Genomic DNA, 71,039 nt, shown 5'->3' on the forward strand with positions numbered 1-71,039 from the left:
GGCCCCACGTCCCTGGTCGAGCAAGGCCCAGAGCAGCCTTGCCATCAAGACCTCCTCATCTCCTGCCCATCGACTGATTAAGTGCAAAAGAGCTGCAAAGTGTAACAAGCCATCTTCCACCACATCACAGCCCAAAACAGCAGCTCCTGGCTTGGCAGTTGCCCCACTGGTACTTGGCACCGTGCCTCATGCTGGGCACAACAGCCAGCACCCCGGTCCCCCAACTGGTATCACAATGCCGGCCCCTATCAGCATGGGGTTTCGGCACCACCCCCAGTTTTGGGGAGAGGAGATGATGTTGCCGATCTGTGCTCCAGATTTGGGGAACTCTGTATCACAGCAACAAAAAGCAGGGCACCAAGTGGCCCGCAGGGCTCTAGGGCAAGCCTGGGCCCAAAACAGGGGGATGTCCATGCCAGAGCTCCCTGTCGGGGACCACGGGAGCCAGCACAACGAACCAGTCTGTGTCGGGAACCCCGAGTGCTCCTGCCTCTAATCTCATCCCCAGGCACCAGACCAAGCCGAGGTCCAGATTAGACGGCGACACTTCCTACAAGGCGACCCGCGGGGCTGGGGGCGTCCTGGCCTCCCTCCTAGCAGCACTGACTTTGTGGTCCGTACGGCCGACACCAGCCTTGCCACCAAACCTCTTAATCTCCTGCCCAGAGACTGATAGGTACAAAAGAGCTTCACGTGCCACAAGCCATCTCCCTGCACATCCCAGCCGACAGCCGATATACTGCATTGAGAGCGGTCCCCCAGCTGCCCGGCCCTGTGTCCCATGCTGGGCCCAACAGCCAGCACCACGGCCCCCTACGGGCACCACAAGGCCGGTCCCCATCAGCATGGGGCTTTCCGAAGCACCACCAGTTTTGGGGAGAGGAGATGGTGTTGCTGATTGTGTTCCAGGTTGGGGCCACTCTGCATCACAGCAGCAAAGAGCGGGGCCCCAAGTGGCCGGCAGGGCTCCAGGGCAAGCCTGGGCCTGAAAACATGGGGCTGCCTACGCCGGAGCATCCCGTCGCGGACCACGTGAACCAGCACAAAGAACCAGCTTGTTCGGGAGCCTCGTTGCACCTCCTTCAGTCACATCCCCAGGCCCCAGACCAAGCAGAGGTCCAGATCAGAGGGAATAACTTCCAGCAAGGCTGGCCGCAGAAACGGGGGCGTCCTGGCCTCTCCTCCAAGCAGCACTGACATTGTGGTTAGCACGGCACACACCAGCCTTGCCACCAAGACACCCTCAACCCCTACCCACAGACTGATAGGTACAAAAGAGCTTCACAGGGCAACAGTCATCTTCCTGCATATCCCAGCAAACTGCCACTGCCACTGACTTGACAGCAGCCCCCCAGCTGCCCGGCGCTGTGTCCAATGCTGGGCCCAACAGCCAGCACCCCGGCCCCCCAACTGGCACCACAATGCCAGCCCCAATCAGCATGGGGCTTTCGACATCACCCACAGTTTTGGGGAAAGGAGATAATTTTGCAGGTCTGTGCTCCAGATTAGGGTCTCTCGGCATCACAGCTGCAAAAAACAGGGCCCCAAATGGCCCGCAGGAATCCAGATCAAACCTGGGCCCGAAAACAGGTGGCCATCCATGCCAGAGCAACTTGTCGGGGACTACCGGAGTCAGCACGACGAACCAGCCTGTGTCGGGAGCCCCGAGGTTCCTCCTTTCAGTCATATCCCCAGGAACCTGAGCAGGAAGAGGTCCATATCAGACGGCTACAGCACTTCCAGCAAGGCCGCCTGCAGGGAAGGGAGCATACTGGCCTATCCTCCTAGTGGCCCCAAGTCCCTGATCAAGCAAGGCCCAGAGCAGCCTTGCCACCAAGTCCCCCTCATCTCCTGCCCAGCGACTGATTAGTGTAAAAGAGCTGTAAAGTGTACCAACCAATCTTCTGCCACATCACACCCCACAACAGCAGCCCCTGGCTTGGCAGTTTCCCCACCGGTTCTTGGCATTGTGTCCCATGCTGGGCCCAACATCCAGCACCCTGGACCCCCAACTGGCACCACAATGCCGGCCCCTATCAGCATGGGGCTTTCGACACCACCCCCAGTTTTGGGGAGAGGAGATGATGTGCCGATCTGTGCTCCAGATGTGGGGAAGTCTGTATCACAGCAGCAAGGAGCAGGGCACCAAGTGGCCTGCAGGGCTCCAGGGCAAGCCTGGGCGCAAAACACGGGGCTGCCCACGCCAGAGCACCCTGTTGGAGACCACGGGAGCCAGCACAACGAACCAGTCTGTGTCGGGAGCCCCGAGTGCTCCTGCCTCTAGTGTCATCCCCCAGTCCCAGACAAAGCAGAGGTTCAGATAAGACGGCGGCACTTCCAGCAAGGCGACCCACGGGGACGGGGGCATCCTGGCCTCCCTCCTAGCCGCACTGCCATTGTGGTCAGTACGGCCCACACCAGCCTTGCCACCAAACCCCTTCATCCCCGGCCTAGAGACTGATAGGTGCAAAAGAGCTTCACCGTGCCACAAGCCATCTCCCTGCACATCCCAGCCCACAGCCGATACGGTGCATTGAGAGGGGCCCCCCAGCTGCCCGGCGCTGTGTCCCATGCTGGGCCCAACAGCCAGCACCACGGCCCCCTACGGGCACCACAATGCCGGCCCCCATCAGCATGGGGCTTTCAGAAGAACCACCAGTTTTGGGGAGAGGAGATGGTGTTGCTGATCTGTGTTCCAGGTTTGGGACACTCTGTATCACAGCAGCAAAGAGAGGGGCCCCAAGTGGCCCGCAGGGCTCCAGGGCAAGCCTGGGCCCGAACACATGGGGCTGCCCACGCCAGAGCACCCCGTCGCGGACCACGTGAACCAGCACAAAGAACCAGCTTGTGTCGGGAGCCTCGTTGCACCTCCCTTCAGTCACATCTCCAGGCCCCAGACCAAGCAGAGGTCCAGATCAGAGGGAAAAACTTCCAGCAAGGCTGCACGCAGAAACGGGGGCGTCCAGGCCTCTCCTCCTAGCAGCACTGCCATTGTGGTCAGCACGGCCCACACCAGCCTTGCCACCAAACCCCTTCATCCCCGGCCTAGAGACTGATAGGTGCAAAAGAGCTTCACCGTGCAACAAGTCATCTTCCTGCACATCCCAACATACTGCCCCTGTCACTGACTTGATAGCGACCCCCCTATGCCCGGCGCTGTGTCCAAAGTTGGGCCTAACAGTCAGCACCCGGGCACCCCAACTGGCACCACAATGCCAGCCCCAATCAGCATGGGACTTTCGACAGCACCCACAGTTTTGGGGAGAGGAGATTATTTTGCAGGTCTGTGCTCCAGATTAGGGTCTCTCGGCATCACAGCAGCTAAAAGCAGGGCCCCAAATGGCCCGCAGGAATCCAGGGCAAACCTGGGCCCGAAAACAGGTGGCCACCCATGCCAGAGCACCTTGTCGGGGACCACCGGAGTCAGCACGAAGAATCAGCCTTTGTCGGGGCCCCGAGGTTCCCTCCGTTCAGTCATCCCCAGGAACCTGAGCAGGAAGAGGTCCATATCAGACGGCTAAAGCACTTCCAGCAAGGCCGCCTGCAAGGACAGGAGCATCCTGGCCTTTCCTCCTAGTGGCCCCATGTCCCTGGTCGAGCAAGGCCCAGAGCAGCCTTGCCACCAAGACCCCCTATTCTCCTTCCCAGTGACTGATGAGTGCAAAAGAGCTGCAAAGAGTAACAAGCCATCTTCTGCCACATCCCTGCCCACTACAGCAGCCCCTGGCTTGACAGTTGCCCCACCGGTACTTGACACAGTGTCCCATACTGGGCCCAACAGCCTGAGCACCCCGGACCCCCAACTGGCACCACAATGCCGGCCCCTATCAGCATGGGGCTTTCGACACCACCCCCAGTTTTGGGGAGAGGAGATGATGTGCCGATCTGTGCTCCAGATGTGGGGAAGTCTGTATCACAGCAGCAAGGAGCAGGGCACCAAGTGGCCTGCAGGGCTCCAGGGCAAGCCTGGGCGCAAAACACGGGGCTGCCCACGCCAGAGCACCCTGTTGGAGACTACGGGAGCCAGCACAACGAACCAGTCTGTGTCGGGAGCCCCGAGTGCTCCTGCCTCTAGTGTCATCCCCCAGTCCCAGACAAAGCAGAGGTTCAGATAAGACGGCGGCACTTCCAGCAAGGCGACCCACGGGGATGGGGGCATCCTGGCCTCCCTCCTAGCCGCACTGCCATTGTGGTCAGTACGGCCCACACCAGCCTTGCCACCAAACCCCTTCATCCCCGGCCTAGAGACTGATAGGTGCAAAAGAGCTTCACCGTGCCACAAGCCATCTCCCTGCACATCCCAGCCCACAGCCGATACGGTGCATTGAGAGGGGCCCCCCAGCTGCCCGGCGCTGTGTCCCATGCTGGGCCCAACAGCCAGCACCACGGCCCCCTACGGGCACCACAATGCCGGCCCCCATCAGCATGGGGCTTTCAGAAGAACCACCAGTTTTGGGGAGAGGAGATGGTGTTGCTGATCTGTGTTCCAGGTTTGGAACACTCTGTATTACAGCAGCAAAGAGAGGGGCCCCAAGTGGCCCGCAGGGCTCCAGGGCAAGCCTGGGCCAAAACAGGGGGCTACCCACGCCAGAGCATCCTGGCGGGGAAGACGGGAACCAGCACAATGAACCAGTCCGTGTCGGGAGCCCCGAATGCTCCTGCCTCTCATCTAATCCCCAGACACCAGACCAAGCAGAGGTCCACATGAGACAGCGGCACTTCTAGCAAGGCGACCCATGGGGACGGGTGCGTCCTGGCCTCCCTCCTAGCAGCACTGCCATTGTGGTCAGTACGGTCCACACCAGCCTTGCCACCAAACCCCTTCATCCCCTGCCCAGAGACTGATAGGTGCAAAAGAGCTTCACCGTGCCACAAGCCATCTCCCTGCACATCCCAGCCCACAGCCGATACGCTGCATTGAGAGCGGCCCACCAGCTACACAGCGCTGTGTCCTATGCTGGACCCAACAGCCAGCACCACGGCCCCCTAGGGGCACCACAATGACGGCCCCCATCAGCATGGGGCTTTCGGATGCACCACCAGTTTTGGGGAGAGGACATGGTGTTGCTGATCTGTGTTCCAGGTTTGGGCCACTCTGCATCACAGCAGCAAAGAGCAGGACCCCATGTGGCCCTCAGTGCTCTAGGGAAAGCCTGGGCCCCAACGTAGGGTGATGCCCACGCCAGAGTACCCTGTTGGGGACCACGGAAGCCGGCACAACTAACCAGCCTGTGTCGGGAACCCAGATGCTCCTCCCTCCAGTCACATCCCCAGGCACCAGACCAAGCAGAGGTCCAGATCAGAGGGAATAACTTCCAGCAAGGCTGCCCGCAGAAACGGGGGCGTCCTGGCCTCTCCTCCTAACAGCACTGCCATTGTGGTCAGCACGGCCCACACCAGCATTGCCACCAAGACACCCTCATCCCCTACCCAGAGACTGATAGGTGCAAAAGAGCTTCACCGTGCCACAAGCCATCTCCTGCACATCCCAGCCCACAGCTGATACGCTGCATTGAGAGCGGCCCCCCAGCTGCCCGGCGCTGTGTCCCATGCTGGACCCAACAGCCAGCACCGCGGCACCCCAACTGGCACCACAATGCCAGCCCCAAACAGCATGGGGCTTTCGACAGCACCCACAGTTTTGGGGAGAGGAGATAATTTTGCAGGTCTATGCTCCAGATTAGGGGCTCTCTACATCACAGCAGCTAAAAGCAGGGCTCCAAATGGCCCGCAGGAATCCAGGGCAAACCTGGGCCCGATAACAGGTGGCCACCCATGCCAGAGCACCTTGTCGGGGACCACCGGATCCAGCATGACAAACCAGCCTGTGTCGGGAGCCCCGAGGTTCCCTCCTTTCAGTCACATCCCCAGGAACCTGAGCAGGAAGAGGTCCATATCAGACGGCTACAGCACTTACAGCAAGGCCGCCTGCAGGGTCGGGATCATCCTGGCCTTTCCTCCTAGTAGCCCCACATCCCTGGTCGAGCAAGGCCCAGAGCAGCCTTGCCACCAAGACCCCCTCATCTCCTGCCCAGCGACTGATTAAGTGCAAAAGAGCTGCAAAGTGTAACAAGCCATCTCCCGCCACATCACTGCCCACTACAGCAGCCCCTGGCTTGGCAGTTGTCTAACCGGTAATTGGCACCGTGTCCCATGCGGGGCCCAACAGCCTGAGCACCCCGGCCCCCCAACTGGCACCACAATGCCGGCCCCTATCAGCATGGGTCTTTCAGCACCACCACCAGTTTTGGGGTGAGGAGATGATGTTGCCGATCTGTGCTCCAGATTTGGGGAACTCTGTATCACAGCAGCAAGGAGTAGGCCACCAATTGGCCCGCAGGGCTCCAGGGCAAACCTGGGTCCAAAACAGGGAGCTGCCCACGCCAGGGAACCCTGTCAGGGACCACGGGAGCCAGCACAATGAACCAGTCTATGTCGGGAGCCCTGAGTACTCTTGATTCTAGTCTCATCCCAGGCACTAGACCAAGCAGAGGTCCAGATCAGACGGCGGCACTTCCAGCAAGGCGACCCGCGGGTACGGGGGAGACCTGGCCTCCCTCCTAGCAGCACTGCCATTGTGGTCAGTACTGCCCACACCAGCCTTGCCAGCAAACTTCTTCATCCCCTGCCCAGAGACTGATAGGTGCAAAAGAGCTTCACCGTGCAACAAGTCATCTTCCTGCACATCCCAGCCAACTGCCCCTGCCACTGACATGACATGGCCGCCGAGCTGCCCGGCGATGTGTCCCATGCTAGACCCAACAGCCAGCACCACAGCCCGCTACGGGCACCAAAATGCCGGCCCCCATCAGCATGGGGCATTCGGAAGCACCACCAGTTTTGGGGAGAGGAGATAATTTTGCAGATCTATGCTCCAGATTAGGGGCTCTCTGCATCACAGCAGCTAAAAGCAGGGCCCCAAATGGCCCACAGGGATACAGGGCAAACCTGGGCGCGAACACAGGTGGCCACCCATGCCAGGGCACCTTGTCGTGGACCACCGGAGCCAGCACGACGAACCAGCCTGTGTCGGGAGCCCCGAGGTTCCCTCCTTTCAGTCACATCCCCAGGAACCTGAGCAGGAAGAGGTCCATATCAGACGGCTACAGCACTTCCAGCAAGGCCGCCTGCAGGGACGGGAGCATCCTGGCCTTTCCTCCTAGTGGCCCCACGTCCCTGGTCGAGCAAGGCCCAGAGCAGCCTTGCCACCAAGACCCCCTCATCTCCTGCCCAGCGACTGATTAAGTGCAAGTGTGCTGCTAAGTGTAACAAGCCATCTTCTGCCACATCACAGCCGACTACAGCAGCACCTGGCTTGGCAATTGCCTAACCGGTACTTGGCACCGTGTCCCATGCTGGGCCCAACAGCCTGAGCTCCCCGGCCCCCAACGGGCACCACAATGGCGGCCCCTATAAGCATGGGACTTTAGGCACCACCCCCAGTTTTGGGGAGAGGGGATGATGTTGCCGATCTGTGCTCCAGGTTTGGGGAACTCTGTATCACAGCAGCAAGGAGCAGGGCACCAAGTGGTCCGCAGGGCTCCAGGGCAAGCCTGGGCCAAAACAGGGGGCTACCCACGCCAGAGCATCCTGGCGGGGACCACGGGAACGAGCACAATGAACCAGTCCGTGTCGGGAGCCCCGAGTGTTCCTGCCTCTCATCTAATCCCCAGGCACCAGACCAAGCAGAGGTCCACATGAGACGGCGGCACTTCCAGCAAGGCGACCCACGGGGACGGGTGCGTCCTGGCCTCCCTCCTAGCAGCACTGCCATTGTGGTCAGTACGGTCCACACCAGCCTTGCCACCAAACCCCTTCATCCCCTGCCCAGAGACTGATAGGTGCAAAAGAGCTTCACCGTGCCACAAGCCATCTCCCTGCACATCCCAGCCCACAGCCGATACGCTGCATTGAGAGCGGCCCACCAGCTACACAGCGCTGTGTCCTATGCTGGGCCCAACAGCCAGCACCACGGCCCCCTACGGGCACCACAATGCCGGCCCCCATCAGCATGGGGCTTTCGGATGCACCACCAGTTTTGGGGAGAGGACATGGTGTTGCTGATCTGTGTTCCAGGTTTGGGCCACTCTGCATCACAGCAGCAAAGAGCAGGACCCCAAGTGGCCCTCAGTGCTCTAGGGAAAGCCTGGGCCCCAACGTAGGGTGATGCCCACGCCAGAGTACCCTGTTGGGGACCACGGAAGCCAGCACAACGAATCAGCCTGTGTCGGGAACCCAGATGCTCCTCCCTCCAGTCACATCCCCAGGCACCAGACCAAGCAGAGGTCCAGATCAGAGGGAATAACTTCCAGCAAGGCTGCCCGCAGAAACGGGGGCGTCCTGGCCTCTCCTCCTAGCAGCACTGCCATTGTGGTCAGCACGGCCCACACCAGCCTTGCCACCAAGACACCCTCATCCCCTACCCAGAGACTGATAGGTGCAAAAGAGCTTCACCGTGCCACAAGCCATCTCCCTGCACATCCCAGCCCACAGCTGATACGCTGCATTGAGAGCGGCCCCCCAGCTGCCCGGCGCTGTGTCCCATGCTGGACCCAACAGCCAGCACCCCGGCCCCCCAACTGGCACCACAATGCCAGCCCCAATCAGCATGGGGCTTTCGACAGCACCCACACTTTTGGGGAGAGGAGATAATTTTGCAGGTCTGTGCTCCAGATTAGTGGTTCTCTGCATCACAGCAGCTAAAAGCAGGGCCCCAAATGGCCCGCAGGAATCCAGGGCAAACCTGGGCCCGAAAACAGGTGGCCACCCACGCCAGAGCACCTTGTCGGGACCACCGGAGCCAGCACGAAGAACCAGCCTGTGTCGGGAGCCCCGAGTTTCCCTCGTTTCGGTCACATCGCCAGGAACCTGAGCAGGAAGAGGTCCATATCAGATGGCTACAGCACTTCCAGCAAGGCCGCCTGCAGGGACTAGAGCATCCTGGCCTTTCCTCCTAGTGGCCCCACGTCCCTGGTCTGGCAAGGCCCAGAGCAGCCTTGCCACCAAGACCCCTCATCTCCTGCCCAGCGACTGATTAAGTGCAAAAGACCTGCAAAGTGTAACACGCCATCTCCCGCCACATCACTGCCCACTACAGCAGCCCCTGGCTTGGCAGTTGCCTAACCGGTACGTGGCACCGTGTCCCATGCTGGGCCCAACAGCCTGAGCAACCCGGCCCCCCAACTGGCACCACAATGCCGGCCCCTATCAGCATAGGCTTTCGGCACTACCCCCAGTTTTGGGGTGAGGAGATGATGTTGCCGATCTGTGCTCCAACTTTGGGGAACTCTGTATCACAGCAGCAAGGAGCAGGCCACTCATTGGCCCGCAGGGCTACAGGGCAAACCTGGGTCCAAAACAGGGGGCTGCCCACGCCAGGGAACCCTGTCGGGGACCACGGGAGCCAGCACAACGAACCAGTCTGTGTCGGGAGCCCCGAGTGCTCCTGCTTTTAGTCTCATCCCCAGGCACCAGACCAAGCAGAGGTCGAGATCAGAGGGCGGCACTTCCAGCAAGGCGACCCGCGGGGACGGGGGCGACCTGGCCTCCCTCCTAGCAGCACTGCCTTTGTGGTCAGTACGGCCCACACCAGCCTTGCCACCAAACCCCTTCATCCCCTGCCCAGACACTGATAGGTGCAAAAGAGCTTCACCGTGCCACAAGCCATCTCCCTGCACATCCCAGCCCACAGCTGATACGCTGCATTGAGAGCGGCCCCCCAGCTGCCCGGCGCTGTGTCCCATGCTGGACCCAACAGCCAGCACCCCAGCACCCCAACTGGCACCACAATATCAGCCCCCATCAGCATGGGGCTTTCGACAGCACCCACACTTTTGGGGAGAGGAGATAATTTTGCAGGTCTGTGCTCCATATTAGGGGCTCTCTGCATCACAGCAGCAAATAGCAGGGACCCAAATGCCCCGCAGGAATCCTGGACAAACCTGTGCCCGAAAACAGGAGGCCACCCACGCCAGAGCACCTTGTCGGGACCACTGGAGACAGCACGACGTACCAGTCTGTGTCGGGAGCCCCGAGTTTCCCTCATTTCAGTCACATCCCCAGGAACCTGAACAGGAAGAGGTCCATATCAGATGGCTACAGCACTTCTAGCAATGCCGCCTGCAGGGACTGGAGCATCCTGGCCTTTCCTCCTAGTGGCCCCACGTCCCTGGTCGAGCAAGGCCCAGAGCAGCCTTGCCACCAAAACCCTCTCATCTCCTGCCCAGCAACTGATTAAGTGCAAAAGAGCTGCAAACTGTAACAAGCCATCTCCCGCCACATCACTGCCCACTACAGCAGCCCCTGGCTTGGCAGTTGCCTAACCGATACTTGGCACCGTGTCCCATGCGGGGCCCAACAGCCTGAGCACCCCGGCCCCCCAACTGGCACCACAATGCCGGCCCCTATCAGCATGGGTCTTTCAGCACCACCACCAGTTTTGGGGTGAGGAGATGATGTTGCCGATCTGTGCTCCAGATTTGGGGAACTCTGTATCACAGCAGCAAGGAGTAGGCCACCAATTGGCCCGCAGGGCTCCAGGGCAAACCTGGGTCCAAATTAGGGAGCTGCCCACGCCAGGGAACCCTGTCAGGGACCACGGGAGCCAGCACAATGAACCAGTCTATGTCGGGAGCCCTGAGTACTCTTGATTCTAGTCTCATCCTAGGCACTAGACCAAGCAGAGGTCCAGATCAGACGGCGGCACTTCCAGCAAGGCGACCCGCGGGTACGGGGGCGACCTGGCCTCCCTCCTAGCAGCACTGCCATTGTGGTCAGTACTGCCCACACCAGCCTTGCCAGCAAACCTCTTCATCCCCTGCCCAGAGACTGATAGGTGCAAAAGAGCTTCACCGTGCAACAAGTCATCTTCCTGCACATTCCAGCCAACTGCCCCTGCCACTGACATGACATGGCCGCCCAGCTGCCCGGCGCTGTGTCCCATGCTGGACCCAACAGCCAGCACCACAGCCCGCTACGGGCACCAAAATGCCGGCCCCCATCAGCATGGGGCATTCGGAAGCACCACCAGTTTTGGGGATAGGAGATAATTTTGCAGGTCTGTGCTCCAGATTAGGGGCTCTCTGCATCACAGCAGCTAAAAGCAGGGCCCCAAATGGCCCGCAGGAATCCAGGGCAAACCTGGGCCCGAACACAGGTGGCCACCCATGCCAGAGCACTTTGTCGAGGACCACCGGAGCCAGCACGACGAACCAGCCTGTGTCGGGAGCCCCGAGGTTCCCTCCTTTCAGTCACATCCCCAGGAACCTGAGCAGGAAGAGGTCCATATCAGACGGCTACAGCACTTCCAGCAAGGCCGCCTGCAGGGACGGGAGCATCCTGGCCTTTCCTCCTAGTGGCCCCACGTCCCTGGTCGAGCAAGGCCCAGAGCAGCCTGGCCACCAAGACCCCCTCATCTCCTGCCCAGCGACTGATTAAGTGCAAGAGTGCTGCTAAGTGTAACAAGCCATCTTCTGCCACATCACAGCCGACTACAGCAGCACCTGGCTTGGCAATTGCCTAACCGGTACTTGGCACCGTGTCCCATGCTGGGCCCAACAGCCTGAGCTCCCCGGCCCCCAACGGGCACCACAATGGCGGCCCCTATAAGCATGGGACTATAGGCACCACCCCCAGTTTTGAGGAGAGGAGATGATGTTGCCGATCTGTGCTCCAGATTTGGGGAACTCTGTATCAAAGCAGCAAGGAGCAGGGCACCAAGTGGTCCGCAGGGCTCCAGGGCAAGCCTGGGCCAAAACAGGGGGCTACCCACGCCAGAGCATCCTGGCAGGGACCACGGAAACGAGCACAATGAACCAGTCCGTGTCGGGAGCCCCGAGTGTTCCTGCCTCTCATCTAATCCCCAGGCACCAGACCAAGCAGAGGTCCACATGAGACGGCGGCACTTCCAGCAAGGCGACCCACGGGGACGGGTGCGTCCTGGCCTCCCTCCTAGCAGCACTGCCATTGTGGTCAGTACGGTCCACACCAGCCTTGCCACCAAACCCCTTCATCCCCTGCCCAGAGACTGATAGGTGCAAAAGAGCTTCACCGTGCCACAAGCCATCTACCTGCACATCACAGCCCACAGCCGATACGCTGCATTGAGAGCGGCCCACCAGCTACACATCGCTGTGTCCTATGCTGGGCCCAACAGCCAGCACCACGGCCCCCTACGGGCACCACAATGCCGGCCCCCATCAGCATGGGGCTTTAGGATGCACCCCCAGTTTTGGGGAGAGGACATGGTGTTGCTGATCTGTGTTCCAGGTTTGGGACACTCTGCATCACAGCAGCAAAGAGCAGGACCCCAAGTGGCCCTCAGTGCTCTAGGGAAAGCCTGGGCCCCAACGTAGGGTGATGCCCACGCCAGAGTACCCTGTTGGGGACCACGGAAGCCAGCACAACGAACCAGCCTGTGTCGGGAACCCAGATGCTCCTCCCTCCAGTCACATCCCCAGGCACCAGACCAAGCACCCAGGCCCCCCAACTGGCACCACAATGCCAGCTCCAATCAGCATGGGGCTTTCAACAGCACCCACAGTTTTGGGGAGAGGAGATAATTTTGCAGGTTGTGCTCCAGATTAGGGGTTCTCTGCATCACAGCAGCTAAAAGCAGGGCCCCAAATGGCCCGCAGGAATCCAGGGCAAACCTGGTCCCGAAAACAGGTGGCCACCCATGCCAGAGCACCTTGTCGGGGACCACCGGTGCCAGCACGAAGAACCAGCCTGTGTCGGGAGCCCCGAGTTTCCCTCGTTTCAGTCACACCCCCAGGAACCTGAGCAGGAAGAGGTCCATATGAGACGGCTACAGCACTTCCAGCAAGGCCGCCTTCAGGGACGGGAGCATCCTGGCCTTTCCTCCTACTGGCCCCACATCCCTGGTCGAGCAAGGCCCAGAGCAGCCTTGCCACCAAGACCCCCTCATCTCCTGCCCTGCCACTGATTAAGTGCAAGGGAGCTGCTAAGTATAACAAGCCATCTTCCGAACATCACAGCCGACTACAGCAGCCCCTGGTTTGGCAGTTGCCTAACCGGTACTTGGCACCGTGTCCCATGCTGGGCCCAACAGCCTGAGCACCCCGGGCCCCCAACTGGCACCACAATGAGAGCCCCTATCAGCATGGGACTTCGTCACCACCCCCAGTTTTGGGGAGAGGAGATGATGTTGCCGATCTGTGCTCCAGATTTGGGGAACTCTGTATCACAGCAGCAAGGAGCAAGGCACCAAGTGGTCCGCAGGGCGCCAGCGCAAGCCTGGGCCCAAAACAGGGGGATGCCCAAGCTAGAGCATCCTGTAAGGGGACCACGGGAGCCAGCACAATGAACCAGTCAGTGTCGGGAGCCCCGAGTGCTCCTGCCTCTAGACGCATCCCCAGGCACCATAGCAAGCAGAGGTCCAGATCAGACGGTGGCACTTCCAGCAAGGCGACCTGTGGGGACGGGGGCGTCCTGGCGCCTCTCCTAGCAGCACTGCCTTTGTGGTCAGTACGGCCCACACCCGCCTTGCCACCAAACCCCTTCATCCTCTGACCAGACACTGATAGGTGCAAAAGAGCTTCACCGTGCCACAAGCCATCTCCCTGCACATCCCAGCCCACAGCTGATACGCTGCATTGAGAGCGGCCCCCCAGCTGCCTGGCGCTGTGTCCCATGCTGGACCCAACAGCCAGCACCCTGGCCCCCCAACTGGCACCACAATGTCAGCCCCAATCAGCATGGGGCTTTCGACAGCACCCACACTTTTGGGGATAGGAGATAATTTTGCAGGTCTATGCTCCAGATTAGGGGTTCTCTGCATCACAGCAGCTAAAAGCAGGGCCCGAAATGACCCGCAGGAATCCTGGGCAAACCTGGGCCCGAAAACAGGAGGCCACCCACGCCAGAACACCTTGTCGGGACCACTGGAGACAGCACGACGTACCACTCTGTGTCGGGAGCCCCGAGTTTCCCTCGTTTCAGTCACATCCCCAGGAACCTGAACAGGAAGAGGTCCATATCAGACGGCTACAGCACTTCTAGCAAGGCCGCCTGCAGGGACTGGAGCATCCTGGCCTTTCCTCCTAGTGGCCCCACTTCCCTGGTCGAGCAAGGCACAGAGCAGCCTTGCACCAAGACCCTCTCATCTCCTGCCCAGCGACTGATTAAGTGCAAAAGAGCTGCAAAGTGTAACAAGCCATCTTCTGCCACATCACAGCCCACTACAGCAGCCCCTGGCTTGGCAGTTGCCTAACCGGTACTTAGCACCGGGTCCCATGCTGGGCCCAACAGCCTGAGCACCCCGGACCTCCAACGGCACCAAAATGCCTGGGCCCAAAACAGGGGGCGGCCCACGATAGACCCATCCTGTCGGGGACCACGGGAGCCAGCACAATGAACCAGTCTATGTCGGGAGCCCCGAGTGCTCTTGATTCTAGTCTCATCATCAAGCACCAGACCGAGCAGAGGTCCAGATCAGACGGCGGCACTTCCAGCAAGGCGACCCGCGGGTACGGGGGAGACCTGGCCTCCCTCCTAGCAGCACTGCCATTGTGGTCAGTACTGCCCACACCAGCCTTGCCGGCAAACCTCTTCATCCCCTGCCCAGAGACTGATAGGTGCAAAAGAGCTTCACCGTGCAACAAGTCATCTTCCTGCACATCCCAGCCAACTGCCCCTGCCACTGACTTGACATGGCCGCCCAGCTGCCCGGCGCTGTGTCCCATGCTGGACCCAAAAGCCAGCACCACAGCCCGCTACGGGCACCAAAATGCAGGCCCCCATCAGCATGGGGCATTCGGAAGCACCACCAGTTTTGGGGAGAGGAGATAATTTTGCAGGTCTGTGCTCCAGATTAGGGGCTCTCTGCATCACAGCAGCTAAAAGCAGGGCCCCAAATGGCCCACAGGTATACAGGGCAAACCTGGGCCCGAACACAGGTGGCCACCCATGCCAGAGCACCTTGTCGGGGACCACCGGAGCCAGCACGACGAACCAGCCTGTGTCGGGAGCCCCGAGGTTCCCTCCTTTCAGTCACATCCCCAGGAACCTGAGCAGGAAGAGGTCCATATCAGACGGCTACAGCACTTCCAGCAAGGCCGCCTGCAGGGACGGGAGCATCCTGGCCTTTCCTCCTAGTGGCCCCACGTCCCTGGTCGAGCAAGGCCCAGAGCAGCCTTGCCACCAAGACCCCCTCATCTCCTGCCCAGCGACTGATTAAGTGCAAGTGTGCTGCTAAGTGTAACAAGCCATCTTCTGCCACATCACAGCCGACTACAGCAGCACCTGGCTTGGCAATTGCCTAACCGGTACTTGGCACCGTGTCCCATGCTGGGCCCAACAGCCTGAGCTCCCCGGCCCCCAACGGGCACCACAATGGCGGCCCCTATAAGCATGGGACTTTAGGCACCACCCCCAGTTTTGGGGAGAGGGGATGATGTTGCCGATCTGTGCTCCAGATTTGGGGAACTCTGTATCACAGCAGCAAGGAGCAGGGCACCAAGTGGTCCGCAGGGCTCCAGGGCAAGCCTGGGCCAAAACAGGGGGCTACCCACGCCAGAGCATCCTGGCGGGGACCACGGGAACGAGCACAATGAACCAGTCCGTGTCGGGAGCCCCGAGTGTTCCTGCCTCTCATCTAATCCCCAGGCACCAGACCAAGCAGAGGTCCACATGAGACGGCGGCACTTCCAGCAAGGCGACCCACGGGGACGGGTGCGTCCTGGCCTCCCTCCTAGCAGCACTGCCATTGTGGTCAGTACGGTCCACACCAGCCTTGCCACCAAACCCCTTCATCCCCTGCCCAGAGACTGATAGGTGCAAAAGAGCTTCACCGTGCCACAAGCCATCTCCCTGCACATCCCAGCCCACAGCCGATACGCTGCATTGAGAGCGGCCCACCAGCTACACAGCGCTGTGTCCTATGCTGGGCCCAACAGCCAGCACCACGGCCCCCTACGGGCACCACAATGCCGGCCCCCATCAGCATGGGGCTTTCGGATGCACCACCAGTTTTGGGGAGAGGACATGGTGTTGCTGATCTGTGTTCCAGGTTTGGGCCACTCTGCATCACAGCAGCAAAGAGCAGGACCCCAAGTGGCCCTCAGTGCTCTAGGGAAAGCCTGGGCCCCAACGTAGGGTGATGCCCACGCCAGAGTACCCTGTTGGGGACCACGGAAGCCAGCACAACGAATCAGCCTGTGTCGGGAACCCAGATGCTCCTCCCTCCAGTCACATCCCCAGGCACCAGACCAAGCAGAGGTCCAGATCAGAGGGAATAACTTCCAGCAAGGCTGCCCGCAGAAACGGGGGCGTCCTGGCCTCTCCTCCTAGCAGCACTGCCATTGTGGTCAGCACGGCCCACACCAGCCTTGCCACCAAGACACCCTCATCCCCTACCCAGAGACTGATAGGTGCAAAAGAGCTTCACCGTGCCACAAGCCATCTCCCTGCACATCCCAGCCCACAGCTGATACGCTGCATTGAGAGCGGCCCCCCAGCTGCCCGGCGCTGTGTCCCATGCTGGACCCAACAGCCAGCACCCCGGCCCCCCAACTGGCACCACAATGCCAGCCCCAATCAGCATGGGGCTTTCGACAGCACCCACACTTTTGGGGAGAGGAGATAATTTTGCAGGTCTGTGCTCCAGATTAGGGGTTCTCTGCATCACAGCAGCTAAAAGCAGGGCTCCAAATGGCCCGCAGGAATCCAGGGCAAACCTGGGCCCGAAAACAGGTGGCCACCCACGCCAGAGCACCTTGTCGGGACCACCGGAGCCAGCACGACGAACCAGCCTGTGTCGGGAGCCCCGAGTTTCCCTCGTTTCAGTCACATCGCCAGGAACCTGAGCAGGAAGAGGTCCATATCAGACGGCTACAGCACTTCCAGCAAGGCCGCCTGCAGGGACTAGAGCATCCTGGCCTTTCCTCCTAGTGGCCCCACGTCCCTGGTCGAGCAAGGCCCAGAGCAGCCTTGCTACCAAGACCCCTCATCTCCTGCCCAGCGACTGATTAAGTGCAAAAGACCTGCAAAGTGTAACACGCCATCTCCCGCCACATCACTGCCCACTACAGCAGCCCCTGGCTTGGCAGTTGCCTAACCGGTACGTGGCACCGTGTCCCATGCTGGCCCCAACAGCCTGAGCAACCCGGCCCCCCAACTGGCACCACAATGCCGGCCCCTATCAGCATAGGCTTTCGGCACTACCCCCAGTTTTGGGGTGAGGAGATGATGTTGCCGATCTGTGCTCCAGATTTGGGGAACTCTTTATCACAGCAGCAAGGAGCAGGCCACTCATTGGCCCGCAGGGCTACAGGGCAAACCTGGGTCCAAAACAGGGGGCTGCCCACGCCAGGGAACCCTGTCGGGGACCACGGGAGCCAGCACAACGAACCAGTCTGTGTCGGGAGCCCCGAGTGCTCCTGCTTTTAGTCTCATCCCCAGGCACCAGACCAAGCAGAGGTCCAGATCAGAGGGTGGCACTTCCAGCAAGGCGACCCGCGGGGACGGGGGCGATCTGGCCTCCCTCCTAGCAGCACTGCCTTTGTGGTCAGTACGGCCCACACCAGCCTTGCCACCAAACCCTTTCATCCCCTGCCCAGACACTGATAGGTGCAAAAGAGCTTCACCGTGCCACAAGCCATCTCCCTGCACATCCCAGCCCACAGCTGATACGCTGCATTGAGAGCGGCCCCCCAGCTGCCCGGCGCTGTGTCCCATGCTGGACCCAACAGCCAGCACCTCGGCACCCCAACTGGCACCACAATGTCAGCCCCCATCAGCATGGGGCTTTCGACAGCACCCACACTTTTGGGGAGAGGAGATAATTTTGCAGGTCTGTGCTCCATATTAGGGGCTCTCTGCATCACAGCAGCAAATAGCAGGGACCCAAATGCCCCGCAGGAATCCTGGACAAACCTGTGCCTGAAAACAGGAGGCCACCCACGCCAGAGCACCTTGTCGGGACCACTGGAGACAGCACGACGTACCAGTCTGTGTCGGGAGCCCCGAGTTTCCCTCATTTCAGTCACATCCCCAGGAACCTGAACAGGAAGAGGTCCATATCAGATGGCTACAGCACTTCTAGCAATGCCGCCTGCAGGGACTGGAGCATCCTGGCCTTTCCTCCTAGTGGCCCCACGTCCCTGGTCGAGCAAGGCCCAGAGCAGCCTTGCCACCAAAACCCTCTCATCTCCTGCCCAGCGACTGATTAAGTGCAAAAGAGCTGCAAAGTGTAACAAGCCATCTTCTGCCACATCACAGCCCACTACAGCAGCCCCTGGCTTGGCAGTTGCCTAACCGGTACTTAGCACCGTGTCCCATGCTGGGCCCAACAGCCTGAGCACCCCGGCCCTCCAACGACACCAAAATGCCTGGGCCCCAAACAGGGGGCGGCCCACGACAGACCCATCCTGTCGGGGACCACGGGAGCCAGCACAATGAACCAGTCTATGTCGGGAGCTCCGAGTGCTCTTGATTCTAGTCTCATCCACAGGCACCAGACCGAGCAGAGGTCCAGATCAGACGGCGGCACTTCCAGCAAGGCGACCCGCGGGTACGGGGGAGACCTGGCCTCCCTCCTAGCAGCACTGCCATTGTGGTCAGTACTGCCCACACCAGCCTTGCCGGCAAACCTCTTCATCCCCTGCCCAGAGACTGATAGGTGCAAAAGAGCTTCACCGTGCAACAAGTCATCTTCCTGCACATCCCAGCCAACTGCCCCTGCCACTGACTTGACATGGCCGCCCAGCTGCCCGGCGCTGTGTCCCATGCTGGACCCAACAGCCAGCACCACAGCCCGCTACGGGCACCAAAATGCCGGCCCCCATCAGCATGGGGCATTCGGAAGCACCACCAGTTTTGGGGAGAGGAGATAATTTTGTAGGTCTGTGCTCCAGATTAGGGGCTCTCTGCATCACAGCAGCTAAAAGCAGGGCCCCAAATGGCCCACAGGGATACAGGGTAAACCTGGGCCCGAACACAGGTGGCCACCCATGCCAGAGCACCTTGTCGTGGACCACCGGAGCCAGCACGACGAACCAGCCTGTGTCGGGAGCCCCGAGGTTCCCTCCTTTCAGTCACATCCCCAGGAACCTGAGCAGGAAGAGGTCCATTTCAGACGGCTACAGCACTTCCAGCAAGGCCGCCTGCAGGGACGGGAGCATCCTGGCCTTTCCTCCTAGTGGCCCCACGTCCCTGGTCGAGCAAGGCCCAGAGCAGCCTTGCCACCAAGACCCCCTCATCTCCTGCCCAGCGACTGATTAAGTGCAAGTGTGCTGCTAAGTGTAACAAGCCATCTTCTGCCACATCACAGCCGACTACAGCAGCACCTGGCTTGGCCATTGCCTAACCGGTACTTGGCACCGTGTCCCATGCTGGGCCCAACAGCTTGAGCTCCCCGGCCCCCAACGGGCACCACAATGGCGGCCCCTATAAGCATGGGACTTTAGGCACCACCCCCACTTTTGGGGAGAGGAGATGATGTTGCCGATCTGTGCTCCAGATTTGGGGAACTCTGTATCACAGCAGCAAGGAGCAGGGCACCAAGTGGTCCGCAGGGCTCCAGGGCAAGCCTGAGCCAAAACTGGGGGCTACCCACGCCAGAGCATCCTGGCGGGGATCACGGGAACCAGCACAATGAACCAGTCATTGTCGGGAGCCCCGAGTGCTCCTGCCTCTCATCTAATCCCCAGGCACCAGACCAAGCAGAGTTCCAGATCAGAGGGCGGCACTTTCAGCAAGGCTGCCCGCGGGGACCGGGGCGTCTTGGTCTCTCCTCCTAGCATCACCGCCTTTTTGGTCAGCACGGCCCCAACTAGTCTTGCCACCATGATCCCCTCATCCCCTGTCCAAAGACTGATTAGGTGCAAAAGAGCTTCACCGTGCGACAAGCCATCTTAATGCATATCCCAGCCCACTACCGCTGCCCCTGGCTTGACAGCGGCCCCCCAGCTACCTGGCGCTGTGTCCCATGCTGCGCCCAACAGACAGAATCCTAGCCCCCCGAAAACACCACAATGAGGGCCCAAATCATCATTGGGCTTTCTGTGGGACCCCCAGTTTTGGGGAGAGGAGATGATGTTGCCGATCTGTGCTCCAGAATTGGGGCAGTCTGCATCACAGCACCCACGAGAACGGCGTCATGTGGCCCGCAGTGCTCCAGGGCAAGCCTGGGCCCGAACAAAGGGGGCCGTCCACGCCAGAGTATCCTGTCAGGGACCACGGGAGCCAGCACAACGAAAAAGCCTGTGTCGGGAGCCACGAGTGCTCCTCCCTCTAGTCACATCCCCAGGCACCTGACCAAGCAGAGGTCCAGATCAGACAACGGCACTTCCAGCAAGGCTGCCGCAGGGACGGGGGCGTCCTGGCCTCTGCTCCTAGCAGCACCGCCTTTGTGGTCAGCACCCCCACACCAGCCTTGCCGCCAAGACCCCCTCATCCCCTGCCCAGAGACTGATTAGGTGCAAAAGAGCTTCACCGTGCAACAAGCCATCTTTTCCCCCATCACAACCCACTTCCTAAAGGCCAAAGAGGCAGAGGCTCGGCTGAGCCAATAGCTCCCTATAGAAGTATCTAGTTGTGTACTTCCATGTGACACCGGTGCAAGACTAGTATGGAACGGGAGACACAAATCAAGCCTGGTACTGGAGCAAGACCTGACTCCTAGCCTGCCATCCTACTTTGGGAAAATGTCCCAATCCCTGACCTACCATTTAAGGATGTTGGTGGCCGGAGGCCAGTGGCCATGGGCTTTGGGACAGTATACTGAGATCGTGTCCCTTTGGCCTCCAGTCCCACAGCTCCTGGGATTCCTGCCGCTGCCCACAGATTTCCCCTCCCCTCTCCCCACGTTCCTCGCAGAACCTTTAGATAGTGTTCATTTCATTAATTAAAGCCTGTTCTAGTTTCTCTGCATAGCTCTCCTGAGTCTCTTCTGTCGGTCATGTGGGCAAAAGTTGGGGGCCGAATGGATGCTGGCATGGGAAGCCAGACGCCACCGTTTCCAGGTTCCCGTGGCCCAGCGGAGCGGGTAGGGCTGGAAGGACAGACCCTTGAAGAGTGAGAGTAGGTTTTCCGTTTCGGGGATGGGCCTGGGAGAACACTGGCCTGGGGAGGGCAAACTGGGGAGACTCACCCTTGCCTATTGGAAGCGCTGCTCCTCTCCCACTGGGGACCCCACGGAATCTTCTTGCTTCACAGCCCTAGGGCGAGGTAAAGACACTCCTGGCCCAGAGTATGGGTCTGGCATCAAAGATTGTGGCTCAGGGCCAAGGAGGACAGCTTTGCCTTGAGGGTATGACCGCTCCCTGAGCGCTGAGTGACATCCCACTTCACACAAGCACCAGGCCTCCCTCCGTGCATCTCTTCCCTCTGCCAGGCATTTGGGGGCCCCTTCCTGATGGCACTCAGGAGAAGAATGAGCAAGAAACAAGTCCCCTGGGAGAGGGAGGGAGCAAGGACGACGCTGAAAGGACTGTCACCCCCAGAACTCCTCAGTCCCATATTGATTAGATACAAGATCACAGCCAACGAACGAGGAGGTTATACATGTTATACATTAGTCTTGGGTCTTGGAGGTCAACCAGAAGGAATGGGAGTCCTACATCGACCATAGTCTTGCAGGTAAACAGAGTAGACTGTGCCTGACCCAGCAGCATTGAATTTTTGGCTGATAAAAACTCACTCATATGTTTTTAGCTAAGTTATATCAAGGCCTGAGACAAAATTGAGGAGAAATTATGCCATAAACTAGAAATTCCCAATCTATCAGGGTAGCACACCCATCAAGGACAACACAATTATTAGTAGATCAGAACATTCTGCGGGTACCACCCATTATCTATGTTGAATAAATGGAAGATAACAAGAGTCAGGTGGAGCTCTCTACTACTTGGTTGAATCCTTAAAAGGGACACTTGAAAACAGGTGCCAGAAGCAGTAGGAGGCCTGATACCTTCGAAATTCACCAGCAGATAAGAAAGGCAAGCATCCTAACTGCACCCGTCCTCTGTTTCAGTGCATTGCTGCAAGAAAAACTTTAGAAATTTCCTTTGCTTTTTTTGGACAGGGTCAAGACTTAAGACTTATAGCCCAGATATCCATTACACACTCCTTGTAAAACCACTAATCCAAGATCCACTCCACTAAGGAGCACACTCCCAAAGCAAGAGTTAGCTACACTCCCAGTCTAAAAATATTTACTCCCCTAATTGAAATATTTACTTAATCTGAAAAACAGTGTAACCACTTTATAGTTGTCATATCCTTTTATGAGGTCAAGAAGAACACAGAATTGCATAACTAGACGAGAGCATAGAACAGTATCATCAAAACCAAGTATTCAAGGAAAACACCCACCAACTGTTCAAAAGTACAAGGTCATGAGTATAAAATAAAGGGCAGCTGTCCTAAGACCATATGCTAATGAAGCCATGTCCTGCATTTATTGTACATGGAGTTTGGGGCTTGTCAAAACAAATGACTGAAAGAAAATCTGCCCTCCTGCCCACCAACCCAGGTTCTTCCTTGTGGCTGATGGCATCTTGTTAGAAACATCTTAAATTTTTAAAATGCCCATCACCTGCTTCCAAACAAGCCTGATAGTTTAAAGTGAACTGAGCTACACCACATAGTTCTGAGCATGGAACAGGAAAAGGACGGTTTTAAGAAATAAAGTGGAATCCTCAAAAACTTCCACAGGGAGTGAGCAGTCAATCTAGATAATTTTCCATCTGCCCAGCTCAAACATAATCTTTAAAAAAAAATTAGTTTTACATGGCTTTCTGGTTGGTTGACACAAATAACTTAATAAAATTGTTTTGCTAAAACCCTGATTTTTTCCCCCTTTGAACTCACACAGTATCTACATATTCCATTAGCTGCTTTTAATACTTCACTTGTCCTTTAAAAAAATCTGACTTTTAAAAGGAAGAGAGGAGTGTAAAGATATGCAGGTAAATACAATAAGTGCTTTTCTCTAAATAAGCTGCCAGCATGTTCATTGCTGTATTGCTTTTATTAGTAAAATATTGGAAGCACCTTAAATAGTTTTCATGAGGGAACTAGCTAAATAGTTATTGATATATAAAGGACTGCAATACAACTATTTTTTTTAAGTAGCTCTATCTGTACTATCATGAAAGATTTCCATTACAGTATTCAGTGAAAAAATTAAGTTACAGAACAACATGTATAATGTGAAACCATGAATGTAAAAAACAAAAATATATTTGTGTGCTTGAAAGTTTGGAGGGATTTTACCAATATCTGAGAAAGAGATGGATAGAAGGGAATTACTTTTTGCTGTATACCTGTCTATGATATTTGTTTTTACTACAAGTGAGAATCAGATTGTAAAATAAAGAAAAATGTAAACCTAGGAAAAGACTCTAAGTACACAAAAGATCAATAAAAAACCGATTTCACTCTCTTTTCCAAAGCAACAAGCTGGGGACGGGAGCTCTTAAGTACATATCAGGTCGCTTCCGATTGCCACTCCCACCCCAATTTTTTTTTTTTTTTTAAAGATTTTATTTATTTATTTGTAAGAGAGAGAGAGAGAGAGAGCACAGGCAGAGTCAGAGGGAGAAGCAGGCTCCCTGCGGAGCAAGGAGCCCGATGTGGGACTCGATCCCAGGACGCTGGGATCATGACCCGAGCCGAAGGCAGCTGCTTAACCAACTGAGCCACCCAGGCGTCCCACTCCCACCCCAATTTGATGAATTCTCGCCTACTTATTGAGGACCTACTCCACTGGAATCATTAGTTAGGTACTGGAGGAAAGCAAAGTTTGAGGCAAATTCCCCATGGCCAGGAAGCACAGTCAGGTGGGGAAGGAGATATGTTACACTGTTATGAATGCCCCAGAAGAGAGGCAGTGTGGGTGACTCCTGCCAGGGAATCAGGGAGGGCTTTATGGAGGAGGTGGCATTTACACGTGATGGAGAGGCAGGAAGAGGGTGGGCAGGAGCTCAGACTAGCACGGGGGCAGTTTTAGCGGAGTGCAGGGGGGTAGAGCGTGCGGAAAGGCAGGTGGATGGTCCCTGATTGTGGAAGAAGCAGCTGTTGAAATTTGTAGGTGAAACCTGAGCCCCCTTCCCCTCCTGAGGTGTGGTAGGAGAGCAACCCGCCCCCTGCCAGGCCCAGGGTGGTCCAGCTCCCTTGGCTGCAGGCCTGCCCCCAGGAGCCCAGAAGGGCAGTGCAAAGGACTCCACCAATGCAGCTAATGAGAGGAGGGGGGGGCTGTCACTGGGGTCACTGCTCACTTGGGGCACAGGCCTCACAGTCAACCCCACAGCAGGAGGCTCCCGGCGCTTCCAAGGCAAAAGATTTTGGACCATTTACTGTTCAGTGCTTCTCTCCACCTGTGCTGCCAACATTCCCCTCCTTGAATGTTCGAATGCGCCAGGAAGAGACACTGAAGAGAAATGTTCAGGGGGACAGGAGAGAAATGCTAATGAGAGCCACAAAGCAGAATCCAGGGGAAGGGGAGGTCTCCTGAAGGAGTGGCAACCTGGGTAGCTCACTAGCTAACAGGGAAGTCGATTTGATGACTGGGCAAGAGACTGTCAGAAAAGTGGGGCCCGGGGAACAGAGGCCGGGTGGCAGCCAAGGGTGGTGCGAAGGAGACCCACGCTGGTGCAGGTCTGCTCGCCCGCCGGACATCCAGACCTCCACGGGGTATTTGCTAACAGACCGACTGACTGTGGGGAAACTAGGGGTCACAGCTTCTCTGCAGGGGAAGGCAGGTGCTGCTGGGACCTTTCCGTCCCGGAGGATCTTGGCAACATGTGGAATGTGTCCCTCAGGAACGCCCCACCTATACCTGTGGCTCTCACCTTTCTGGGGCAGAAACCCGGACTTGGGGGATCTGGGAGACATTTGCCCTTTCCCTCCCCATGCACATTCCACCTGTTGCCCACTCCGTGTATCCCCTCTGCTTCTCCTGCGTTTCTCTGCTGCCCCTACCCCACCCAACTACCCCATGGTTTCCTCTGGGACAGACTGAATCTCCAGTTTGGAGGATTCACTGCCTCATTCTAGATCTTACTTCTCAGCCTTTCCACAGGCCCATGCCCCTCCCAAGACCCCACAGCCCCTCCCCCGGGGCCACAGCCCCTCCCCCATCCCCAGAGCCCTTCCCAGGCACCATAGCCCCACCCCCAGCCCCATGCCCTTCCCAGGCCCTACAGCCCCTGCTCCCACCCCACAGCCCTTGCCCAGGCACCACAGCCCCTCCCCCATCCCCAGAGCCCTTGCCCAGGCACCACAGCCCCTCCACCATCCCCAGAGCCCTTGCCCAGGCACCACAGCCCCACCCCTGGCCCCATACCCTCAGCCCCTCCCCCCACCCCACAGCCCCTCCCCCCTCCCCACAGCCTTTGCCCAGGCACCACAGCCCCTCCCCCCCACCCCACAGCCCTTGCCCAGGCACCACAGCCCCTCCCCTATCCCCAGAGCCCTTGCCCAGGCACCACAGCCCCACCCCTGGCCCCATACCCTCAGCCCCTCCCCCCATCCCACAGCCCCTCCCCCCTCCCCACAGCCTTTGCCCAGGCACCACAGCCCCTCCCCCCCACCCCACAGCCCTTTCCCAGGCACCACAGGCCCTCCCCTATCCCCAGAGCCCCAAGGCCAGGCCCTGCTCCCTCCCTGCCCTTGGGAGGTAGGTGCACCATGGTGGTCCACATGGGTGGACCATGTGACCTGTCTGGGCTAATGAGATATTCTTGATGCAATGCCTCCAGAGGCTTGCCAAGTCCTTGTGCCCTGGAGTTGGGCAAGCTTTCATTCCTGGGATCCCCTGAGAAGGTTATGCACCAGGCAGAGGCGCCACTTCAGATATGGCCTCTGCAGAAACCTGAGGAAAAGACCCAAGTCTATTCAGGAGCCTAAAGCCATGCCCCGCTCGCCCACCCCAGAATGAGGGTAGCCCAGATCAGCTGTAGCGAGGTGAACCCGCAGAGCCCTGGTCATGAGAAGAAATAGCCTTTGTCTCAAGTCACTGAGGGTCGGATGCTTTGTTACGTGGCATGGCTGCTTGGTTTGCAGGCTGATGCAACCCTGGTCATCCAAGCTCCCCCCCTTCCTCCTTAAGCCCAGCTGTCATAGGGATGGTCGCTGTAGCAGGAAAGACTTCCCCATTAGAGATATTCTGACTTTCTTCCAGAGGCTTATTCCTTAGTTCATGTGCCAACATACGGAGATCCATGCTCAGCCTTAGCAGGGGCGACAAGAGGCAAGAGCGAGGTGGTTCTGCAGGAGGCTGAGACATACGCCTTTTCTTCGAGAGTGAGAGAGCAGGCCCAGAAGCCAGCAATCACCTGGCAGGGTACCGGCCACGTTTCTGACCCAAGAGCAGACCACAGGGAGACAAAGTCATCATTCTGCAGATGCCCATGTTTCTTCTTAAGACAAATTATCTCTATTTTTTTAAAAATCCCCAGTAATTACGAGTATCCCTTCTTCTGCACACACCGCATGAGCCAGTGCAACACAGTGTCAGTACCAGTTCCCATATGTCAGTACCAGTTACGCCTTCTTTTAAAGCGTGTTCTGTGCATCCTTCTGGAAGGAGGTGAATGAAATGTTCTTGTAAATGGACAAATGATTCACGGGATCATGACTACTTCTCACCAGCTGTATCAATTCTAGGCAGCGAGGGGACTTGGTGAGATATTATTTACAACTTGTTAAAAACACTCCTTGAGACACTTCAGGCCTTGTTCGGTCCTGGTGAGCTCAGCTGAACGTGGCTGGGATGGCAGTCGGCCGAAACTGGTCCTCCTGGCACACCCACGCTGCCTGGGCCCAGAGGAACTGCATGCCGGCATGGGGAGGCTTCTGGAACTCTTTCCTCTGAGAGGGAGGACGGAGAAGCCTGAGACATGCACGGGACTTTACTGGGCCATCAACGAGGCATTCGATCAGGCATCGATCCAAGTGACATTCTGTCTGGTGATGGGGTCACAGCTACACAGGGCAAAGGACAAACACACAGTCCTGCTCTCAGGTTGCCTATGGTCTCACAGAGATACGGTTCCCTGTCTATGAGGTAGTCTTCAGGAAAGAAATGACCTGGCTTGCCTGTCCCTTAATCTCCTCCTCCGTCAAATTATGAAAATGAAAATGGTAATCACATCCCAGGACGGTGGGGACAGCCACGTCAGTCAACACATGTCCACCATACCCCCTTGTTCCCTGAGAGGACCCTGAGCTTGTTGGGGCGGCCATGCTTCCTGATGACGGCTCACCTTCCCAGGCTCTCTGCGGCCACGTGGGCCATGCACCCCGGTTCCTGTCCGTGAGCACAGATAGAAATTTTGGTGAGCGCATTCCTTTCTGAGTAAAAGGACAAAGTTTCGCGAGAGACGCTGCTCATTTGCCTTCTCTCCAGAAACACCTGAATGGAACCTCTGACCATGTGGGACCAAGGGGACAGTGACGGGCTGGAGGGGCCTTGGGCTCCGGACGTGCTCCTGGGCACCTGTCAGCCGTATTCTACTTAGTTCCAGACAGTTCTTGCTTCAGCAGCTGTCTCACGGGCGAACGTGCTCTGGACAGTGTGAGCCCACAGACTGCCAGGTGTGCGGGAAGTACTCCGTGGGGCCGCACTGTGTGGTTACTGATGCCATGAGCACCCAGCACGGTGGCGTGGTGAGCGGGTGTGGACGCCAGATGCTTCACGGGGCCTGCAGTCCCAGCCAGTGCCACGGGCTCTGAGCCTCAGAGGTCTTTCCAGACGGACCCCTCTGCTCCTCCCAGCTGTCCTGCCCTCCACGGGGCCTCTACATTGGCCGTTCCAGGAGGATCCAAGCCGGAGCCCTGGCTTCAGTCCTGCGCGAACCGTCCGCCTCGCTTATTTCCAATGGGGGTCTGCTCCCAGCTCACTCCCAGAAGAGAACCTCCCGGAGTGACCCCTCACCATCAGTAGCCCCTTGACGCTCCCGTCCTTCGGGCCCGAGTGCCGACACTGCCACGGACATTTCAGCAAGGCCTGGGGAGACACAAAACATACCTCACTTTCAAAAATTCAATCCTAAAAAAAAAAAGAATCGGGCAATGTTTGCTTTTTTACTGTGATATATTCTTGTTAACTTCAATATAAAAATGTTTTAACTTTCCTACTGATGGAAAGAATTAATTGTATTCGAGGAAGATGCTGGGTGTTCAGCCGCAGTTCTGAGCGCCCCCTCAGAGGGCGTCTGGGAGCTCCCTGTCCTGTCCTCCATGGGACGTGGGTGCCCTCCTGGGACCCCTTGTTCCACACACCGTCCCGTCCACATGGAGTGTCTTACCTCCCTGGCCACTGACAAACTCCCGGGTGTGCTCCCGTCTGAGAGTGCCCAGCAGGCCGTCTGTGCTAACCGCTTGGGCATCTGGTCCCACCACGCACCTGTCAAACACAGGGGACATTCTGTTCATCGTGGAAGGCTTCCAGTTACTCGTGTGTGACCAACGATCCCCACACCTAGAGACCCCTCCTCCCGAGGGGGACAGGTGGCCCAGGAGCAAGCAGGCACCAGCTGCCTGGATGCGCCTCGGTACCACAAGCGGGGAGGCGTGAGGACAAAGAGAGCATCTGAGAACAGATGTGCCAGCCTGTGATGTCCCCACGCACCCTCGCAAGCCGTCTCTGCCCCGCACCCGAGTGTGGAGGTTGAGGCTGGGGCAGGAGAGCAGGGAGGGACCTGCTTGCTGCTGAGAGGGACCCAGCATGGAGGGACCTGTCTCTGGTTCCCCGTCCCTGGTATTTCTTACCCCCAACCCCACATGGGAAACTGAGTGCTTGGTGTTCATTCTGAGCGCGGGTCAGTGGTCTGTACAGGAAACCAGGATGGGCTCTGGTGTTGGCCACATCCCCCCAGAGCCACTTCTGTGTCCCCCACTCTCAGGGGCCCAGCAGAACAAGGGGGGCTCTAGGCGTCTCCTCCGAGCCCCTCCCCTCGGCGCTCTGGAGGGGCAGGCTGCCCTCCAGGAGCTGTCCCTGGCTGTGGGCTAAGTGTCCGAGGTCTAACATCCCCTCGTCTGCCATTAAGAGCTCCATTATGGGAGCCTTCATAGCAGGTGTCATTGAACAGACATTAAGACCCAACTGGCCATGGTTAAGGGAACCATTAGCACATGCCTGATGTTTGCCTTGACAAAGGGAGACCCAGCCAAGCACTCATGTGATAATGGGCCTGGAAACACCCCCTGGGGGCAAGTAACAGGATGGGGGGCGGGGAGGGCACGCCCTGCCTGGGGCCCTCAGAGCATCTGCTGACTCTAGGTCAGCCTTGCCCTGGCCTCCCTGGGTCTCTGGGGCTAGACCAAGGAGGTGGGGACCGCTACCTGCCCCGCCAGCCTGAGCATGCTCCGGGGAAGCCTGCCTTGTGACGGCAGGACAAAGGATCACGCTGCCTCAGTTTCCCCTGAGCTGACGGGTCTTTAGGAGCCGAGACCAGCGTCAAAGCGAGCCGAGCTCATTTATGCTTCTGTGGGTCTGAAGGGTGCAGGCCCGTCAGGGCACCGACACCCCACCTCCAGCGGAACTCCGCATCCGCACAGGTGGCCGGCCCCGCAGACCCACTCTCCTACCTGCAGCCTTCCATGACCAGGAGGCAGCGCAGTGTGGGGTGCAGACGTGCGCTTTGGGTTCAGGTCTCCCTGGGTTCGACGCCCAGCTCTGCCCCCTGCGAGTCAGGCTCCTCTTTTCTGTTCCCGTGGGGTGCTGCGCACACCAACCCTCTGGCCGCCCAGTTCCCTCTGCTCTGTGTTCATGCCTGCACCTGCTGGAGAGTGGAGAGCCCAGGGTCTCCTGGACCCTGCCACTCCCCAAGGGAGCAGACACCCCCTAAATCACGTTCCATCCATGAAGGTCCCTTCCCTGGGCCACGCCCGATGGCGAGCACAGCCGGAGACTATCCGCAAACCCACCAACCTGCCCGCTGACCAGACCTCGCGCCCCCACCTGCGTACCCAGCCCCGGCCATGCGCTCAGCTCACTCCTGCCATGCTTTCTGCTCCCAGCGCCCCAGGTACCACTTCCTCCTACCTGCTCCTCCTCCTCCCCTTTCTGAGCCCTTCCCTGCCCCCACCCTGCCTCCTCCCAGGCGGTCCCTCCCCCTGAACCTATGGCTCCCCATAGCCTCCATGTCCCTCAGCCTGTAGGCCCCTTCTGCGGGGCATATGCCTTCAGGACCCTGCCTCGGGCAGCCAGGTCCTCCTCCTCCTCTCTCTCTGCCATGTGCTGTGGTGACCAGCACTGTATGTGAACGTGCTCTTGCCAGACTCACCCCGGCCCTAACTGAACGTCAGGTGCACTCTACCTGCCTGCTGAGCCAGTCCCAAGGCTACGCCCTGCCGAAGGGGTGGGAAGGTCAGCACCCCTCGTGCCGGGCCTGTAACCTTGCACACTTAGCCCCCAGCCACGGACAGCCTATAGCCCCCCGTGCCTGGAGTGCAGGGCACTCCCACGGGCCGTGGCCAGCCAAGCCCACAGTGTCTCCCGTGGGTCATCCAGGCCCTCTCACGCGCACAAGTGCCTCCTCGAAGATCTCTCGTCCCCTGTGAGTGGTGGCGCTTGTACTCTTAGGACCGCGCTCACTGCATCAGACATCGCGGCCCGGAGGAGGCTGAACAGTGGCCGCTAGAGAGGCACGTCTGCGTTCGCGACTCTGCAACCTGTGGTGGATACCTTTAACGGGTCTTGCCTGATGTAAATAAACGAAGGATCTCAACATGAGACGGTCCTGGATCATCCCCCAACCCAGACACAAGCGTCCTTACCAGACACACACACAAAGGACAGGACACACGGACACAGAGACAGATGGAGGGACGCAGCCATAACCACAGACACTGGGGCCACAGCGGCTGTGCAGGGCCAGACAGACCCTGCCTCAGAGTCTGGCCTGAGCGGCTGCTGTGGCCTCGCCTCGCGCATGGACGTTCGGCCCCCCCGGGACACTGATTTCAGATCCCCCAGGGACACTTAAGGGGCAGCAGGCAGCTTGTTAAGAGTCTCATGGTTGCTGAGGGGCGGAGTCCCAGCCTCCCTGTGAAATGGGGGGGGGGGGGAGTAGATGGTAAAAACAACCCTTTGCCCCCTGGGTTGCTATGGACTTAAGGGTATAGAAGAATGGACCCATGGACAGCAGGGAGGGCCCACGTGGGACACAGCGTGTGCTTGGAAGGCACCTGTTGTAACAGCCCGTCTGCGGGGTCCCCAGCTCACGCGCTCTGGTCTCCGGGGTCTCCGGGCTCACATGCTCTGGACTGAGGGATTCCCCTTCTCATGCACTGTGGTCTGCAGGGTCACCCGCTCTCGTGCTCTTGTCTGTGAGGTCTCCCGCTCATTCACTCTGGTGTGCGGGTCTGGGCTCCCGGTCTCTGGTCTGTAGGGTCCCTGGCTCATCCGTACTGATCTGCAGAGTCCTCTGCTCATGTGCCCTGGTCTGCGGGGGTCCACCGCTCACGTGCTCTAGTCTGTGGGGTTTCCTGCTCTTAAGCTCTGGTCCGCGCGGTCTCCCCGACTTTACACTCTGGTCTGCGGAGTTACCCTGGCTCATGCGCTCTGGTCTGTGGGGTCTCCCCCTCACGCACCCTGGTCTGCGGCACCTCCCTGGCTTGGGCGCTCTGGACTGTGGGGTCCCCTGCTCACGAACCCTGGTCTGGGGGGGTCTCCTGCTAACGTGCTCTCGTCTGTGGGGTCTCTCCAGCTCTCGTGCTCTAGTCTGGGGGGTCTCCCCAGCTCTGCACTCTGGTCTATGGGGTCTCCCCAGCTCATAAGCTCTAGTCGGCAAGGTCTCCCCAGCTCACTCACTCTGGTCTGCAGGGTCTGCACCTCATGCACTCTGTGTCCACCCCGCTACACAGCACGTGTTTCCCAGCCACCACACTGCTGACACTCCCTGCTGAGAGGCTGTCCTGGGCTCTGTAGGATTTGAGTGGTGTCCTTCCACTGCATTCGCCCCGGCTTGGCTCCCTGTCATGAGGAATGACCCTGGCTCACTCTGGCCCAGGTTGAGAGACACCGCTGCCCTGGTGGAGAACAGCCTACTAGGTGGAGGGGCCAGGACTTCAGAACCTGGGGTTCCCGCTTGCAGCGGGCTTGGGATGCAGGCAGGGGTGCTGGGTAGAGCACTGGAGCCGGCAGATGGTTAGCAAAGGCCCAGGGGTGGGCAGGCCATGCAGGTGGTACACAGACAGGGCCCCGGATCGCCCTGGACAGTGGCACCAGCTGCATGGTGACTGCAGGTGCTTCGTGAAGCCGCGATGTGACGTGAGCCATCTGCCCATCACGGGGTTGGCTGCCCCGTGGCTGTTCCTGCTGTTCCAGCCAGCTGAGTGAACCCTTAATGGGATGCGGGACAAAACATCTCTTCATGGGGCTGCAAAGCCTCCCAATCAACTCTTCAATTAAGAGGCACACGCCCAAGATGGGGGTGGGAGTGTGCAGTGTGATTTGGAGGAGTGTCTCTGCCAGGGCTGAGATTTCTGTCGTGGTGATAGAGGTTCCCCCCAGCCTGTGATGACAACACTGGCTGTTGACAGACAAAGCTGAATCGGAAAAAGAGAGACCACGCTTGGGGACTGTCTCTTCATTTTCCTTTCCTGTGACTACGGTCCAATCCACGGCGGTGCCAGCCCCTCCCTGCGGAGCTCCAGGGTGGCCCTTTCCCCTTCACCTGTCCTCTGCCTAGAAACTGAGGGGAGGAAGCACGAAGTCCCTCAGACTCTGGAGGTCTGAGCCCATGCGACTCTGCCCTTTGCTGCTGTGTGACTTCAGGACAGGCGAGCCTGGACCACCTTTCTGAACAGGACAAGGACAGCCACGATGATACCACGCCTGCTTACTAGTGGCTTCTTCCAGAGCCCACAGGAGTCACGATAGCACTCTGAGGGCGTGTTCTCACTACTCCCATCTTAAAAAAGAGAGAGAGGCTTCGAGAGGTCAGTTTGCCAAGGCCAAGCACCTCATCAGGGCCACCCTGTGTGGTTGTTCTGGTTGTGTGCTGCACAAAGGAGCTCCACATAGGGCGACAGTTATACTGCCGATGAATGCTGACGTCCAAGACAGCGTGAAGGGGGCACAGGGCTCCCAGTGCCCCACTGGGCATGTCCGAGAACGATTTCCTTCATGACCCACCCAGACGCCCATGCCCGGATCCCCATGCAGGAGCTCAGGAGCTCACGCTCCCTCTTGGCCTGACACCTGCTGCGGAGCAGACCCTGAGTCGGCTCTGGCTGCCTGGCTGGGGGATGCAGCAGGTGCATGCTGGTGTCCATGATACTGGGAGCCCAAGGGAACAGCAGGTGGACGTGGGGCACCAAGCAGGACCCTGCCCAAGGACCAGGACCACAAACGCTGCTCTCTAGCAGTCTGGAGGGTAGACAACTCAAGGCAACCTTGCTGGCTGGACCCAGGCGTCACACGGCTAGCCTCCCTGGCCTGACCTGTTTCCTGCCTTTTCCAACCTGCCCTTCTGCGCCCCAGGATCTCAGGACGGCCCGAAGACAGAAGGGAGCCTCACATGAGGCCTGTCCTTCAGGGTCCAGGTGGGTCCCACCTGCTTGCTCAGTGAGGAGCACGAGAAGGGCGTCAGCTCTCACCAGGCCCCGAGATTCCTGTAGGTGGATGTTTCCCTAAATGTTCCCTGACTCCTGCCCAACATGCTCCTCTGGTGCTTCAGCAACCCCTCCGTTCCGCCCTCCAGCAAGCATGTCGGGCTCTAGCTGCAGCACAATGTGCGAGTTCTCCACACACCACGCAGCACCACATGGGACGGGGACTTCATGCCAGCGGCCTCTGTCAGTACTGTGCACGACCCACTCTTCCCTTTGCACGACTGCCACTGATGATGAAGTCCTTGAGACTGTGCTAGGGTCACCTCCACCAGGAAGCCCTCCCTGATTACTCAGGAGTTGCCCTGAAGATTCTCACCCTCTCTATGTCAAATGACAGTCCTCAGCTCCGTTGCCTGTGCCCACAGGGGCCTGCACTCCCCTCTGTCATAACGTATACCACTCTTGGTGCTCACCTTCTCCACCAGACTTTGATCCTCTCCACGCTGTGGACTCTGTCAGCAGGGACTTGAGCAACTGAGAAAAGCTTTCCTCTTGGGTGGGGTGGTCTCAAGGTCTGGTGTGGACCAGAGCCAGGGACTCACAAGTCCTTGGGACTCTGCTAAATCGGGAGCTCCTCACCAGGCCACCGCCAGCAATGTCCGAGGCTCCCCATCCCCCGCACCTCTGGCCCCCCTTCTGGTCCTGAGCTTATCTGGGACAGGGCAGCTCCTCACAGACGTGCTCTCAAACCCTCCAGCAGGCGCCGAGTGCTAGCCATTCTTCCCAGGGATACCGTGAGCGTTCCTGTGCCAGGACGGAGCATGCGAGAATCTGACGTGACACGCTCCCCATCCTCAGAGAAGCGTCTGACCAGTGAGGAATGGGCCGCAAGGCAAACCACTGGAACGCGATGTGTTCGCACTTGGGTCGAGCAAAGCGCTGTGCGACGCAGTGCTGAGAAGGGGCTGGCCCTACCTGGAGGAGAAGGGGTTGGCTCTGGCCGAGAACAGGTAGGCTGTTCCAAGCAGCGCACACGAGGTTGGTTCCAAACTGCACAGCACTAGAGCGCCTGACCAGCCCTCCATGCGGCACCCAGGACACAGGGATGAGGGATATCCAGAAGAGCCCAGCCCTGGAAGAAAGGCATCTTCACCGCCAGGACAAGGGACCTAGAATTTGCCCTGCATGCGACAGGGGCCAGGACAGTCCCGTGCTTTATAGAGACACCACCTTCTTGGGACCTGAGCCAGCGCCCCAACAGCTGATGACTTGCTGGCCCTGAGCTCCTCCGGCAGCAGACAACCAGGAAGGCCCAAGAGGCAGGAGACCGGAGGCAGCTGTCCTTCTGACGGGTATGTCCTCTTCTTGGCCGGATCCTTCTGCAGCCCTCAAAGCAGGAGCTCATCAAGGAACAGACAGAGTGATGGGGCCATGGACACCTCCTGGATCCTGGGAGCATGCTCAGGTCCGGGCGAGATGGCGCAGAGGTCAGAGAGAACATGGCCTCACTGGGTCGAGGATGCGGTCCTTCCTTCCAAGGAAGCCACGGTCTCCACATCCAAACCATCTGAACAGCTTCCCAGGTTTGTGGTCGGGATGCAGCCCTCGAGCACGGAGGGAGGGAGGAAGGACTCAGATGCTGCCAGGCCTCTCCCCCAGCACCATGCACGCCATCCCCAGGACTGACCAGGGAGCCCCAGGCCAGGGCAAGCTCCTTCCCTGGACATGAGGACCTGGGCCCAGCCCTGGGGAAGCAGGACGGAGAGGAAGACTACGTTCTTGGTGCTGGTCCTGCCGGCCTGCTGGTCATCCCCTCAGGACCAAGGGGCAAGAAAGAGCAAAAGACAGAGTTCTCGTCCCCAGGGATTCTCAGTCCACACAGCAAGAAAGGCCCAAAGGAGCGCCCCAGCTCATGGCCCCAAAGCCACTGGAATGTCACAGTGTCCAGCCCCTCCCTGGTTCTCCTGCACGAGTGGGAGACACAACTCCTCTGAGAGACCCCCGCGCCCATGGTGATGTTCCCTTCCCGCATCCATGGCAACGCTCCCTTGCCTGTGATCCTCCACACCTGTCTGAGCTGGGCCTGCAGCCCCAACCGTGCAAAGATCAGCTTTTTTCTCAAAACAAGGAGTTCCCTGAGGCCAGTGGCTTTGTCAAGCCCCAGGCATGGCCTGCAGCAGGTGCATGGTCCCGAGTCCTGAACTGCAGAAACACATGCCATTAGGCCCCTGCAGGAGCTCATGTGGTAGGTGCGCCACCCGCCCTAGATCCTTCCATGCTTCTCTCTGAGATACAGGACCTCAGCACCTGGATGAGCAGAGAAGATCACTGACAGTCTTTGCCCCAGTGGAGGATCCTCCTTTCTCAGGGAAGTAGGTCCTTGGTGGCCAGTCACACCCCCTGGTCAAACCATGGGGCAACCCCTCCCTGAGCACAGCTGATGCACCCCCACCTCCACCAGGCACCCTGGAGTGTAGGACATGTACGGGCTGGGGCGAGCCTCCAGCGCTGGAGGCCAGTGGGTGACCAGCACAGAAGGGCTCTGGGGGGCGTCCAGGAGTGGGCAGCCCCCAAGAACCATTCCACCGGGCTCATGGAAACTGTTCACACGGTGGAGAACCCCGTGAGGCCAGCCTGTGATGGTCCGCCAGCGAAGGAAGGCAGGCATCAGTTTTAGTCTGTTGTCTGTTCTTCATTCCAGGAGACTGAAACTGGGACCACACGGTGGAAAGGTATTTCTGAACACTCAGAGTGGATGGTGGCTTCCAGGCCACTGCCATACCCGTCACCCTGAGGTCACGGTCAGCACCGAGACGCACTGCTCACAGCCTGTCTCCCTCTTGAACTAGAGGCAGGCTGTCATGCCTCTAACGGGTTTCCCGCGGCCACCGGGAAAAGTCACACACGCTCTCTTGCAGCTCTAGAGTCACGAGGTCTAAATTCGGGGCCGTGCTCCCCAGGCAAGCGTGTTCTCTTGTCTCCGAGGAGTCCAGACACAACTGTGCCCTTGTCCCCGGGGCCTTCTTCCACCTCCAGCAGCGGCGGCGATCCTCCGCCTGCTTCCCTCGCTCCCGTTCTGTCTCTTCCACACACAAGCCCACACACAGCAACATATACACGTGTGCACACACGTGCCTCTGCCTCCCTTGTCTCCCCTCATCTGATGCAGACCCACCTGCCCCCACGTAGGAGGCTCCTCGTACGGAGCTGGTGTGTGGCCCACAATCCAGGATCACCCCACCCCCAGTGAGAACCTTGAATCAGTCACATCTGCGAAGCCCCTCCTGCAAGGGGACGTCTCACATTCCCAGCTTGGGGGCAGCAGGACGTGGCATCTTCTGGAGGCCGGGACCCCATCTGGCCCAAGCCCCAGCCAGCTATCCGGTGCAGCTTCTAAAGCCCCTCAGGCCTTGGGCTGATCCCCTCCCACACCCCAGACAGAAGCCTATCTGTGTGGCTCCGAGCAGTGTGCCACCCCCGCCGCCTGGGCCTCAGTTTCCCATGTGTGCAGGGCCATGGGCTTCCAGTTCTGCCATCCTGCCGCAAGACCGCTCGGCACACAGGCTGAGCAGGGAGGGCCCGGCCGTTCCCTCGCAGCCCGGCAGTGAGGACAGCTGTGGCCAGAGAGAAGCCGCTCACCCAGGACCCAGTCATGGAACGTGAAGAAGTCCCTCAGCTTGCGTGTTCTAATTGAATCAGCACAGATTTAACTCGGGTGTGACGTTTAGAACATGACCCATAAAAACATCCACCGGTGCTACTCTACGGGGCCTCCCAGAGGAAAGATGCCCTCGGGGGGTTCAGGAAAGGGCCACCTGGCTGGGGCTGTTAGCCGGAGGCTGGGAAGGGCTGGCGGGAAGCGTGTGAGGAAGGATCTACGACAGGCCAGAAGATGTCACCCTCCCACCTAGACGTCCCGAAGCACAGGACGGGGTGTACGGAGGGTGACCAAGCCGGCCAGGGGTCCGAGGCTCAGTGTTCTTGGCTCCAAGATGCCTGTGCCCCTCAGCATGGCTCTGAGACGGGTTGAAGGCAAACCCCTCGTGCTGTTCGGCCAGCAACAACCTCCAACGACAAGTGTCCACTAGACCTCCTGACCTCCGTCTGACCAGCCTTCGCCCAACCCCAGAAACACTCTTACTGGTTCCCACTCTGCTAGTGAGGAAAAAGCCCTCCTAATAAAAGCTCCTCACTAATAACAAGAATCCCCTGTTGTGGAAATTTGGCACACATTCTTCAACAACAAAAAGGAAAACAGGATGTCTGCTTTGCAGCACTTACCAGCCCTGAGAAGGAGACGTGGTGGACTCTGACTCATTTTTCCAACCACCCTGGGGAACGGAGATGCTGTCAATGTGAGCGTGAAGGAGCTGTGGGGACAGAAGTTAGAGACGGAGCCCGTGAGAGTCTAACTGATGTTATTTTTGGAACTGGATCTGGGGCAGCAGATAGAACCGTCGCTGCTGGGGCTGTGAAGATCACACCTGCGCTAGGACACCAGGGGCCCCAGTGTCAGAAGCAGCAGCTTCCAAGGGCCAGGACCTCCCCGTCCCTCACATGGAGGATTTCCTCTGAGAACACCTCCATCCTCACATGAGGGTCCATGTCCACACAGGACGGATGAGAAAGGCTGACACAGAGAGGAGCACGTGGGAGTGGGGACAGAGGTTCAAGCCGCCGGCCAAACGTGGCACGCAGCCACCAGGTAAGCCGGCAAGTGGTGCCAGGAAGGTGCCGGCAGACGTCCTGGCAGAGAGGATTGGAGAGACCACCTCCCCTGCGGACGCAGGGTGTGGGCAGGAGGCCAGGGTCACCTGTTTACTGGACTTCCAACTCCTGAGGGCTGGCTACAATCTGTCTTGTCCATGCCTCTGTGCCCCATGCAGAGGAACGTGCCCAGCAGAGAGCAGGTCCTCACAACATGGTAGCTGGCTGAAGGAACCATGAATGAGTGAGTTCCTAAGCACACGGCGCTGAACCAGCTCAGAGCTGAGCCCTCGGGACTCCAGCGCACTCTGCTGGGGGATCACCCAAGCCAGGCCGCCTAGAGGACCCCCCCCCCAACCAGCTGCCCTCTACGCAGACTCCTCTGGCTTCTCTGGGACTCCTTTACTCAGCCCTGCCTGATGGCCGGCTGGCCACGAGGTGGGACCCAACCCAATGCAGGGGCTCCCGGGGTTCCCCGGACGGCTCCCTCCCAGCCCCGCAGCCTTTTGGCCACCAAGCCCTCCTCATTCCACCTTCCACCCTCCTTCTACCTTACAGCTAGCTCCCTCCGTCTCGGCCGGCCCTGCATCCTGCCCTGCGTCCTGGCCCTCCGGCCAGGGGGCCCCACCCGCCTCTGCTGCACTAACAAGCAAGCCCCATTCCAGAGCCTGTGGTACCACCACTGTCACCTGAGGCAACCACAGCACGGCCACTCTCCCACCACAGGGCCCAGCATTCAGGGAGGGGAAGTCCCGTCTGGGACACAGCGTTTTCACGACAGAAACAGAAGCCAAGCCAGGGGTGGAAAAACTCAGTGCCTCCGGGATGGTTCCATAGCTGGTCCCCAAGTGTCTGATGCCCCTCCCTCCACAAGAGGGGGTTAACGGCCCCGCTGAAGGTGAGAGGGACTGCAGGCCCGCTGCAGCCAGCAAATGTCCGCCCGGGTTTCCTGGGATCCCTAGGCTGTGGCTGCAGGATCCCCAGGCAGCATGCTGGCCTCCACCTGTGCCCACAAGGCTCTGTCTCCACCGTCTGGGTGACCTGGACTTCCACCACGGGAGAATGGGGTGCAGGGCATTGCCTGAACCCTACACCAGCAACGGGCGCAGAAATGTGTACAGAGAGGCAGGACAGCAGGCCTGTGGCGAGGCTGGGAAATACCACTCACCCCCCAGTAGACTGCAGCCTGGGAGTGGAAGACCGGGATCTAGGTGATGCCCGTGTCCCCAGCAGAAGGGGGGTTCTCCAACGACCCCTTCAGTCTCCCCTCACAGCACCCCTTCCCCTGCCTTTCACCTCAGGACACACAGTCAACCTGCCAGGTCACGTACAGAGACTTATCACAAACCCATGTCAATGGCAGCAGCACACCTTCCCTGTAAAACCTGCTGTGGCTCCCAGTTCCAGTCGCCCAATGCGGCTTCAGCATCTGGGGGCTAGGAACCACAGGCTCAGGTCATCTCCCATAAGTGTGGGTTGACTGGGCGGGGACACATGCACAGTGGCCCTCTGCTGGCCTGCTGGGGTCCGGAGCTCTCCTACACGCTGGGCAGACATCCAGCAGTCAGGGCCTGCTGTCTGTCATCCCCGAGGGCCTCTCTTTGCAGATGGCCCCTCCCCCCAGTAGCATGGGGGCAGGATTGCAGGGAAGTGGGAGCGTGGGATGGACTCTCAGGGGTCAGCCCTGAACAACACAGTGTCACTTCTGGCACATTCTTCATATCCAAAAAGACCACAAGGCAGTCAAGTGCTACAGGAGGGGATGAGATCTGTCCTCCGTCGGGCAGGAGGAACAGTGTGTGCCTTTGTGGAGGGAGACTCCCTGGGATCCATGCTGGGATGCTGCATCCCATCACAGGCTGAGAACAGGGTGCTCGGTATCCACACACTACAGAGATGCCTTGGGTCATCTCAGGAGGCTCTACACAGGGTTGACCCCAAAGTCACACACTCCGGAGGTCTGCCCAGGGAGCCTTGGGATGGTAAGACGAGGTCCCATGGGGCTGTCCGGAGCTCTGTGGTGCCTTCCCTCTCCTCCCCCCAGGGAAAGAGGTTACCTCCTAGGTCATAAGCCCAAGGCAGCCTTCCAGACCTACGTGGACTGAGCGGGCCTTGACCACGTGGGCTGCAGCACGTGCACCCCACTGACAGCACACATGCCTCCCGGGACCACCAAAGGGTAAGCAGGAACGTCTGCTGGACAGAGGCCAGCTCTGGGATGGGTGGCGGTGGATCCCATCAGAGTCTGCAGAGTGCACAGCACGAACCCAGGGCTGAGGGGCACCTGGGAAGAAAGGACCACCCACCCATGCCAGGGTGCTGCCACCAGAGTCCCCGAGAATCCCCGAAGCGTCCCAGAGAGATAGCCCAAGCCCCCGGGGGCTGCCCTCTCTCAGCTCCCCCAGTGGTGGAGAAGGAGCGTCCTTGGCCCCTGTTGCCCACGCAGCTGTCGCACCCCACGGGATACCTGGCTGAATGGGGGCTGGAGATGCAGCTGGATACCAGTGAGAGCAGTGGAAGGTCCGCCGCACACCCACCTTGGACGACAGTTCCTTCGAATCAGGGAGCACCGCGCAGAGCCGTCAGCATACCGGGCGCACGCATTTCCAGTCTCTCGCGGCCTCGGGGACGTGGGCTCTGGAGACGCTGGAGCAAGTCCGACCCGCAGGCCGCAGGATCTAAGCCCAGCTCTGCCGCCTAAGCCACGCCAATGGAGGCGAAGTGCGCAGCCGCCCGTGGCACCCACCAACGCGGGGCTCGACAAAGAGTCACGGGGTGATTCAACGGGCTGAGCTGTAAGGCGTGGGGTGTTCTTAGCCGAGCTCTCTCAGCGCCTTGGCAGCCGGCCTGGGGGAGCAGGCGGCTGGGCGCAGGCCGGCCGGGCGCCTCAGGGACGTCCTGCTCCGCAGCTTGCCACGCTCCCTGTGAACGCCTGTGGACGTTGCCGGCGTACTTCCGGCACTTCCGGCGTACGGCCCGCACTTCCGGCTGCGCCCATCCCATGCTGCTGGCTGGCCTGGGATACTTAGGGCACTTAGGGCCCCGGCCCTCTGATGCCCCCAGCGGATGCGGACACTCCCACACTTCCAGCAGCGTGGGGAGGACGGGCTGCTGCTGTGGTCCTGCCTCTTTGTGTCCATAGACGTTTTGTGTTCCATAGAAACACAAAATGTCTGGGACGCCTGAGCGGCTCAGTGGGTTAAGCCTCTGCCTTCAGATCAGGTCATGATCTCAGGGTCCTGGGATCAAGTCCCGCATCAGGCTCTCTGCTCGGAAGCAGGGAGCCTGCTTTCCCCTCTGTCTCTCTGCCTGCCTCTCTGCCTACTTGTCATCCCTCTCTCTCTCTGTCAAATAAAATAAATAAATAAATAAATAAATAAATCATAAAAAAAAAAGAAACACAAAATGTCTTTGTGTTCCATAGAAGTTTTAGGACTATTTCTAGCAGCTCTGTGAAAACTGCTGATGGAATTTTGTTAGGGATTGCATTAAATTTTTTAAGAAGATTTTATTTATTTATTTGACAGAGAAAAATCACAAGTAGGCATAGAGACGGGCAAAGGGCGGGGGAATCAGGCTCCCCACTGAGCAGAGAGCCTGATGCAGGCCTCAAGAACCCTAAGATCCCGACCTGAGTCAAAGGCAGAGGCTTAACCCACTGAGCCACTCATGCACCCTAGACATTTTAATAATATTTGTTCTTCCAACCCTTGAGCATGGAATGGTTTTCCATCTTTTTGTGTATTCCTCAATATCTTTTATAAATCTTCTATGGTTCTCAGTGTACATCCCTTGAACTACTTCGGTAGATTTATGCCTCAGTAACTTGTGCTTTTTGGAGCAATTATAAATGGGATCGATTACTTGATATCTCCTCTTGCTGCTTCATTGTTAGTGTATAGAACTGTAACTGATTTCTGTACATTGGTTTTATATCCAGTGACTTTGTTGGATTTCTGTATCAGGTCTAACCAGTTTTGGTGGAGTCTTTTGGGTTTTCTACATGCAATATCATGTCATCTATGAAGAGGGAAAGTTTAATTTCTTCTTTGGCATTTTGGATGTCTTTTATTACTTTTTGTTGTCTACTGAGGCAAGGACTTCCAGTACAATGTCAAATAACAGTGGTGAGAGTTGACATCCTTGTCATGTTCCTTACCTTATGGGACAAGCTTTAATTTTTTTTCCCTTTGAGGATGATATTCACTCCTGGCCTTTCATATGTGACTTTTAGGATATTGAGATATGCTCCTTCTATCCTTACATGGTGGAGGGATCTTTTCAAGAAAAAGATGCTGTATTTTGTCATATGTATTTTCCGCACCTATTGAGAGGACTAAATGGTGCTTGTCCTTTCCTATATTAATATGGTGTATTACGTTGATGGATTTGGAGATGTTGAGCCATTCCTGAAGTGCAGTAATTAATCCCACTTGGTTAATTAAGAGGTGAATAATCCTCTTAATGTACTCTTGGATCCTATTGGCTAGTATCTTTGAGAAAATTTCTGCAACCACATTCATCAAGATATTGGCCTATAATTCTTCCTTTTGGTGGGGTATTTGTCTGGTTTGATGATCAAGGTAATGCTGGCCTCATAGAATGAGTTCAGAAGTTTTCCATTCATTTCTATTTTTTGGAACACTTTTGGAAGAATAAGCATTACTTTTTCTTTAAATATTTGGTAGAAGTTCCCTCTGGAAGCCATCTGGCCTTGATATATTGTTTGTTGAGAGATTTTTGATGACTGATTCAATTTCTCTGCTGTTTATGGATCTGTTCAGCTTTTCTATTTCTTCCTGATTCAGTTTTGGTAGTTTCTATGGTTCTAGGAATTTGTCCATTTCTTCCAGATGGCCCAGTTTGTTGGTATCTCATTACATATAATGTTCTCTTATGATTGTATTTCTGTGGTGTGCATTGTGTTCTTTCCTGTTTCACTTAAGATTTTGAGTTCTTTCATTCCCCCCCCCTCCTCCTTCTTCTTCTTCTTGCTAAGTATGACTAAAGTAGCCTTCCATCTGCTGTCTACAAGAGACATATTTGGAACCTTAAGATACATCCAGACTGAAAGTGAAGGGATGGAGAAGAATCTTTCATGCCAACAGACCTCAAAAGAGGGTTGCGGTAGCAATTCTCTTAACAGATAAATTAGATTTTAAACTAAAGACTGTAGTCAGAGATAAAGAAGGACACCATATAATTCTTAAAGGGTCTATACACCAAGAAGATCAAACAACTGTAAATGTTTATGCCCCCAATATGGGGGCAGCCAACTACATAGGCCAACTGTTAATCAAGATAAAGGGCCATATTGAATGAATACATTAATTCTAGGGGATCTTAACATGCCACTCTCAGTAATAGACAGATCATCCAAGCAGAAAATCAATGAAGAAACAAGAGCTTTGAATGACACACTGGAACAGATGGACCTCATAGATAAATACAGAACCTTCCACCCTAAAACAACAGAATACTCATTCTTCTCGAGTGCACATGGAACCTTCTCCAGAATAGACCACATACTGGGTCACAAATCAGGGCTCAACCGATACCAAAATATTGAGATTATTCCCTGCATATTCTCAGACCACAGTCCTTTGAAACTGGAGCTCAACCACAAGAAAACATTTGGAAGGAATTCAAACACTCAGAAGCTAATGACCACCTTGCCTAAGAATGCTTGGATCAACCAGGAAATCAAAGAATAACTTAAACAATTCATGGAAACCAATGAGAATGAAGACACTTCAGTCAAAACCTATGGGATATGGCAAAGGTGGTCCTAAGGGGGAAATACATAGCCATCCAAGCCTCCCTCAAAAAAATTGAAAAATCCAGCATACAATAGCTGTCTTTACACCTTAAAGAACTAGAGAATCAACAACAAGTTAAGCCAACTCCACACACAAGAAGGGAAATAATCAAGCAGAGATCAATGGGATAGAAACTAGAGTTACAGTAGAATACATCAATGAAACTAGAAGCTGTTTTTTTTTTGAAAGAAACAATAAGATCGATAAACCATTGGCCAAATAAATCCAAAAGAAAAGAGAGAAGACCCCAAATAATAAAATTATAAACGAAAGGGGAGAAATCACAACTAACACCAAGGAAATAGAAACAATCATCAGAAATTATTATCAACATTTATATGCAAATAAATTAAGCAACCCAGAAGAAATGGATGCATTCCTGGAAACCTATAAACTAACAAGACTGGAAGAAATTGACAACCAGAATAGCCCAATATCTAATAATGAGATTGACCAGTGATTAAAAACCTTCCCAAAACAAGAGCCCAGGACCTGACTTTTCTCTGGGGAATTCTACCAAACATTCCAAGAGGAAATAATACCTATCTATTCTCCTGAAGCTGTTTCAAAAAATAGGAACAGAAGGGAAACTCCAAGACTCTTTTTATGAAGCCAGCATTACCCTGATCCCCAAACCAGGCAAACACCCCACCATAAGGGAAAATTTCAGACCAATATCCCTGATGAATATGGATGCTAAGATTCTCAACAAGATCCTAGCTAATAGGGCCCAGTAGTACATTAAAAAGGTTATCCACCATGACCAAGTGGGATTTATCCCGGGGTTGCAAGGCTGGTTCAACATCCGCAAATCAATTAATGTGACAGAACAAATCAATAAGAGAAGAGACAAGAACCACATGGTCCTCTCAAATGAAGCAGAAAAAGCATTTGACAAGATACAGCATCCACTCCTGATTAAAATGCTTCAAAGTATATGGATAGAGGGAGCATTCCTCAACTTCATGAAATCTATCTGTGAAAAACCCAGGGCAAATATCATCCTCAATGAGGAAAACCTGATAGCCTTCCCTTTGAGATCAGGAGCACGAAAAGGATGCCCACTCTTGCCACTGTTGTTCAACTTAGAACTAGAAGTCCTAGCAACAGTGATCAGACAACAAAAAGAAACAAAAGGTGTTCAAATTAGCAAAGAAGAAGTCAATCTCTCTCTCTTCACAGATGACATGATACTCTATATGGTAAACCCAAAAGACACCACCCCCAAACTACTAGTACTCATACAGCAATTCAGTAATGTGGCAGGATACAAAAATCAATGTACAGAAATCAGTTGCTTTCTTATACACTAACAATGAAAATATAAAAAAGGAAATTAGAGAATCAATCCCATTTACTATAGTGCCAAGAACCATAAGATACCAGGGAATAAACCTAACCAAAGAGGTAAAAGATCTGTACTTGAGGAACTACAGAACACTCGTGAAAGAAATTGAAGAAGACACAGAAAGATGGAAAAGCATTCTATGCTCATGGATTGGAAGAATAAACATTGTTTAAAATATCTACACTGCCTAGAGCAATCTATACTTTCAATGCCATCCCAATCAAAATTCCACCAGCACTTTTCAAGGTGCTGTAAAAAAACTATCCTAAAATTTTTATGGAACTAATAGAGACCCCTAATTGCTAAGGAAATGTTGAAAAAGAAAAACAAAACTGGGGGTATAGTGTTGCCTGATTTCAAGCTTTACTACAAAGCTGTGATCCCAAGACAGCATGTCACTGGCCCAAAAACAGACACATAGACCAGTGGAACAGAGTAGAGAGCCCGGATATGGACCTGCAACTCTATAGTCAACTAATCTTTTTTTTTTTAAAGATTTTATTTATTTATTTGACAGACAGAGATGATAAGCAGGCAGAGAGGCCGGCAGAGAGAGAGAGAGGAAGGGAAGCAAGCTTCCTGCTGAGCAGAGAGCCTGACACAGGGCTCGATCCCAGGACCTGAGACCATGACCTGAGCCAAAGGCTTTAACCCACTGAGCCACCCAGGCACCCCAGGTCAACTAATCTTTGACAAAGCAGGAAAAAATATCCAGTGGAAACAAGACAGTCTCTTCAATAAATGGTGCTGGGAAAATTGGACAGCTATGTATAGAAGAATGAAGCTTGACCATTCCCTTACACCACATACAAAGATAAACTCAAAATGAATAAAAGAACTCAATGTGAGGCAGGAGTCTATCAAAATCCTAGAGGAGAACATAGGCAGTAACCTCTTCAACATCGGCTACAGCAACTTCTTTCAAGATATGTCTCCAAAGACAAAGGAAACATAAGTGAAAATGAACTTTTGGGACTACATCAAGATCAAAAGCTTCTGCACAGCAAAGGGAACAGTCAATGAGCCAAAGAGACAACCCACAGAATGGGAGAAGATATTTGCAAATGACATTACAGGCAATGGGCTGATATCCAAGATCTATAAAGAACTCCTCAAACTCAACACATAGAAAACAGGTAATCATGTCAAAAAAAAAAAATGGGTAGAATACACAAATAGACAATTCTCCAAGTAAGACCTACAATGGCTAACGGACACAAGAAAAAAAATGTTCATCATCACTAGCCATTAGGGAGATTCAAATCAAAACCACATTGAGATACCACCTTATACCAGTTAGAAAGGCCAAAATCAACAAGACACTAAACAACAAGTGTTGGAGAGAATGTGGAGAAAGGGAAACCCTCTTACACTGTTGATGGGAATGCAAATTGGTGCAGACACTTTGGAAAACAGTGTGGAGATTCTTTTAGAAATTAAAAATAGAACTTCCCTATGACCCTGCCATTGCACTACTGGGTATTTTTTTTTAAGATTTTATTTATTTATTTATTTATTTGACAGAGATCACAGGTAGGCAGAGAGGCTGGCAGAGAGAGAGAGAGAGAGAGAAGCAGGCTCCCTGCCGAGCAGGGAGCCCGATGTGGGACTCGATCCCAGGATTCTGAGATCATGACCCGAGCCAAAGGCAGCGGCCCAACCCACTGAGCCACCCAGGCGCCCCCGCACTACTGGGTATTTACCCCAAAGATACAGATGTAGTGAAAAGAAGGGCCATCTCTATCCCAATGTTCATAGCAACAATGGCCACAGTCGCCAAACTGTGGAAAGAGGCAAGATGCCCTTCAATAGCCAAATGGATAAAGAAGACATGGTCCATATAGACAATGGAATATTATGCCTCCATCAGAAAGAATGAATACCCAAATTTTGTATCAACATGGTCGCAAGTGCAGGAGATTATGCTGGGTGAAGCAAATCAAGCAGAGAAAGTCAATTATCATATGGTTTCACTTACTTGTGGAGCATAAGGAATAGCATAGAGTACATTGGGAAGAGAGGAGAGGGAGCTGGGGGAAAACTGAGGGGGAGATGAACCATGAGAGACTGTGGCCTCTGAGAAACAAGCTGAGGGTTTTGGAGGGGAGGGGGTTGGGGGCTTGGAAGAGCCTGGTGGTGCGTATTAAGGAGGGCACATATTGCATGGAGAACTGGGTGTGCTTCATAAACAATGAATATTGGAACACTGAAAAAACAAAATAGAGCTTGAATTTTAAAAATGGGGAGAATATGTGAATAGATAATTTCCAATGATGGCACATAGGTGGTCAACAGACATAGAAAAAGTTATTCAACATCACTAATCTTCATCAGTGAAACATAAATAAAAAACCAAATCGGTGTCAAGTCTCAAGTCTGCGGTGGTGGTTCCCATCAGAAACGTCCCCTTTGCATGTGAGGGGAAGGTCACACACAGGCACAGTGGGCTTCCCAGGGTCCTTCATGCATCACTGTGGGTCCCGTGAGCTGTCACAGGCTTGTGAAAGCTGCTGTGAAAGCTGCTGGCCCAGCCCCAGAGTTCCTGGTGCTGTGGGACTGGGGTGGGCACTTCTAACACGTCCTCCAGGATGCTCAGGCCAGCACTTGGCTCACACTGAGGGCCACCTGCTTTTGACCCTGCCCAACCCCGCACTGTTGCTGGGCCCTTGCCCTTGTGGTGTCTTTGGAAGGAAGGATGGAGGGATCCCTCTTGTCTCAGTGTCCTCCAGTTCCATGCGGGGCCCCCAAACAGGGCTCTCTAATCTGCCTGCACCCCACCCCCACCCCGGCCGTTGCGGTAACTGGGAGAGCCCCTTTCCTGACGCACTCTGAGAGAGGGCACTTCCCTACTTCAGCTCCACCGAGTACCTGCCCCTAGGGACCCCTATTTCCCCCCCTTGCTGTGTCAGGGATGGCGAGAATGACACGTAGCTCTTGGCTCCATAGTTTCATTGCTCCATAACACCTAGCCCTTGGCCGGGCCCCTGCTGGCCACCCTTCTAGCATTCTCCCACCCAGAATATGGAAGTTTGCGGGGTGTGTGTGGGCGGGTGGAATCCCAAGCGTGGAGGCTGCCCTTGGACCCGGGTCAGCAGGACCTGACTGGAGAACCCCGGGGAGTCCTGACCCAAGGTGCTAGGGACACGTGGCTCCGCTTTCCTCCCCTGCTTAGCAGACCTGTGATCTGAAGTGGGTCTGTTGACTGTGGCTGGACGCCGTCCCCTCTGGGGTGGGTGTTCCAGGTCACCGAGAAGTCACAGCCCTGCAGCTTCTTGGCACAGGCCCTCCAACACAGGTGGCTTGAGGAAGCCACGGGAGGGTTACTCACTGTAATGACAGCCCTGGCGCCCTGCGGTCAGTAATTAGCCCATGTCACACACCAGCCCCTCCCCCTACCAAACACAAAGGTCACAGGGTACGTCCTTCCTCCTCGGAGAGCCCGGAGCTGGGGGCTGCCCCTGCCTGCCAGGGGGCAAAATGGTTCCCCAGAGGCAGAGGCGAGCAGGCCCTTCTGTGCTCTTGCCTGAGGAGCAGGACTTCAGCCCCAGGTCTGAGCTGGGGGCTCAGGGCTGCTCTGCAGAGAAGGGTCTGTGCGATTGATAGTGGAGGGCTAGTGAGGGCAGATTCCCGGTGGGGAGCGCTGTGAGCTCCCAAGACCTTGCTCCGCGCTCCCTTTGCTTAACCTGGGAGGGGGCAAAGGGGCGGCCACTGCGGCATCAGGAGGTAGGTGCCTCACATGGGCCCTGACACCAGAAGTGCCCAAATACCCCTGCTGCCAGATACAGGCACGTTCTCAGCAGAACCCGGAGCCTCCTGGGGCTTCACCCAGCATTAAAAATCAACCACCCCCATGATTCCATGGGGACACTGTCCATGATTCCGAGGGACACTGACCCTGCTCTGCTTTGCTCAGCTTCAGAACCGTACGACGCACCCCTGGGCCAGAACTTCTTCCTGGGCTGCCAGCCCTCTGCGTGCTACAGCACCCATGCCAGAGGAGAGGAGGTGTCTGGCTGCAGGTGCCCCTGGGGGAGTACAGGACGGAGACTTCTGCCTGAAGGTGTTCTCACAGAAGGCCATGGCCCTGAGCGCGTCCTGTCCCTCCGCGGTGCCGGCTGGGCTGGGGGTCCGAGCTGGGAGGCAACGCACGGCCTGGCAGGTTCACGGCCTGGGTCAGAGCTGCCGCGTCCCAAACAGGATCTGTAAACTCTCGGCTCCCACGGGTCTTCTGCTCAGTGTCCCCTTCCTGCCCCCGCGGGTCTGTGGGATCCCAGGCTGTTTGCTTCCAACTGTTCAATGCTGGGCAGAAGGTCTCCCTCCAATAGGGACGGCCCCTGGGCCTAGTGAGTGGGGTCCAGAGAAGGGCGCCGCTTCTTCTGCACACATGATAAACCTGTGCAAACACGAGTGCACATGCCACACCCATGTATACTCCCCCACCGCACACCTACATATACATGCACATCATACCACACACCCTGTGCGTGTTTGCACGCACGACCTGGGAGCTTGCTGGTTCATTGTCCAGACGCCGTGTCTATAGGGATTCCCAGAACTGGGTCCTCCAGGGGTGAGAGAGAATCCCTCAGAGTGGGGCCACCAAGGCAAACATTTCAGGTTCCATGAAGGGGGCAGCTCTTGACTGGGGACAAATCCCTGGTGGGGGGTGGGGCTGGGGGTTGGGAGAGAAGGGAGGGATAAGGGTCACGATTCAGTCTGTGTGGTTTGGTGCTAGTAGTGACTGAGGGTCTTGGGTGGGAAGCCAGTGCTTCGGAAAAGTGAAATGCTTCCTGGAAGAACTTGATCATCTGTACTGTTTATTTACCGTATTTGTTTTTCTCCTTTCTTTGTGCTCCAGGGAGATGGGGGATGTAGTGCCTGGAAAACTATATGAGGTACGAGATCTCTCAGAACAGACGTTCTGGCACTGTGGTATACCAGGCCTTTGGGACTTTGACCCCTATCAGCTGGCGTTTGCTTCTGGAAGAGACGCCACGGCGCAGACCCCTCATTTAACCACAGACTGAGGGAGGGTCCCGGGAGCCTGGGCAGCATCTGCTGTGTGGTTCCTCCAGTGTCCAACCTCCGTCTTCTGGCTCTGACTTCTGCTGCATCCGCTAGGCTGTGACCCAATTACTTTCAAATCCTGTGGCTATTTGAGAGTCTGAACAACACTAAGAAAACATGCATCAGCACTACTCAGCATGTTCATGTGGTTTCTAGGGTTCACAGTCTAGGGTTTACAGACTCCCGGAGGATCTCTGGGGTGTCTCTGAATTGGCCCCCAGGCCAGTACAGTGATTCTCTGCTGTCAGTTCTGTCCTTCTCTGAAGCAATTCCAGGTTGAAGCTGGAAACTCAGGGCCGGTGGAATTGCCTCCCCACATCAGAGAGGGAAGGCCGCCTGCCCCCCGCCCCAGGGAGCCAAGGCCGGCAGGGGTGGGTGTGTGCGATACGAACAGGGAGTGATGGACGAGAGATCCTCATTTTCCCAGTGATCCCCTGCTAATTCTGCTTTGTGCTTCCCGCCAGCTGCACCCCAGCAAGGTGCACCAGGAGGACGGCCAGCTTGGGAGCCTTCTGGGGAAGCTTGCGGGGAAGATGAGTGGGGCCACCACACCCTCCCCCAGAGGCAGGAGGTGGTGAAGACCTCAGGCCGCTTCAACCTCTGTCTCCTGGCATCTCCTTGGGCATGAAGAGCGAGGGGCCTCCTCCTGTCTTAGCTCTGGTCTCTCTCTGCCCTGTGGGGACAGCGATGGTCCCAAGGTCGCGTCTCTTGCTGCATTGACGGACTCTTGGGAAAGCAGGAAATCTAGAAGCAGGGCGGCCAGACATCCCTAAATCAATATGCTTCTGAGGTGGGAGAAGGCAGCTCCCTTATACCAGCTGCCACTCGCCTGCCCTCAGCTGCAGGCTTCAGGGCAGGTCCGGTGCCAGCAGTGCTTGGGCACACGGTGCCTCTGCCCCTGTCAGCCCCATGCTGTGTGAGGACTTGGGTTTATCACAATTCCAGGCCTGTGGGGGTCACACGTAAGTAGAGCATGTGCACTGCTCTCTGGAGGGTACTGGGTTGTACCCCAGGGCCTTGGCTCGTGTCTCAGCTCTGGCTGCGAGTGGTCTGCTGCGAGCACTGTGGACGGACCTCTAAACAGCAGGCCTGGACATCTCAGCTCTGGTGCAAGTGGTCTGGTTCTGGGCTGAGCCCCTTCCTGGCAGCAGACAGCCTTCCCGTGTGCCCTCCTGATGCAGAGACGGGTGAGGGGGCTCTGAGGCCCCTTTGCAAGGGTACTGATCCCACCATGGGAGTTCCACTCTCACTTGGGGCCTGGTCACCTCCCGCTGACCCCCCTTCCTGAGACAATCGCACTGGGCTTAGGCTCCCACACAGGGATTTGGGGGCACAATTGTTTGGTCCTTAACAGAAGAGGAAAAACAATACTGTCCACCCTGGTGAAGTTCGGGATAGAAAATGGAATCGAAGAAAGCATGTCAGGATCCTTTTGCAGGAAATGAAACTGCACACCCAGTTCTTTCCTATCGAAGGAGCTCCTGCAAAAATGAGTCCGTTTCTGTCTTATTTGATGCTCAAACCAGTGTTTTCACTAACGAGCCTGTTGCCTTGGCTGCCGAGGGTCATGTTTTATTGAGAACATCAAGTACAATGAACAAAGAGCCTGTCTCCGCGTCCGCCGTCAGGCACCTGTCCCCCCTCCCCTGTCCTGCGGGGTCCTTACTGTGGTTTAACAGATGGCCACACGCGGCCTCCAGAAGGTCAGGCCAAGGTCTGAACACAGGCTCTTTCCCACAGGCAAGGGGGGCAGCTTGCTTGGTCCGGATGCTGTGCAGAGGGTCCTGAAGTCTTCATGTGGGTGCCTGGGGGGCTCTACAGAACCCTCCCCTTGTTGCTCCTGGTGGCTTGCCAGGGCTCAGGTGGTGAAGCCACTGGTACAAAGGATGAAAACACAGGTCACAGGGGAAGAGACACGGTTGACATCACATGGTCAGTTGGAACCAGACACCAGCCCCCGTGCCCTTCTCTGCGCCTTGTGTGTCTTGCCCGAGGTCAGTCCCCATCTGAGGGTTAAATGGCAAACCTTCCTTCTGGCACACTTGAGAAATCTTCCCCAACACCTCCACACCCAGTTTGGGGGGCTCCCACATGAAATGCCGAGGGGAGGAGCGGGTGTTTTGGGCAAGACCGTGTTAGCTTGGCGGCTGTGAACCCGCAGGAATCACATCACATGGGATGACATGTTCCACTGTGCATGTGTATGGTGTTCACAAGTTTACAAAACTACAGGTCCTTGCTCCATGAAGGAGGCCACGTGATTCTGAGGATGTGATGACCCTCGGCAGCAGGCATGTGGCTCCTGGTCCCGCCCATCACCACATTCTCACCGGGCCATGGGGAAGCCCAGGGAAGCTAAGAACTAGAGTTTCTAAAGATTCCCCAGGGCCCTTGCACATGCTGTCTGGCCCACATCAGCCTCACACTGTGGAAATTTGCCAGGACCTGGCATGACTTGCGTTTGGGTTCCTCTTTCTAGGATTCTGAGATCAGTGCCCATGAGCTCAGGATGCCTCTGAATGAGGCCTTTTCCAAAGCTAAGTTCTTTCTTGGCGCTTTCCAGAAAGTTCGTGGGAGCCTGAGTAGTGCCGAGTAGGGGCAAGGGGAGTGAGGGAGTCAGGAGCTCAGTGGGTGCAGATGTGGAGGAGAAGGGGCCTGTGAACCCTGGCCCTGGAGGTGTCCAGCAGGGATGCGGAGTGTGGGGCTAATGCTGCAGGAAGGTGTTGAGGAGTCTTTGGAGGAAAAGCCGGGCAGAGGGTCACTCCACCAGTGGCATCGCCCCACGAAAGTACCAGGTTGATGCTGTGGGACAGTGCACATTGGAGCCCTAGCTCTGACTCCCAGGGCCTGGCTTCTTGTGTGGCCCAGGATGGGGATGGGGATGGGGACGAGGGTGGGGACTAGGATGGGGATGGGGATGGGGACGAGGGTGGGGACTAGGATGGGGATGGGGATGGGAACAGGGACTGGGGTAAGGGTGGGGACAGGGACATGGGTGAGCACGGGCTGCTGGAGGCTTCCCACTGGTGGAAGGAGGGCCGGGACTGGGTTGAGATGCAGGATGTGGAGAAGGAGGCAGCTCGGGGCCTGGAGAGTCGTCAGGCTGGGGCTGAGCACAGCGTGGGCCCTGGCCCGCTGGTCTCTGCTCTCTGCTCCAGCCCTGGCTTCTGCTGAGAAGGGGTGAGAGAAGAGGGGATGGCTGCAGGGTCTTTGGCTCCCAGGTGTGGGCCGGGTGAGATGGAGGCCAGCTCCAACTGGGGTGAGCGAGGAGTGTGTCAGCGCTGTCCTCGGACGGCCTGCCTTTAGACCCCGGCTCTGCCCCTGCTGCTCGCAAATTATTCAGCCTGTCTGGGCCTCCGTGTCCTCGTGTACAAAATGGGGATGCTGGTAGTCCTGACCACGTGAGAGCATTCATTCTGAGGACGAGGTGTGGGGGCTCACCCCTACAGAATTAGCGGTCCTCTAGGAACGTACCCGGTACCAAGTGCTGTGCTCAGAAGTCACATTATCCCATCAGCTTGATGGATGTATCCTTTGCATGTTGCAGTCTTTTTCCTTTCCCTGATTTAATGACTCCTGGACTTTTCCCGCAAGAGGGGAGGGAGAGGACGAGAGGGCCCCCTGCGCTAGTGGAGCTGGTGGCTGCAAGTGCTGCCCTCGCAGTAAGGAACTGGTTATCCCCATTTCACAGGTGAGGGGGCTCCCCCTCCCCTCCTCCAGCCCTGCCCTCCCCCTCCACCTCTGGTCTGTCTCCTGCAGCAACACGGTCCCCCCTTCAGCCACCACCACCAGTTTAGACTTGCCACAGGTGATAAAACCCATTTGTCTTCTCCGGCCCAGTTCAACTCTGATTTACACTGAAGGATGTGTGAGAGTGTTTGGAAGGGCTGGGGGAGGCTAGAACATTCTAGGTGGAAGGAACAGCAAAAGCAAAGGGCCAGAGGGAGAATGTCTTCGTGTCTGTTTGGAGGTCACGTGCAGAGCCCATGTCAGCTCCCAGGAGGGCTGTCTGTGCTTCTGCCACCTCGGGCTGTGGGTGCGCGTGAAGGCGTCCTGTTCAGGGAGGGGGTCTCTTCACTGGGGGTGGGGGTGGTCCTAGCGGGAAAAGGCAGGGCCGCTAGAGAGTAAGGGGAGGGAGTAGCTTGCCCACCAAGTGGTGACAGCAATCTGTCCACCGCTCCCGCCTCCCCCGGCCCCATGGAAAGAATGAAGTTCTAGAGCCTCGGAGGGTGGAGACGGTGAGCTTGTCCCCTGGGACAGAGGGATGCCACATGGAACTTTCCAGAGTCTCTGCAGCCACGTGGGGGTTGTAGGGTCAGGGAAGGGGGCTTGCGGCGGGATGCTGGACAGAGGCAGCTCTCTGCAGTCCTGAAGTCTAATTTCCTTCCTTCTCTGGAGTTCTAGAACTATTCAGGCTGCTGGATGAGGACCAGAGCAGCGCGGTCTGGCTCTCCCTGGCTGAGATAGGTGGCTGGGGTTCTGGGGAACGACTTGCTGATGAGACTTGGATTCTGGATTGTCACAGGTGCCGAGTGTGGCTCGCTCAGTGACCTGTGTTATTTCCATGTGGCTCTAGCGTGCCTTCTCGGGTGGCAACTGTGGGGAGAAATGGGATTATCCCACGGTCTTCCCAACACATACATCCCTTATTATCTTGAAGATAAAGCTACACTTTCATTTCAGATCACGTTGGGATTCCATTCCTCACTGATCAGAATGGAAATATGGGTGGTGGGTGCAATTCAACGCCTGACTTCCAGGAACGGATGTCTTAGGTGAACGGAGAAAAGGTGATCCAAACCCAGCAGAAATGTCGGTGACCTATTTCCAATGATGTGGGGGAAATCTTCCTGAAGGTGTACCGGCAGGTACCCAGACCTCGGTGTCGACCCTGACATTGTGTGTATACACACACATGCTCGCACACTGATGCACACGCACATACCTATTGGTGGGAAGCCCCTCTTGAGTCTGAACCTTTCCTAAGCCACCTGTTGAGAGGGCTCATGGAGTTGGGACTGAGTTAAGGGCTCCAAGGTGCTCAGGGGAGCATGGAGTCATCACAGGTCACACCCCACCAGGCGGGAGAGTGTCTCTGGTACAGTTGTGCCAGCTCTCAGAGGAGCACGGAGCTCACCCTGGGGTCCTTTTGCAGTGGCTATGTTGCGTGTTGGTCTGACCCGGGTGTGTGGACATCGGCGACAGTCCACACCAGCCCTCCTGCTGCCTTTTTCCCCTTCTGCACAATTCCACAAGCAAGGAGCCCCGGATGTCAGTCATTGGTTGTTCCCATCCTCCCTGCCCGTCCGTGTCCCTGGAGGTCCTGGCCTGTCCCACCCGCAGTCATGTGTAAGCCGACCCCGGAGCCCAGTGGAGGGACTGAAATCAAATAAAGTCTGGTCCCAATGGTTCTTGCTTTTCTCTGATGATGTGCAACATTGGGGAGGGCCCTGCTTCTCATGCTTTAGGAGAGAAGTTTTGGGAAAAGACGGGCTGGAGCTGCTGAGGTCGAAGGTGGGTGGGATCTCTTGGAGGAGGAGCTCCAAGAGAGCTCCTTGGGGGGGACCTCTGGGGTCCTCCGGGACGGAGCAGCCAGCCCTCCAAGGAGGGCTGTGGGTGGGCTGTTTTCTGCCCTTTTGAGGAAGGAAGACTGGACCTCTCTTCAGCACTTGTGGCCCAAGAAGTCAGCGTCTGCTGAGTGGACAGCAGATCCTTGCTGTGGGGATTCTTGCCCCACAAATAGGGAAACTGCTGTTCAGGCTGGTTTCCTTCCCCATGAGACATGAGGATCCTTGTGGCTGGTGAGAAAGTAGACCCCAAGCCAGTGTCCTAATGGGCTAGTGGGGCAGACCTGGCTCTCCCAGGCGGCCTTGGGTTGGGGGGGATGAGGTGCTCTGACTACTGGGGCAGATGCCACAGACGGGGGATTATTCCCACAGACCCGGATGCCAGGCGGCTGAGATCCCGGTGCAGGTGGCCAGGCTCTGGGGACACTCATAAGTGCAGGAATAGCTGCCAGGTGGGGTCTGCTGTTGCCAGTGCTTTGTCCACAGAGCCCAGTGTGGACCCGGGGACGGACTCATGAGGGGCTCACCCTATAGGCTGGAGACTCCCTCAGTCAACGCTGACTTCCAAGCTACAGCAAAGTGTCAGGCACTTCCTTGCCTTGGAGGCCCAGAGGCCAACACCACCATGGATATCAGTCTTCGTGGGCTTGCCGTCTGGTGGAGGGAAGCAGACAAGAAGCGGAAGCAAACGGGTGAGTGAGATGGTACGTTGGCGAAGAGAAATAAAGCAAGGGGAGGGGAGAACCTATGGGAGCCACCTGGGGCGGGGAGGGCTCTGTTCAGGTGGAAAGGCCCCTCTGCCCAGTCAGTGACTTCCCCAGGCCTCAGCTTCCTTGTTGGAGGGAGCAGGTGAGGGGGTGCTTTTTTTCCAGCTCTCCGACCCCAGCGGTCTGTGTTTGGGGAATGAAAGTGCCTGGAAGCAGCTCCCAGATTACGTGGGTGGTCACCCTGGGCCACATGGGCGGGCTAGTCTCAGAGCACGAATGCTTGGGTCCCTTCCGGGGGCGGGGGACGGTTTTCACGTCCTCACCCCATTCGGCCTTCCCTCTCCAGCCCACGAAGGCACAAAATTAACAGCAATAACAGCTCCTTGTGCTGAGTTTTTCTAAATGCCAGGATTTCTGTGAAATGTGTCATGTGTCACTTCATCAATCCTTCCCGCTCTGCCACATGTGCTTGTGACCTTGGGCCACCTGGTCATCACTTACCTTTCTGTCCCTAAATGTTCTCACTTGAAAATGGGGATAATTATCGGACTGACCTCATAGGGTTGTGATCGGCATGAAATGAGCTGACCCACGTGTTCAGACAGCGCGCAGCAAAGGCTCCGTCGCCATCTGGCTGTTCACACTGCACGCGCCGCTGCTGAGGACAGTGAGGTTCAGAGGCGGGAGGGCAGTCTCAGCTCTGGCTGCTGCACTGAGCACCAGCCGGAGTGGATGAGCTTGTAAACAACAGACACTGATTTCTCCCAGATCTAGGGGCTGGAAGTCCGAGGTCCGGTGCAGAGGGCCTGGTCCTGGGCTAAGACCCTTCCTGGAGGCAGACAGCCTCCCCTTGTGCCCTCCTGGTGTAGAAAAAGGAGAGGGGGCTCTGGGGACCCTTTGCAAGGGCACTGATCCCACCACAGGAGGTGCACGTTCACGTGGGGCCTGGTCACTTCCCACTGAAGCCCCCTCCTGAGACCATCGCACTGGGCTCAGGCTTTCACGTAGAGATTTGGACACAGACGTTCAGGCCATCACAGTGGCCAAGGCAGAACGCGAGCCCGTGTCTGTCTGCTCGTGTGCGTGGTCCATGCCCCACACTCCTGGGATGGTTCTCGCTAGTCTGGTCCCCCATGCAGGGTCCTGGCCCCAGAGGTCTGCTCCCCTGTCCCCTTCCCTGAGGGGGTTTCAGGAGGTTCTTTGAGACTCTTGAGTTGCCGAGGAAAGCAGTTGAGGTGTTAATGAATGGATTTCCCAGGGAGCCAAAGGGCAGAGGATGAAGCCCCCAGGAAGGAGGCCCTTCTCAGCCACATCCTGTGAGACATCAAAGGGATGGAGGCTGAGCTGCCCAGCCACGGTGTCCTCCATCTCCGATGCCCTCAGGCTCCCAGTACCTGCCTTGGCCAGGGACACTGGCGTGTCTGCAACCAGTGTACCCACGATGCTTGATCTGCAGGACTGATGATGTCTGCCAGTGAATCAGTGGGAAAGGGAAAGTCAACCAGAGCCAGTTCTTTCCAGAGTACAGCGTCATTAATTTAAAATGATTTATTTAGCAAAATGGTAACATTGAGGCTAATGTTATCTCCCCGAAAGACAAACCTATTTGTTGTTTGCCGCCTTGGGGTGAAGGAGTGAGGCAGGCCAGTCCTGAGGGGGACCCATGGACCAGCTGCAGGGAGGCCTCCCTCGCGCCCGGCGCCCATAGCTTCCCTCCTGCGGACAAGCCCCCTGTGGCCAGGCGTCCTGTTCTCCACATGGCAGTGATGTCCCTGAGGTTGGATGGGGACCGTGGGCATTGGACAGAAGAAGAAAAACTCCCCCCATTTCTGGTCTCTTCTGATTTGCTTAGTGTATGTTTTTCTGGGGTCATCGCTACCCTTTTAGTATTTTGTTCTGTCATTCATCTATTCTTATCTGGATAAAACAACAAGATCAACAACAACAAAACCTTCCCTTTTAAAAAAAGCACAAGAGGTAGTACCAGCACACACACACACACACACACACACACACACACACTGGTGACTAGAATAGAGCCACACACTTGATTTTGGGTGTATCTTGGTCTGTTAGAAGTAACTGATTCCCCAAATTTTTTAAAGAAAAAAATTTATATATTTATAAGGGAAATACAATGAAGGGATGGAATATGAGTATAAAGATGAAAATTTAAAAAGGATTCTAAAAAAGGAATTGATAAAATAAGAAGTTGGTTGAAAAAGGGAAAAAAAAAAAGGAAAGAGTATGATCAGGCTGGAGACTAGAACAAAGCTATGCATTAGATTTGGGTATATTTTGATCTGTTAGAAGAAATTGTATTCCAAAATCTTAAAGAAAGGATAACCTGTATGTATACAAAAAAATATGGTTAAATGCAATGAAGGGATAGAATATGACTATAACAATGAAAATTTTAAAAGATTTTTTAGGGACGCCTGGGTGGCTCAGTTGGTTAAGCAGCTGCCTTCAGCTCAGGTTATGATCCCAGCTTCCTGGGATCGAGTCCCACATTGGGCTCCTTGCTCCGCAGGGAGCCTGCTTCTCCCTCTGACTCTGCCTTCCACTCTGTCTGCCTATGCTCGCTCTCACTCTCTCTCTCTCTTACAAATAAATAAATAAAATCTTTAAAAAAATACTGATAAAATAGTTTTAAAAGGTTAAAATAGGAAAGAGGAAAAATTAAAAAATTGAATAAGAAAAAAATAAAATTTAAAAAATTTAACTTTGAAAGACTAAAGAATCATGAGGAAAAAAGCCATGAATTCTATGTGTTGCTTTCCCCTAGCTCTGGAGTTTGCAGTTCATTGATCAGTGAACTTTGTTTTGGCTGGATGTTCTTGCTGATTTTCTGTGGGAGGGGTCTGCTGTAGTGATCCTCAAGTGTCTTTGCCCCAAAAGGAATTGCACTGCCCTAGCCAGGGCCTGGGCTAAGTAATCTACTCGGGTTTGCTCTTGGGGGCTTTTGTTCCCTGAACGCTTTCCATGCAGCTTTGAAGGACAGGAATGAAAATGGCAGCCTCCCAATCTCCGGTCCTGGAGGAGCTGAGAGCTGGGGGTCCCCTCCTCAGTGTGCCCTCAGAGAAAAGCAGTCAGTCCCTCCTGTCTCCCTGGTCTCCGGCTGCACTCCAAGCTCACCTGGCCTGTGACCAAGCATTTCTATCTCTGGCACACAGCCCTGTTTGGAGTCTCCAAACCCTGCAGATTTCTGCTGTGCGCTCCCGTGCCACTCCTTCTGGAGGAGGGAGGAGGAGGATTTCCCTGGATCTGCCACTTGTGGGGTCCCTGCTTGAAGAGCATTGCCCTGACTGTGCCTTGAATTATGGTTTAAGGTAACCCTGAGCTGAGAGCCCCTCCTCAGCTCCATCTCTGCCACCGGCTTCCCTACTCTGATACCTGACAGTTCTGCCACACTCAGGAACCCCAGGTCTTCCTGTCACCTCGGGGGTCCTGAGACCACACTGTCCCTAGGAGGGCTCCACCCCTGCTTAGCCCCTGGAGCCATGTCCCTCAGTGGAGCAGACTTCTAAAAGTTCTGATTTTGTGCTCTGCTACTCTACCACTTGCTGAGAGCTGGCCCCTTCCCCCACGGTCTCTCTTCCTATTTATCACCTCGGATTCACTTCTCTGCACGTCCTACCTCCTGGAGAGTAGTCGCTTTTCTGTTCCTAGAATTGCAGCTCTTCTTTTCTTCTCTTTCCTCTTGAGTTTGTCGCCATTCCGAATGGTTTAATAACTATTTAGCTGGACCCAACAATATTTAGGTCTCCTACTCCTTTGCTATCTTGCTCAAAAGTCGAGTGAAGGAAACAGTGCGCTGTGACCAGATGAGCACTCAGCCTTTAACTCTTCTCCCTTAATTTCAGATTTTGGAAATGGGGTTCCTAATGAGGCACCCACCTCTGGCCCCACCTGTGTGTCTGGCTGTATGGTTATGTCTCTTAATCCCAATGCGCAGACTAGGGTGACCCATGAGCCTTTGTCCCTGAACATACTGGTTGTGTCCAAGCTGTTACGGGTATGATGGGATGTCAGGGTGGTGTCTGTGGCTGAGTGGACTGAGGCTCATGGACCGAGGTTTGTGGACAGTGCACACAACCTTCCCAGGAGGAGGGAGACGCGGGGCTCTCCAAACGCAGTCTCAAGAGTCTCAAACCCCTCCTCCCCAGGGAAGGCATCACAGATCAGTGATGGGCAATTAGGAATTGTGTTTCCAGAGATATCTCCAGGGCAGGGGGCTCTGGGAGCCACCGTTAACCCCACTTTGTCTCTCTCCCCATCAGGAGGTCCAGCAGCTGGTTTGTAAACCCATCTGTTTGCAGAGTGCTGGGTGTGGTTTAATTCTACATCCTTCTCCAGTGTGGCGGCAGGTGCACTCGCTCTGGCCAGCATGGGTTCTTCTAGTGTGTTCTGTCTGCAGGCCGCTCACCTGACCCCGGGGACTGCTGGGCAGCCGGGAACGCCAGCTGTTGTTTCTGGAGTTTTCAGACTGCCTGGAGTCTGGTGAGTTAGTATGGGCCTCCTGACCCTCTGTCCCTCTGTCCTCCAGCCCCTCTGAGCGTTTGACCAGGGCCTGATTCCTATGGAAGGTAGCCAACTGGGAATTTAGAGGAGGCAGCTCACAGAGCCCCCACTTCCAACACTGGTTCCAAGCTCGGAGGTTCCCAAAATGGCCTATGGGTTTGATGATTCACTGGAAGGACTCACCGAACTCACTCAAGCTCTTATATTCACAATTATGGTTTATTATCAGAACAGGATTCACATGAAAACCAGCCAAGGGAGGACATGCGGGTGCAGAGCCCAGAAGGCACCAAGAGGGGAGTCTCCATTCTCCTCCCAGTGGAGTCACGGGGTACAGGACCCAGAGTGGGATCCTCTGCCTTGGGGCTTAGACCCCCACCCAGGCCTGGACTTGCGTACATCCTCATGGCTGCTCTCTGTGGCCCTGTGGGCCCTGAGTCTGAGCCAGCCCCCTGGATGGCAGAAGGACACCCCAACCTTGGACTGGGGCCTCCTCTGCAGGCTCCTCTGTCCCAGAGGAAATGTTCCCGGCCACACGGGAGGGTCTGCCTCTCGGGCTGGGCGGCGTGGGTAGTGCACTCCCTCTGCTTCTGCCTCTTCTCTCCTTTGCGTCCGAACTGTGGCTTAGTCAATAAACGAAGAAGTCTATGCAGTTGGGTTGAGACGGGAAGTCAGACTATGCAAGTGTTTGGTTTGTACGGAATATTAATTCGAGGCTACGGCAGTGCACAGGCTGGGCAGTGGCTCTGGCTGCTCAGAGGCCCGTGTGGGCACTGAGTTCAGAGTTTGATTTCATTGTTTCCTGTCCAAGGCGTTCATAGTACAATCAATGAGCCTTCTTGCCCTGGTCACTCTGGTAAATGAGAAGTTACTCCCAAATGATCTTATCCGGTCCAATAAATAGATGAAATTATTGAATTTATTAACATCTAAATTAAAATGTCTGAGAAAAGCAGTTCCCATTAATCACCTTGCCAGCAGCCACCCCCATGGATAAGTGACTGGAGGCAGATTATCATTATTATCATTACTACTACTGATTTCTGGAGACATGCTGTTTTTGAACAATAATGGTGTTTTACAGAAGCTGCTCAGACAGTATTGTTACTCATTTACAGATTTTCTGAACCGGAAGCAAACAGGCAGTGCTGTCTGGGGCTTTCTGGTGAGGATCTGGTGCGGGGGGAAGGTGAGACCTCTGCTCTTGAAGCAGGTGCCAGAAGCGGGATGCGAAGCTGTGTGTATTTTACTGACCTCATGTCTCCCGGGGCACTAGGCTCTCCAGTTCTGGCTCTAGCCCACAAGATAGGGCCCCCTCTCCCACCCTCCTGATCTACTCCCATCCACCTGTCCTGTTGTTTGCTAGCCTCCCACGGTCGGGTGCCCCGGGTGCCCCTGCAAGCTGCCATGCACCTGTATGCTGGGGCCCTCCCATGGCCCTCAGGCTGGCTCTGCATCCCACCCCGACAGCGGGACACTCAAGCCCTCATGGCCTCTGGCTCGAGTGGTGGTCTGTCTGCTGCAGTCCCACGTCTGGTCTTTTGGTGGCTCGCCTGGGACCTAACCCTTCCTGAAGGGCATGGGGCAGTCCCTCTGCTCTCCTGAGCTCTGTGAAGAGCCAGAGGAGGCTTGCCCGCCACCGGGGGAGACTGAGGGTGAGGTGTGTGAGGCCTTGCTGTCCCCTGTTTTGGAGCTGTCAAGATCCGCCAGGGGTTCACAGGGGAGTCAGAGGCCCATTCCGGGCCAGCTGACGGAGGTACTGTAATCTGACCTGCTCCCTGCCCCCGCAGTCCCCAGGATTCCCTGTAGGCTGTAAGGGGCTGGACTGTGAACCACGGGACCACTTTCCATAGATCAGAGCCCAGCACCGGCCCTTCCAAGGTGTGAGGAGGATGGTGCTCTGGAGTCCATGCCCAGGCTGCTCCCAGCCTTAACCCCATAGAGTACAGGGACCATGGCCTCTGATGTGGCCCAATGTGGCACTCTCTGGGCCCCGGTGAGGGCTGACCTGCTGTTCTGTCCCTCTCCTCTCTCTTAGGCTAAACGCCTTTCCTAGCAGTTTCCTGAGACGCCCCTTCAGGACTGTTTCTTGGGCGGTCCTGCCTCATGCACCGTTTTCACCCCTGCAGGGGTGGATATGAGGGTAGGTGAGGGCAGGGGTGCAGCCCATGGAAAGCCCTGAGGTCCCGCAGGGGCTTGGGCTATCCCCTGAGGGCGTGGGGATCCCTGCGGGGGGGGGGGGGGTTAGTCAGGAAGAATGGCAGTGGGATCCGTGCTCTGAGCCTGTAGGAGAAGGGGAGGAGGGCGCGGCATCCTCCGCACGGGCAGTGGGCTCTGGGCTCTGGGCTCTAGCAACGGGGCCAGAGTGGAAGAGCTGGGCCGCAGAGGGATTTCAGGTAGCATGGCAAGAGGAGTCGGGGTGTCAGGGTGCCTAGGGTTGGAGGCTGGAGACTGAAACTGGTCACCGAGAGAGGCCGAGGAGGTCGGTCCCAGTGTTCCCCCAGGCAGAGGTGTGAGGTGTGGTGGAAAACCAGACTTCTCATTCTGGGACATGCGTTAGCTGGCTGGGCCACCATCAGCCAGGGGCTTAAACAACAGACACTTAGCTCTGGCGGCTGAGGTCTGTTTCCTGGGCGGGTTCGTCCCACGGGTGGGGCGGTAGACAGCGGTCATCTTGCTATGTGGTCTCGTGGCCTCCTTTGCACTAGCTCGAGCCTGGGTATGAAAGAGCACAAGGTCTCCAGCATTTTTTCTTGTTCGGGTGCTAATGCTGTCATGTGTGCCCCTCGTCATGACCTCAACCTGCCTCCAAACACCTCCCATGAACTGGGAGGAAGGAAGACCTTCTCTCTGTTGGCCTCTGTGGACTTCCTGGTCCCCAGACACTCCACGATTAGGAAGCTCTCAAGGCAGATGTAGCAATGGGCCACTGTGGCTGCCTGGAGAACCTTCTAGAGCTCAGCCAGGAGCTCCGGGACCACAGAGCCTGCGGACTCAACAAGTCCTTAGGTGTATTCTTCCCTTGCCTCTGGGAAGCAGCTGTTTGCAGAGGCCTGTAGAGCTTTCTCCTTTGCTTTGCAAAAAAAATGTTAAGCAAACATTTAAGGAATAAGGGCTTTATAATGAGGAGAGCAAACAGGAGGGATACTGGTTATTATAGAACATAAGTGTTAAGTGTTTAAGGAAAAGAGGAAAGGAAAAGTATCTGGAAAGCTCCAGCTTGTCCTGAGCAGGTCTTCTCGGACTCGCCTTTCTCACTCTTCAAACTGTGGGGGTTGATGGTCGCACTATTTTGGGGGATTTTCCATCTCATTTCACATCCCTCCCAGCTCCACATCCCCAGGGTGTCTGAGGATCTTGATGGGGGTGATCATCACAAGGCCTGCCTCTGGCTCAGAACCACAGTGAGAAGTCCCAGTGAGGGGCCAAAGCTGGGTTAGGGTAGCCACGGGACAGCCAGGTCTGGGTGTTGGGGACAGCATTCCAGATGTGGCTGAAGCCCAACTAGACAGAGGCTGTCTCCCAACCCAGGTGCTGATGGCCTGCAGGCAGGAGCTACTCAGGAGAAGCAGACGATACCGTCTGCAGGTGGGCGAGGGGCTGGTGGACAGAGTGGCCTGGGCCCTGGGTGTGAGGCAGTGTTGCTGGAACCTCCCGGCAGCTGAGTGAGAGCCTCGGGGGACAGAAGACAGCAGTGGCAGCTTGACTGTAAGACCTGCTCCCCTCGCCCCTTACCTGGGGCTCCCCAGGAAACAGATTCTCCCGGAAAACACTGGAAGAACACAAACGTGACACTCATGGACACCCAGGTATCACATGGTGTCGACACTACAGACGTGACAGGTCTTACCTGGCACATGTTGGTGTCACGTTCATTGTGAGTGGGAGCGGCTGCACACTCGGGCTGTGTCCGTGGAAGAGACCTCGCCCGGCGGTGTCGGCCCACGGAGCCCAGAGCAGGTGCAGATGCAGTGGGGGGAGGCGGCCGCATCTGGGAAGTGCCTGGCTGCAGGTCACTGTGTTGAGTGTGGGGTGCTCCTTCAAAGGTCTCGCTCCTCTCCAGACTTGCTTTCTCCTCGTCCACCTGGCTCTTGACTGAGTCCTCCCTAGGGATCGCCCTCCCACTTCCCTCGCTTGCCTGGCAAAGATGTCGGTCCCAATAAAGCTACTGCCTGATGAACTCTGCCTCCGCCTGCTTCTGGGAGCCCATGTGACAACAGCTGCAGCCCTGCAGTCTTTCCATCCCTGTACTGCCTCCTGAGTGGGAGGAAGGATGGTGACAGAGGCTAGGGACCTGCCTGCTGCCTTGGGACCCTTAAGTGAGAGCTCTGCCCTGAGCAGTTTTCCAAAGCCTTGTAGATGCACTCAGAAGTGCAAGGAGACCCAAGAGAGGCTGCTGCACTTGCCAGGCGCCTGTGTCCTGTGCCCTCGGCTCCATGGCCAGTCTTGGAGAAACAGAGGGAGGAGAGACTTGCAGACGTCTGGGACTCCTCATTGACCCAGACCCACGAGCATCACAGGAACAGGCCACACTAGACCTTGCTTCTAGCCAGAGAGCAAAGATCCGTATATGGGCCAGGCCCCTTGAGTCGGGTTCTTGTGTATGTGTGTGTGGGGGGGTGGAGGTTAGAGGTATTTATTGTAAGACACTGACTGACCATGGCAGAGTCTGCTGGCTCTAACACCCACAGGCACCAGCAAGTTGGGGACCCGGGGACATGATGGTCAGCTGTTATCATCCCCTCTTCCTCAGGGTGTCAGTCTTTTATTTCTTAGGGCCTTTGACTGATGTACTAGATACACCCAGTGCATGGAGGGCAAGTTTACTGATTTCCATGTTAATCTCATGTAAAGTACACCATCCCAGAGTCACTCTGATGTGCTTGACTGGGGGGTCTTGGCACCGTGGTGCAGCCAAGCAGATGTAAATCCGGCCATCACCCCCCATCACCCCACCATGGGACATCAGCTCTGTTCATTTCAGGCAAGGGAACATGGCTTCCACCATCTTCCTGGAAGATGTCCAAGGACCACGCCCACGGACCACACCCATGGACCACAGAAGAGGAGGCAGGTGGCATCAGGTGAGAGAGAAACCAGGCACCTGCTAAGGTATAGCTGTCCCCACCTGGAGACGAAGTCAGCCCCAAAGGGTCTTCCTCCTTCTTATGTGACTGTGGGTATTTCATGATCTACAGCACTCGGCTGGGCCTGGCATGCTGACTCTTCGAGGGCCACAAAGTAAACCCTTTAGGTGATGGGGCCATGTTCATCTGCTGCATATTCTTTGTGTTACAACTATTTAAAGACCACTGTTGGCTTGTTGGTCATATGGAGACAGTCCGAGGGCTGGATTGGCCTTCGCCAATCTTTACTCAAACTGCTAATATTCTCGTACTCCTGGATGCTTGACATTCCAGACCCCTTCCTGTCCCTGAGGGTGCTCCCTGTCCCCCGCCTCTTTCAAACCCAGCCGCTCAACAGGGCCCTTGGGACAGAAAGTTGCAAGGTCAGCAGGACAGAAGAAGTGCCCACCAACAGCCTCCACCCACCCAGAGGCCTCCCAGCCAAACCTGCCATCCCGCTTGAAGCTGCGGGCCCCCCACACCTGGGCCAGAAGGAGAGGGGCTGCAGCCCACTGACCCACGCATGGCCTGGAGCCCACCCCCGGGGCCAAAGCCACATTCAGGCAGGTACTCCGAGGGGCCCTGTGGTGTCATGGAGAAGGGAGTCCCTGCCCACAGTCCTGTGAAAGCCCTCCAGAGCCCCGGCTTGGGTTGGCTGGATTGCACCTGTCAGTTCCTTCCCAGGCCCCTGAGGGTGGGCGCTCTCTCCGCTAGCTGATGGAAACGGAAGGTTCTCCCCAACCCAGAGTGAAGACAGTTACCCAAGGGACCGGCAGCACGGCTGACTTGCCCGAAGGATGGGGTTCTCTAGGGCATGCAGTGAGGCTGGCAGGGAAAGCCTGCAGGGGGATGCAGGCCCCCTTGTGTGCTGGATGTAATTCTGCAGCAGAACCATCGCGAGCTGCACGCTGGGTGGCATTGCACATGTTCTCCCTGCGTGCAGGGAAGCCACCAACATCTCCAGAACCTTCTCAGCCTCCCTGGTGGTAACGCTGCCACGCTAGCTCCCAGTCTGTGACTGCTTTCCCTAGCGCCTGGTGTGTACCTTCCCACTTTCTGTCTCTGTGAGACAGAGTACCCCGGGTACCCCGGGGTACCCTGTCTGCAGGTAATCACATGGTATCTGTCCTTCTGGCCCTTCTGTGTCAGACTCTGCTGGGCCCACAGGGCTCTCACAGATGCCAGTGGGTCTGGTGTGCGGCTGAGGTGGAGGCCCCCAGGGGGACAAACTGCCCAGTGCATGGGTCCAGGAGCCACGGGGACAAACTGCCCAGTGCACAGGCTTCCAGATGTACAAGGGCAAAATGCCCAGTGCATGGGCTTCCGGAGCCCCACTGTCAGGCCCTCCAGGGCAGAATCAAGTTATTGATGTCTTTAAAGAGGTTATGAGAGGGAAAATGAGCTGGCCAAGTGTCCCCTGCAGATGTTGGCTGGGAAAGGAGATGGCGCTTGGGGACAGAGCCTGGGCATTCCTGTCCCCTTCCCCTTGAGCCACTGCCATCTTGAGTCAGCCTGGCTTCTTCCCCACAGAGCCTGTAGGGTGGCCGTGTCCCCCTTGCTGTCATAAACGTTGGGTAACAAGATAGCCCTGGGCAGGGAGTTGGACCCGCGGTGCAGGCTCGTCTGCTTCTCCTTTCTCTGCGGCCCTGAGAGGAAGCTGTTATGTTCTTGGAGGCCATTTCCTAGCCTGTAAAGGGAAAGGGCCGTTTCAGTGGTCCTTATACTTCCCTTTAGCAGCGGGACCTTTTCCTGGGGTAAAATCTTGCATGCAGTCTGTGGTAGACACAGAGAACAGAGCTGATGAATGGTATGGCGAGATAGAGCCCTGCTCATGGCCTCCCCCACCCTGAGGCCATGGAGGACACCCCATCCCATCTGCAGGACCCCCCGCCCCCTCCCCCCGCTCCTTGGGTCCCTAGCAGCACCTGATTCTGGGACTCGCCATCCGTTCCTACTGAATGAGGTTCCTGCTCCCACGAAGGCCACGCTGCTGGGGATGGAGCCAAGGACAGGCCTGGGAGTAGCAGTCCCTGCACAGAGGGGGTTAATCACATGTGCCTTCAGAAGGCAGCTCCAGCCTGCCACGGGTACAGCCCTGTGACAGGGGTCCCTCAGTACCCCCCCCCCCAACCTCCGCAGTCCTTCTGTGGGTCCGTGGCCTGCAAAGTCCGCCTGGATGCCCCCTCCCTCAGGCTTCCCCCTCTGATGAGATGTCCCTCCACATGGGCATCGCAGCCCAACACCCACACCTCGTCCTGCTCTCACTCTCTGCTCACTACCTCTCGGCACTCCCCTGTTTTCTGGACCATCCCTGCTGGAGGCAGTCCCTGAGTTCCCTTTGCACCATAGGTGTGACCCCATGCCCTCATCAGTGGGATGGACAGGATGGCCGCTGCACAAGGGTGCCGGGGCATGGCTTGGGATGACACAGGCGAGACTCCTGTCTCCTCAATCTCAGAAGCCCCAGCTCCATGCAGATTGACATGGGGGAGACATAGGGGAGCAACTGCGGGACATGGGTTGGACCAGGTGAGGAAAGACCCTTGGGGCTGCGGCAGGACTCAGACTCCATCGTGCAGAGAGCTGGTTATGACCTGAGTGAGTCCCCACAATGTTCATGGGCTTATGACTCAGTGCTGACCCCCAGCAGGTCCAAATTGGACCTTACTTGGAAGTAGGGCTGCTGCAGACAGAACCTGTTATGCCAGAAAGGGATGGTGGCGGAGCTGGGCGGGTGCGGGGCTGGGCTGGTGTCCCTGCGAGGAGGACTCTGGACGCTGATGCTCCGTAGGGAACGGCGTGCGCAGCTGCAGCCAGCAGTCAGGGTACGGTGTCTGTGCCCCCAGGGAGTACCAGGGACGCCGTAAACCGCTGGAAGCCGGGAGAGCATGACACAGGGTGCCCCTGGCCTGAGAGGGAGCCCTCTGCAGCCACTGTATTTGGTGTCCCGTCTCCGGCCGGAGACCGCGTCTCTGCTGAGTCTGTACGTGGTTAGCCTGCCCACTACCACAGCTGGGAGCCTCTGCAGGACGGGGACCCGGGGGCTGCGAGTGACCACACAGGGCGAGCTAAGCCCGACAGCAGACCCGACAGGGCCTCACAGCCCTGGACTGACCATGTGCCTCTGAGAAGGACAGAGGGCCTCCATGCCATGTCAGCCGTCGGCGCTGTGGCTCCTGGAGCCCAGATGGTGTGTGTCCTGCTCTTCCTGAGGACATGGGCCTTCCGAGGACTCTGCCTAGGATGTGGCCTTGCCTCCGCGCCCATGGAGCTTAGAGAAGCTTCTGTGCACTTTGTGGTCAGCGAAGGGAGATGGGTCTGGGGAGGCCATGCTGCCGAGTGGCCCGAGGGAAAGGCAGCAAGAGCAGCATCCGTGTCTTCCACAATCCTCAATGTCTGCAGACGCTTGCATAGAGCCTGGGCCCTCCCTGCCACCGTGTGGGGCTGGCGGCCCCCAGGCAGGAGGGTAGGACCCTCCTAATCCACGACCCCTGGAGGCCCAATGCCGTCCTCTCGGGCCAGGAGAAGTGCCCTTGGACAAGCCCTTCATCTGTTGAATCATGTTTTTACATCACTCCTCAGCTCGTTTCCTCGCTCGCGTATTCATGGCACGTAAGTGGGGAGACGTTCTTCTGTGTCAGGTTCCAAATTCAAGCCTGGAGTTAAAGATAAAGCAGGAGAGCTCCTGCCCTCCCGGGGCTTGCTCTCCGAAAGCGGGTAAAGAGCTAGCTTGCCCCAGGGACTCTGGGAGGAGGAGGCTCAAAGACCAGGAAAGCAGGGGGGCTGTGGGAAACGCAGCAGTCAGGGAGGCCCTGGGCTGGGGGCAGGGGGCATGAGCCACGTGGAAGTCTGGGGTGAGTTGCCTGGGCACATGTCCTACTAGGGAGGTGGGTGGGTCCTCTTGGGCCAGCCGGGACTTGGCATTTTGTTCTGGGGTGCTGGGCAGCAGGGACCCATGGCCCCAACACATATCTTGCGAGAAGACATGTCAGGCTCCTGAGGTCCCCGAGGGCATCTCCAGGGCCCATTAAGGCGAAGATCACCCAGACGCTCTGTTCCAGAGCTCTGTGGGCCAGAATAACCTGCAAACCCACAAGACAGAAGTCCTACAAGCTGGCTTCTCCATTGATTCCCTTTTCCTGCAGCATCTGACTGACAACCTGCCCATAGTTACAGACAACTGTGTGTCACAGAGCTGGTGTGGCCTCCCTGTGGGACCACTGCACGTGTCCCTGGCCTCTCCCTACACTGCACACACACACAACACGTGTGCACATGCCATATACATGCCATGCACACGGATGTTCTGTGTGAGGCCCAGGGAGTCGGGAGTGAAACCTGAGTTCTCAGAGCCCCCCATGGACTTGGAGACGGAGAAGGAGGAGCTTCCGGGGCAGGTGGCTGGGGCCCCTCTCCCAGCAGGACCCTGCCTCCATTCCCCATCATGCTTTCCTGGTTGGGGGAAGGCTGGTGTGCCTGGCCAGGGTGGGGGCTCTGGCAGGGGCTAAAGATGAGTGCTGGGGGGCTGCAGCCCCTGTCCTGGTCTCTGGCTGGCCAACAGGACAGGATAACAGGAGCCCAGGTCACTGCCCCTCGTTCCTACAGCTGCAGGGTGGCCTGTCCTCACAGGAGCATGGACGGGATCTGGC

At 56.5% G+C, this 71,039-nt stretch overlaps 1 long non-coding RNA gene across 1 annotated transcript; it reads right to left on the reverse strand.

Annotated features, from left to right (window-relative positions):
• Positions 1 to 25,589: 25,589 nt before the first annotated feature.
• Positions 25,590 to 41,284, reverse strand: LOC131814019 (uncharacterized). Its single transcript, XR_009347093.1, has 5 exons — positions 40,770 to 41,284; positions 37,807 to 37,895; positions 28,272 to 28,369; positions 27,899 to 27,970; positions 25,590 to 26,946 (listed from the first exon to the last, which is right to left on the reverse strand). It is a non-coding gene; the product is annotated as an uncharacterized LOC131814019 (long non-coding RNA).
• Between the last annotated feature and the right edge of the window lie 29,755 nt (positions 41,285 to 71,039).

Source organism: Mustela lutreola, chromosome 13 (genome assembly GCF_030435805.1).
Source record: "Mustela lutreola isolate mMusLut2 chromosome 13, mMusLut2.pri, whole genome shotgun sequence".
Classification (NCBI taxonomy): Eukaryota; Metazoa; Chordata; class Mammalia; order Carnivora; family Mustelidae; genus Mustela; species Mustela lutreola.